At 31.8% G+C, this 53,660-nt stretch overlaps 1 protein-coding gene across 2 annotated transcripts; it reads right to left on the bottom strand.

Moving 5' to 3' along the window:
- Nucleotides 1–607: 607 nt before the first annotated feature.
- On the bottom strand, nucleotides 608–50,862 carry LOC125071317 (alpha-protein kinase 1-like). Of its 2 annotated transcripts, XM_047681513.1 has the most exons (6): nucleotides 50,739–50,862; nucleotides 11,726–11,844; nucleotides 4,923–4,972; nucleotides 2,276–2,465; nucleotides 1,906–2,160; nucleotides 608–1,745 (listed from the first exon to the last, which is right to left on the bottom strand). In XM_047681513.1, exons 1-6 carry the CDS (start codon nucleotides 50,761–50,763, stop codon nucleotides 663–665), a joined length of 1,722 nt encoding a protein of 573 aa, XP_047537469.1. In that variant the 5' UTR covers nucleotides 50,764–50,862; the 3' UTR covers nucleotides 608–662. The 2 variants fall into 2 exon arrangements, with proteins under 2 accessions (XP_047537469.1, XP_047537470.1); XM_047681514.1 differs by lacking the exon at nucleotides 2,276–2,465 and having other exon boundaries at nucleotides 1,906–2,036; nucleotides 4,948–4,972.
- Between the last annotated feature and the right edge of the window lie 2,798 nt (nucleotides 50,863–53,660).

Here is a 53,660-nt window from a genome sequence, read left to right as displayed (position 1 = left end):
TAACGACATTAGGGCTTTTTTTGTGACTTTTGTCATTTGCTGCTTACACGTTGTGCGATGAAGTATAAACAAATGTAATGGTTGATGAAATCTAGTAAGTTCTAAATTTGAAACATAACAAGCAAGTAAATATTGTGGCATCGTTGTTGGTCTAAAAATCAGTATACGATTTTATTCCGAAGTCGCCGCTGTTACAATGTATTCAGAAAAACATCCCAAAGCGAGTCACTAACAATGCCTCGGGGTCGGACATATACATACATGCGAATCAAATAAACTCAGAAAATGTATTGTATTTAATTTGAAATCCGAACATGGATGAGATTGTTGATGTTCTCTTCGTGATGTTCAAATGTTAATATGTATTGAAATCTTTAAGTATATTTATCTATTTTGATGTATTTGATTATTCAAATCATTATTGAATTACAACCTCACCGAATTATTTATGGAGAACAGGGGTATAGTTTAATATATTATAATGTTGCTGACTGTGTGATGTGTAATAATAACAATTTTGTTAATACTCTTTTTTTAACAATTCCTATTACTTCCACCCTTATAACCATTATTTAGGAATTAAAACAACGTGTTTATTTGTATTTGTGAGTTTTATATCATTAAAATTATATCTAATATTATGTACATCATCTTTTAGTTTTTTAAGGTGCGTCGTCTCCTCTCAATGGAAGGTAATGGTGGCGTCTGCTGTACATAGGCCTCCGTTGTTGAACTGTTATTGCTTCAGATGCTGATCTCGATTGAGCCACTTGATGATTTGTTTGACCAACTGGTACGGGCGTTACTGAGTATCCAGCAGCTAGCAAAGCTGCAAATTCTTCTGGAGTATACGCTTTATTATTTCTGGGCGGAGGTAAGTGTGCTCTTTGCTCTTCTAGGCTTTGGGCTTGTTGTTGCTCAACGTTAGCTTGTTCTGTTCCCGAATGTTGTTGTTGCTCTATCCTATAAGCTTGCTCTCTCTGAGGCTGCTCAACTTTCGATGATTGATCTAATCTTATGAGAGGTCTTAAAACTTTCTTTGGAGTTATATTCTTGCTGACATATATCGCGGATAATGGTTTTACTGTTTCAATGCTCCGAGATTGTTCGGTAGGTCTAAGAGCCATACCTTGCAACTCATAGCGTGATCTTTGTTCATTAGATCTGTACACTGGGCGAAGGTAGTATTGTTCAGGAATTTGCGTAGGGCGCTGAACTGATGACAGACCTTCCTGAACATTTTGATCAGCAACGGCTCGCAATTTTTCTGGCTCTGGGAAACGTTTCAAATAAGTAACTGGTCTTTCGTTCGAAGTTAAAAGTCGAGGTTGCTCTTGCCTAATAGGCTGAGGTCGAGGAGTTTCAATAATCCTAAATTGCTTGGGCGATGCTTCTTGTTGATACTGTATTCTGTAATTGTATTGTGGGTTGAGCTGCTGAAGTTTGGGCGCAGGTACAATTTTTAGGCCTTGAGACTCTGGACGTTCATATAAAGTTTGTTGCAGAGCTGATGGAGCTGTTTGAATAGGAACGTAACGAAGAGTCTGCGGAACCCTCTGATTTTGTGTAATAGGTCTAAATTGTTGTTGTTGTTGTTGTTGTTGATGATGTTGCTGCTGTTGGACGTTTGTTGTTTCAATTAGATATTGTTGTGGTGCCGCTGAAGTTGGCGTTGGGGTCATTTGTACTTTGGGCCGAAGTTTAGTTGGTTTCTTACTTGGTTTCGGAACATATGGAATGTCCACCTGTAAAGATCAAAACAATGATATTATATGAAAGCAAATTTTATGTATTTTTTTTAATTTAACTGATTTCTTAAAAAGATTCATAAAAAAATTATCAAGCGGCTTCATGCCTTATACATCTCAACATAAAAACTATAGTAACTAATATTTAAGGTGTTACCTGTTGATATTGAGGGATTGAATTTTGTGTTGTCAAATGAGGTTGCGGTGTCTGTTGTAGCTGAGTGAACGTTTGAGGACGGCCATCATCCTGTCTTAATTGGTGTCCCAATAGAGCTAATAATTCTTGATCCAATGATTCAGCTGAATTAGCACCAGTATCACTAACTGCCAGTGCTGCGCCTACCGAAGCTTCACCTCCATTCGAAGAATAGCTTGGCCGAGCGATTACAGCATGAGATGGCTGAAAAGCTACCTACAATGATAACAATTATGACTTTATATAAAGAACAAAATTTTACATTTCAAAATTTGTTTGCTGGGACTTTGTCTACATATACAAATCATACTAAAAATGTGGCGTGATATACCTGACGGCTTAACTGTGGCTCCAAATAATAGAACTGTTGTATATTCTGTCTCTGTTCCTGTTGGGGGTTGACATATAGCTGTTGCAGCTGTTGGTTATTTGACAGAGGTGCTTTCCTCTCTGGCTGTAATTCCAATAGCTCCTGGGCATTTACAGAGAACACTTGGCCTGGACGGTATTCATGAGGATCCCTAGAAAAAACAAAAGGTGTTTTAATATCGAACGTCGAAATAAGTAAGAATACAAAATATACATATTTATGACCATCAAAATATTGAACCTTGGCTGAATCAGATTCGAACTGGAGTAATATCGCCAAATGGTAATGAAAACGATACTAATACAATTTAAATTCATAAAAAGTTATGTATATCTAGAGGAAATATGTTTTCTCTGCAAAGTAAATTAATCGTCTAGTAAGTGGTGTACAGAACACGCAATTTTGATTCGGTTCGGTTGTTAGAGAAAGGTTCGTTAATTTCATAAGTGAAATTAATTGATGTTTCCCACACAATTTCTTTTTCAATATTATTTAGTCTAAAATCTATTAAATCTTCTCAAATTAATTCGTTTAATTATTGTTCACTTTGTACTCATAAACGCATATATTAATGTATACATTGTATAATTATATTTATTAAAAAATATTTATATTCAGATTGCTATTTCGAAGGTTTCAAGGTTGTTAAAATTTATTAATAGAAACAATGTCGTAATTAATTAAAAACAATCATTCGGGTTATTGTTGATTAAATTATGTTCAATTAAATGTCTGACTAATTATATTGGTAAAAATTAATTAGTTTCCTTATCATATTTTATAACAAGTTCTCGTGCTATTACGACTGACACTTGGTAAGTCAGTAAAAGTTATTTGCATTAACTATATATTATTAGTATGATGACACCATTTTATAAAATACTTACTAATAACTTGACATGCGACGTGTACTGAATTATTTTTTAGATAATTATGCAATATACGCAATCTATTTTCCGTTAACTCACGTAACGTCACTGACTAGTCAACAATAATTGCACGAAGTTCCAATTTAATTGGACGAAAAATTCGATTAAATAAAATTCGAATAAATAGATTTTTTTTTTGTTTAAGACTAGCTAACGCCCGTCATCGATCGTCCGATACGATTTGCACAAAAATAAGTCTTGTTATAGCGAATATTTGTACTCTTTGATGTGTTTTATCAGGCCAGAATTCCAATAAATTGAAAAGTACAAAAATATTTTCCATGAAAAATAAATACTAGTATATTTTTCAATATTCATGGATATTGATAGACTATTAAAATACATTTTTATATGTAAAATCTCTTTAAAACGTAACATTTACGCTTACAATACAATTTGGAATTATAAATTTTCAAAATTCACACATACGAGTGTAAGCTGCTTTTAAAAAAGTTGCAGAAATATTTTTTCTTTTTACCAAACATTCAGATTCATAAATTTTTCTCTTCATTAGTGTAGCGTGCATTCGACGCTCAAGTGATTTGACCTATATTGTTATTTAAAAACGCTATCGATATTTTTTTCTTGTTCACCGTACGTTATTTTAATTTAACGAACTAGTAAGTTCACAAATCCTTATCGATGATGTAGAAGATAAACGTACTAAGTGCAAAATTCACAATATTGTCATGTTAATTTCACACTAAACGGCAACATTTGGTTGCGCTTATCAGTATTTTTAAATTCTTACTTAATTCATTAAACTAAAATAATTATTATACTCAAATTAAATGTATCAAAAATACAATAAAACATAATCCGCAATATACAACTTTAATTATGGTTGTACATAAATTATGAGTCTTTAACAGTATCGGGTAGTACAAGAGTGAGTTTAGTTCAAAAAGCTTAAATGGATATTTATGAAAATTAAGCAATGGCAAAATTTGCATATAGCCAGTTTGGCTCCTTGGTCATCGAAATAAACATTTCGAAAGGGCCATAGAATATAACAGGTACATTTTGACGCATGGTTACGGGTCAAGCACTCAAGAAACATTGGATTTTTCACGCGATAAGACAAAACTTCGCGAGGAACAAACACGTAGGCCACAATCGTACACTAGTGTCCAGCAACTAACGTTAGATGGAGTTGGAATAACTTAAAAACAGGAGAGTTTCTAGCCTAGCAGCAAAATTAACAGGATGTTATTTTACTTTACATATAATTTAAAATCATCTTAAAGTGCTAATGAGTTTTATTAAATAAAACATTAATATATTATGTCTTTGTTATTTCGTGTATTGATTTTACAAATAATGGATATTAAAGAAATACATGCTTAAAGATAAGCAGTAATCCATTAATTCAAATAGGTATCAGGTGATATGAACATGTTAACATACGTGTCGTGTATCGGGCTTGTACATATATCAGATATACATATAGTTTAAGCCCACTATCTAGGCATGAATTAACACACAAATGAACTCAAAGCAGAACCAAATCCATTAGCAAACAGGTGTACGTACGAAACAGTAACATATATAATAATAGTTCTTACAACATGTTTAATTTTAATAGTAATTTAATTTAAAGGATATTCAGTTTAATTTAATATTAAAAAAAAGTTTAAAAACTTGTAGCTATTATTAATATTTATTGTTGCACAACTAACCTGAGTCCTTTGTCATCTTCCTGATTTTCCTCAACCGGTGCAACTTGTTCCTGGAAAAAGAAATATTTTTCTTAGTAAAAGTTCATATTTGATAGTTCTTATCGACTAATATTACGTATGCAAAGATCACGTCCTTTTGCTGATTTTGGACAGGGTGCCCAACTGTACATATGCCCTATATGCACATTTGCGCAAACGTGGGAGTTAACTGTAATTGTTCAGTCATAATCCGATGGCGGCAAATTCGTCGCAATCAGATAAAATCAAGCGCTGGACCAACTGGCTTTACGTGCTATCCGAGGCATGGGATTTTACAAACTCCCAACTTCTAAACTCCGGGCAGCTACTGAGATATTTTTGACGGAAAAACCGAGTACTTTTTATTGGTCTTATTGGCCCAACACAGAGTTTGAGACCAACGAGGCCAAATACAAAACTAAATGATGTAACATATTCTGTCAATATTTTCAGGTGAATAGTCAAACTATGAACGCAAAACTATTTATATAACGAGAAATAAAAATTACAATACATTGTAAATAAACTACAGTTTATACTTAAATGATGTCAACATTGTTAAACTATTTGTTACAAAATGCTATTAATTACATCTACAAAAGTAACAAAAATTACATATTTTGTAATGTAATGTTGTCGCCGTAACATAATATTAACAATAACAACAGTCCATGCAACGAATAATACAGTAATTATGTATTACATTAGATGCGCGTGCGCCGGTGAAAGGCTAGGAAAACGAAACAACGTTGGGACATTTGGAAATAGAAGGCGTTCCTTTGCATTTCCGTTACCATTTGAATTAAGGTACTATTTATGTTGTTATACAACGCATTTGGTTCAAATAAAAAAATCTATTTTTAGATTTCTCAAAACCGCTTACTATGCAATTTTTTTTGACACAAAACCGAGAAGAATCGGTTAGAAATTTAGAAGAACTTTTATACTTGAAAATAAATATAGTATTGAAATAAAAGAATACGAACTCCAGAATTTTAATAATTAATCTATTTAATGTCGTGTTACCTACGATATGTACGTAAGGTTTATATTTTAATGAGTTAAAAATATGTTTATATATATTACATATAAAAAAAAAATGTCCACGACAACATTTCTTACGTCATTTTCGATTTTTAAAAATATATTTTCGAATAATATAAAAAAAGTTTTTAATAAACTTGGCACATACAAAGGTGTAGTCACAGCTTAAAGATTTATATATCTGAGGTTAAAACCTGACAAACGCAAGATGCCGGTCACGTTATATATGCGGTGGTTTATCCACGATATTTTTATGAAAATTATGATAATATTTGCAACAAAATGGCAAGGTCTAGTGTATTCTATATTTATAGGCTGACCACTGCAACCATTAAATTTGAATATGGAATATAATATCGGAACTCGTCGTATCTTGCGGTTAGCTCCGCTTACATACATTGGAATAATTACGATATTAATTATTTATCTGTTCAAAACGACACTGGTAAATAATACTTTGCTAAATAATCTGAGCCCGTTAAAAAAAAATGAATAAATAATTGTGTTTGATATTGCTTTTTATGTCATACACGGTATTTACGCGCTTTGTGCAAACCCATTTGGGTAGTATTAGCACCCGAACACGCTAAATAACCACTACTTAACACTGCTTGGTAATAAGTAAGTAATAACAGACACAAGAGATATAACTTCGTAGTTCCTAAGGTCGATAGTGATGTAAGGAATGGTTAATTTTTGCAGCACTAATATCTCTGGCCGGCGGAGATAACTTAGAATCAAGTGGATCACCAGTTGTCCATTGTAAATAAATATATGTATACATATATAATATATAAAAGAGATAAAATGAACTGGTTCATGTTACGACTCGCTTTGGCGCTTGCAAAAATTCTCTCGACTCATCGTCATCAAAGAGTTGAGATGGAGTACAAGCTATTTGAGTTATTATAACGACAAGTATTTAGATTTAATGGCTCAGTGATGTTGTTAGAAATTTTAATAGAAAGTAATCTCTTTAAATTTGTTTCTTTTTTTTTTTTTAATTATAATTGGTCACTTCTACTTTTCCTCCATTGTTCTTTGATGACAAAATAATGCGTTATATTGTTTCGAGAATTAAGTGGATTAGGTACTGTGACAGTGGTTTTATAGAGAAAGTTGTTGAAATCAAAATCTACAGTACTGACCTCAAACATGTAAACACCTTGTGTAAAAATATTTTAATAATAAGGTTTTATAACAATTTCCATATAAAATATGAAATTTGTAAAAATAGTTATACTTGAAGTTGAGTTTCTTTTAAAGTAAAGTACTGCCCTGTACATGCCCGACAATTAATTAAAGGCGATCGCTCTTTTATTTTTGAGAAGTTTTGGAACTTGTATACTCTACTAAACTGAATGTTAGTTGCCCCAATAAGGGTGTTTATTTATATTGAAGAGTTTTATGTATAAGGGCCAAAATGATAAATCATAAATTTTCAATAGAGCCTCTCAAATTTTCAATCTTATTAATAACATAAATGTAAAAGTTTGGATGTATAGATATTTGTTTCTTAATAATGCCAGACTGGATCTGAATGAAATTTAGCACAGAGATAGATAGTCTGGAAGAGCACATAGGTTTTATCGTCGAAACATGTACCTACTAGTTTGATATAATATTTACATGCTAATGATTGATAATAGTTTACGAATCTTTGTAATCTATGTACACATATGGCAGTCATTGAAAAGCTACTTACATATATATTTGGCTCATACACATAGGATTTGATATTATTCAATCCCGTCATACTCCGTATACGTTATTTCATTGCAGTTAGACCGTTAACTTGAATACAAAATGACATATGTAAAAAATGATAAATTTAAATAATTATTTGTTATAAAGTATCACTCTTCAAAATACGCCTTTAATATTCATAATGACACAAATTACTTTCAAAATTTTCCGATAACTGTTTGAAATCTCGACCAGTACTAAGATATACTACAATTTATAGATGACTTAGCATCACCAGTTAGACATATCTGGCTGGATAGAATTTGTTTTATAATTATATAGATGATAAAAAGTGTGGGACTGATACGGTACTCGTTGACTTTCAAACAAGTGTTCGAAAAGAGTAACTACTGAGTTCCTTGTCGGTTCTTCTTGGTATAAATTATATTCTGAACCGGTAGTAGCTTTACTTTTAGTATAGTTGTGTAAAATGACTATTCAAAAGTGCTTATGAAAGCCGACTCGTTAAATTATATTTTGATTTTCGTTATATTATTTTTTATCTATTTTTTTAAGAAATATAATAGAATAGAATATATAGAATATATAGAATATAATAGAAATAGGTTACCTCAATTTTACTAGCGCACAATCTGGTAGTTTGCAAGTCCCCAGTCATACTCATCCATGAGTGTGTTTTAAACAAGAAGTTAAAAATCAGGAGGCAGTTTACATAAATTTCATGACTCGTGAAGAGAGTTGAAAAAAATCTTCGAATCATTTCGACAACTATTAGTATAATTATAATGTTGTCAGGTGACGGAGTCAAGATGGATAACATACCGTTGTTAAGACAATTTAATAAGGATCATTTCTGTGCTTCTTAATGACTTAGAAACGTATAAATACATCAATATAGTCCAAAAAGTTTTCTCATCCATCAAGTGTAAGACCTAAATCTACATTTTTTACATGAAAATTCAGTTGTGCTTGCCTGGGTTTGAACCCGAAATCATCGGTTGAGATGCACGCATTCTAACCACTGAGCCATCTCGGCTTTAAAAAATCTCTAATTTAATTTAATCTATTTTTTTATAATAATGTCGTTTCAATAATTGTATGCTATTGTGGTTGGCAATCTAACTACATTTAAGTATAAAATTACTAAAAAAAAACAAAAGACTATATCTAGTACCTAGTATACGTACTATGATAATATATATTTTCTTTTATCTTTTACATTTGACTGAATAACTAGGTAGTCGTACTCTTTTGATTTTTACAATTTTTTGTATATTGATCTTGTGACGCGAGTTAATTTCGCATATTTGTTCCACTTACGACCTCCGTGGTCGAGTAGTGTGTACACCGGATTTCATGGGTACACCACTCCGAGGTCCCGGGTTCGATTCCCGGCCGAGTTGGTGTAGAAAAAGTGCATTCGTTTTCTATGTTGTCTTGGGTCTGGGTGTGTATGATACCGTCGCTACTTCTGATTTCCATAACACAAGTGCTTTAGCTACTTACATTGGGATCAGAGTAATGTATGTGATGTTGTCCAATATTTATTATATTTATTTATTTACTTAGTCTCTTATTAAATTACAAATATTTTATCGCATTCGTAAACCAGATCTGTTATCGATGTCAGTAAAATTATTTCGATAGTAGTATCTTGTTCGATGTTTATGTATAGGTAAATATCATAGGGTCGTTAGCTTTGTAGCGACAGTCAAAGGAAGGTGATGAAATCTAGGTCGGAGTGAGAGGCGATAGGACAAAATATTAGCAAAAGGAATATTTGGCTGAAAAACCAGTTAAAGTTAATAAATATCTTAATGTATTTTATTAAGAGATATTTGTAATCCACCTCAAATAAACAACATTAATCGTTTACTTAAAATATATATATTTAATATGAAAGTATTTTATTTTTTATAAATCATGCTAATATAAATCTTTATTAAAATAATAACTAACTTGTATTATTTATACCTTTTTCTTATTAAATGACTTTCGATTGTTAAGTGTAATAATGCTAAAAATTACAAAGGTATTTAATTATTATTTAAATTAATAAAACAAGTAGTCGTATATGCAACATATTCTACTAGTTGTCGCTTTCGACTTAGATCGCGTTAAAGTCGGCCGTCAGCATGCATAAAAAAGTCAGAAAGGACTCCTGTGGTTCAAGTTTGTCAAATTTCATTAAATTCAATTCAGTGGTTTGGCCGTGAAAGTGTAACAAAAAGAGTTCAAACCATCAAAACATCTCATTTATAATTTTAGTGTAGATTAATGTATTTCAAATTATTATTAACAATGAATACGGTTGAGCCGAGATGGCCCAGTGGTTAGAACGCGTGCAGGCACCACTGAATTTTCATGTGCTTAATTTGTGTTTATAATTCATCTCGTGCTCGGCGGTGAAGAAAAACATTGTGAGGAAACCTGCGTGTGTTTAATTTCAACGAAAGTCTGCTACATGTGTATCAACCCGCATTGGAGAAGCGTGGTGGAATATGCTCCAAACCTTCTCCTCAAAAGGAGAGGAGGCCTTAGTCCAGCAGTGGGAAATTTACAGGCTCCTAACGTAAAAAAATGTAAAAATGAATACGGTATCTCAATAGGGTCATTGTATTGTGCAATGCGCGTTCACGCAAAACTAATGGTTACTTACCTTGTTTTTAGCACATTAGCCGATGCTCGCAACCTTGTAGTTGATAAAAAGTTTATCTTATTGATAAAAATTCTGAATGATTCTAGGAAGTTTGTTTTGGGACTGGTCACGTTTTTAACCGACTTAAAATAGGAAAATTCCGTTTGGGATTTATTAATATATGCGCAAATAACTTGGAGATAGGAGCTTGGGACTTCTTTTTCGCCAATTTTCTACCGCAAATTTATATAATCGTATTGCTGTTTTTCTATTTCAAATAAGTAGGCAGACTGGTTAATGGTTCATCTAGTAGTAAGTGGTAACCGTCATATACAGACATCACAACTATACACAATAGCACTATATGAAACCATTTATCACCATCAACCGATCATTTCTACTAAAACACAACAACACTTAATATTGTTGTACGGCAACTACACAGGCAGGCTTGCCACCAAATTAATAATCACTTAATCATAAAGACATTTAAAAAAAAATCTTTAAAACCCTTAAAAATACATTTTGTCTTTACAATTTTAATTGAATAACAATGGTATAACGTCTACGAACATTTGCATATCAAGCTCATTAACAAATGTTTTGTTTAACAAGCAGTTAACTTATCAGTGAAAGCAATCTGTTGATAATCCAACACCATCTCATAAGACATGGTATTTTAGGTGGAAGTATCGTGGACTGGGCTAATTTACTCTCTTTTGAGAAGTTTTGGCGCTTATAACGTCTCGTTGCGCCAATGGGTGATAGATAGATTGATAATTAATTTATATAATACTAGTTGTCACCTGCGGCTCTGTTCGCTTTTTAGGGTTCAGTCGGTAGATGTTAGATATAAAAAAGAACCTATGTTTTTCCTTGGATTTCCTTCATACCCAGTGTCGAATTCGGTTCAGTGGTCTCGACGTGAAAGATAGACAGACAGTTACTTTCGCATTTATAATATTAGTATAGATGTTTGGCGATAATTAGGATATTTATTTACAAAAACAAAATAGAAATGTCATGACAAATTACATCAACATTAAGGAAACCATTTTAGGTTACGCATTGTCGAAGAAAAAGATTGTTATTGGTTAAAATATCTTACAATGCTGACGTCTATTTGATTTGATTTGATAAATTTTTGAAAGATAATATGTTAAGACAACAATATAAGCGTCAAAATAGCAGGATCGATCCTGAGCCTTTGGGCTATTCTCGTCCTCACTCCCAACACAAGTGATAAGCATAGGAGGGGTAAATACGAATATTAGTAATTCCTTAATAAGTAATTTGGGGCATTGCTACAATTATTATTTTTTTCAAAAAAATATATAAACATCCACACAAATATTGTTGTCGGCATATAATAATGGCATCTTTAGTTAAAACTCACCTGTTTCCTAGCTGTTCTGTAAACAAGATGGGGAGCGCCTTCCTCGGTTTGTCTTTTGTCCTTGTTTTGCGTTTCAACTTTTTTGTTTGCGTCTTCAGAGCGAGCGCACAGGACGAGAGCTGTAACAAACCAAGTGAAATGTGGAATACTTATGTCAAGCTAAGTTAAACTTTTGCAGTGGAAATGTGTTAGTTAGAGATCAATGATATTCCAAGCGTGTTCAAACCCGGGTAAGAACCATTTAATTTTGATGTGTTTAATTTGTGTGCTGTCATCTTGTGCTCACCGAAGGACCAATCGTCCTAAGAAAATACATATTATAATTAAAAATCTGCCACTTTTGTTTCCTCCAAACTTACAAGAGAAGAGGGGCCTTATTCCAGCAGTTGAAAATTTTGAGCTGTTACTCAATGAAGCTATTTACCATAAGGATATATATTTCATTGTTTAATTCTTACATTTATATTCACGTATTGATATACACATATTTCCCATATTTTTAAGTTTATTTATATTTTTTTATTTCTTTTATTTCCAGGGATAAAAATAATTTCAATAATATGATTCAAAGTTTTAACTATAAACTATCGAATTTCTTTAAATTCCAATGGGTTCCCAATGAGCACGTAAAGCATTTTCAAATGACCCTTTGTTTCGTCATTCAAGGTATCATAGATAGCTTATATAGCTTTATATTAAGTATATCCTATAACATTACCGTTTAACAGTACTTAAAAGAATAGGTTTTAAATTAAGTCGTTAAGAAGTATGGATAATTCTAAGTCTTTTACTTTTATTTTCTTCGTCATCTTCCTTTTCGTAATATATAAAACTATATTATTATTAAATATCTATAAATAATTTAAACTGCTTATACTCACATAGTATAAGAAACATAAACCAGCATCCTTTAAAATTTTATAAACAATTGTATAAATACGTCAACGTAATAATATTCACTCCGTTCGGTTTCCGTTCCAAATAAAGTTTATGCAAGCTTCGCTGTGTACACTATAATTAATAACAGCGAGCTACAGGAGCTTTTGCAATAAAACTAACTTGATACTTGTATTCATTTATTATTATTAAATACCTTGTATTAAAAAGTAATAGATCTCATTTCGAAATCGGTTGTGGAACATTGTGCTGATTCATCCGAGTGGTCCCACCTACTCAGCGTGTTTTCCTTTCAAACAACAATTGTATAGCTGATGTTCTGGTTTTAAATTACCTAATTCGAAATTCAATTTTATCAAATATCGGCAAATAAATCAATGGTTACTCTCATTAAAACTAAAGTATATTAAAAATTTAATTACACTTAAATATTCTGCACGTAATGCAACGAATGTTAGGTCCGCAAACATTTTATAATATAATAATACGTCTTATTTATATATATTTTTTAACAAAACAATCAATTTATAAATTTGTGAATGAATCTGTGGTACTTGATTATAGAATCTATAATTAAGGTAACCTTGCCACACGAAGGATGTATTAGCTTCGCAGACCTTGTTATAAGAAAACTTGTTATAAGTTTATCTTTAGTTCTTGTGTTTATGCAGTATTTTGTCCTTGTTTTATCAAAATTAATAAACCGTGACTCAATAGTTCTATGAGTATACGTAACAGTAACTCAGGAATGACTCAAAAGTGAGCATTGCTTAACATCTTTCCCTATTCACTTAGTGATAGGGTTTTGTGCAAGCCCGTTGGAGTAGGTACAACCCACTCATCATATATTATCATCATAGTATTATTTATTATTGTTTTGAAGTGTGAGTGTGTCAGAGTGATTTTTAAAGTGATTGTTACGAATAGCCCGAATATGAATATAGTATGAGCTCTTCTTAATATAATATATTTATATATATATAATCTTTATAAGACAACTATTCTTATATTATAAATAGCTTTTTTTGTGTGTAAGGAGTACGGGGGGGAACTATAATTGCATTGATTAAAACATTAAAAAATAATAAATTAAAAAACAAAAATTTTTAGTTTAGTAATATTATAAAAAGGTATGAAGAGTTTGTTTTTTCTTCCGGTTTCACGTAAGAAGTATTAATCCGCTTAATATAAAACTTACATATAATTTTAGTTTATGGTTTCAGTTCGGACATAAGTTGTTATGTTTAACATGTTGTCGTGTTGCATATTTTTTGAGATATAGTTCACTATGAAGACGTGGACGAAGAATATTGTCGATAGTAGATACGCGAAACTGCAAAAGGTATACCGAAAAGGAAGCGAAAGCATCAAAATCATCTTTTACACCTTTTATTCATAGTTTGTTGTAATCAACCTTATCAAAGGTAAATATTTTCTTTTCACTTTGTTATTCGAACCAGTTGTTTACGAAATACTAACAGATAACGAAAAAAAAAGGGTGGAAATAATACACGTCGTACGAGGTATTAGCATAGTTCGGGCGAATACATCAGTTTGCGATTGTTAAATCATTGATATAGAATATCTTGTAATAAAATTTTCAAATTCAAAATTCGAATCTATTTCTGTATTAATTAAACGCGACTCAAAAGAATAACCCACGCAATCATGCAAATAAATACACACACATGTTAAATGATTGGCTTTAAAGTATATTGTAATAAAAACTTTATTTTAAACTTCGAACTTGGAATCTATTTTTTTTTTTTAAATAAATGTTAGACAGAACAATCACGAGTGCACGCAATCATTCAAATATATAATTGTCGTTTCATACAATATTTGAATGTCTACATATATACCTCAGAAGGCGTCTCATCAAAATCTAGAGAAATAATCGAATCTATTTACATCAAAATAGGAAGATAATTATTTTACTTCTATAAAGATGGCGTAATATTACATCATATATACTATAATTTGTGGCTAATTAAGTCTTATGCAAAAGATGTATGCAAAAAACAGTTACCATTAGTGTTATATCACTAATGCGACATCGAGAAGTTACCACAACCCGATATTTTCAAAGCTATAAAGTTCAGGTAAACCTGTTACAGAAGGCTAACCTTAGACCTTTCGAACAACTAGGAAAGCTTACACTACTCGTTAACTTTGTCCCACTAACATTTTACCCAACAAACTTCGATATCATCTTTTTAATTGTAGTACTTTTATATTAATAGCAGGAAGACGTTTATCTTCGATCATTGATTTATCTATTGGCTGAATGAATGCTATTGACATTCGGGCCGTGTTGTGCAAAAATATTCCAACTCTCAAAAAAACACAAATACATAGTGTATTGTATGTAACAAAAAAAATAACCGTACACTAAACACACATACATATTTTCTATTAATGTTTCTGTGGATTCGCCATAACGCTCTTAGACATTTCGTTAGTACAACAAGATCGAACGTGCAATTCGCCGCTGTGCCTTTAAACCTATAGTTTGTATAAACCGCAATTAAAAATATCAAAATTAGTAGTTTCTAAGACATCATAATACTATTAATCTTTTTTACGACGTAGGTGGGCGCGGAAAATGCCATCTGATGTTAACTGGTCATCACAGACCATAGATTTTAGTGCTGGATGAAATTTTAACTATTTCTTATATCATCAGCACTACTAACCTTGGAATCAAATGTTACGTCCCTTGTATATTTACACTGGGTCACTCATCTTTTAAACCGTAACACAACAATCTAAAAGGGATTATAATTTATATTATATAAAAAATGTAGCGTGACGTATACAATAGTATGAACAGTATATAAAGAGTTTAAGTGAGACAATTTAATTTCTCAGAGCTTAATTGACGGAATAATATGGGCACTTTGCCCAAAAGATGCGGTATCGAACTGTGCCATGGCGCATCTTTGCTTTAAAATTTCAAGGTCCAAACAAAAGTTATACTAAAAAATACGTGCACTTAATTCTAAATTCAAATATACAAATAGATTAGACTTCTTAATACAAATACACTTTAATAAACACAATTGAATCATTATTCATATCAATGTCATGTAACGATTATGCAAATAGTTCTTACACTTTTTGTTATAATATGCCTATATTCGGAAGCAAATGGCCACTTGATGGTACCATCGCTCATAGCCATTGACACTTTAAGAAATACATTGCCAATACAACCATGGAAACTAAGATATTATGTCCAGTGGTTAGAACGCTTGCATCTTAACCGATGACTGCGGGTTCAAGCCCAGGCAAGCACCGCTGAATTTCATGTGCTTAATTTGTATTTATAATTCATCTCGTGCTCGGCGATGAATGAAAACATCGTGAGGAAACCTGCATGTGTCTAATTTCAACGAAATTCTGCCACATGAGTATCCACTAACCCGCATTGGAGCAGCGAGGTGGATTATGCTCCAAACCTTATCCTAAAAAGGGAGAGGAAGCCTTATTCCACCAGTAGTAGGTTTACAGGCTGTTAATGTATGTATTATATTCTTTCTTTAAACCAGAATAAAATAGTACAAATCATTGCTATTTGACGATAGAATATGGTGATGAGTGGGTGGTACCTGGTGTTGACTTGGTGGTGGGCCAAGCCCTACCACCAAGTCAACACTAGCGTCTCCTCGCGGTTAAGCCTGAGTTAATTGGTTTGGTATAATGTTTTATTATCCTTCAAAACAACTTTAAAACAATCGTAAAGTCTAATGTTTTTAATCTTGGTTTCCTGCTACTTATGGTTATATCCAGTAAAATATCACATACAATTATTTTACAACAAATGAAGGCACTTAATTTATCTTCAAGTTTTTTACAAAAGCTCGGCGTAAGAAAATTCCTTGTGAAAGGAAATATAAATAAAGTTTCTTTACTACGGAAAAGAAGCATAAATCAACAAGTACGGTTGACAACAAATTGACTATCCGGTTAATTTTGTACATATAATTTTGCTGCAAATTCTGATAAATAATGAGATATTATATGCGTCTCATACTTGTAGTTTCAATGGTTAATATTCCCAAACTGTGTTGAAACACTACAAGACTTAAATATTTCACATGGTGAGTGTGTGATCCTAGCAAAACTATTCAAACCCGAAAAATATGCATTAAGTCATCAACAAATTATAGTTCGCAGATAATTTAAATATTTAACGTGATCTTAATCAAATCATCTTATTTGTGTAATGAATATAGCTGACCTTTAAATTCGAAGAACATTTTACATTTAAAATGGATAGGACAACATTTTAGCCGGAGACCAGCTTAGAATTCTAATAACGCGTTTCCTCACACCAAGGCCAGGAACTGTCGCTTACTTGGAAGACAGAAATGACACCGAAAATATTCAGCGTGGGAACTGATGCAATCACATCCTCAGTGGGAATGTGAAATAAAAGTAGGAGAATAGTTATGTATCTTGAATGATACTCTATCGAAGTAGTTTCAACACTAGCTGTATATATTTCTGTAAAAAAGCGTGTGACAGTTTCTTAAATTCCGTGAATTTCGTTTTTATATAAATCTCGTTTGTTGTTAAAATCGAAGTATAAAATTATTTTTTCCCGACGCAGATTTTTGTCAAAAAATACGTATTATAAAACGGAACATACCTTGTCATATACTAGTTGTCTTGTGGCGTACGGAATACCATTTAGAGAAAACATAACTTGTCGTGTTTGGAAAGCACGTTTTTGTTTTTTAGCTTGTTATGACGTCACTCGTTTTGGCTCGTTACGATTTGTGTCACATAGAATGATGGCCCAGGTAGTAAACGAGGAGCTCGAACTATAGCTACGCTAGCGGAAAATTAAATGTCCCTTTTTTAGCACGACACGTTGTTCAAGTTTCTCAAATTTGTTTATTATCGCATATAACCACGTGTATCATATTTAACATCTACAAAAAAAATATGTTAATGACACTATTTCGAAAACATTTTTGTTAATTAATTTGCAAGTACTTAGACAAGTATTTTAAATTTCAAAATTACATTATGAATTTTATGACCACGATCTTAATGGTAAATCGTCGTGGCCCGTTTCTCACGACTTTGCATAACGACAGACATCACATCGAATGACATATAATAATTTTAAGTTCGCATATATTTTAAAATACTTCTAACATACACTAAACTTACTATCGCACATATTCACTGTTCACAAATGCATTGATACATTCGATTATATGGAGGAAAATACTTCGATTGCTAATATTACTGAGAACATTTCTCATGTCTCTCTAAATAAATAACTCCGAAGCTATTGCTTTGTAATAGACGATAGTACAACGTTCAAATCAGATATTGAGTTCTGTGATGGCACAATAACAAATAGAGTTAGCAATTGCAGGCGAACGGAAGAGTTCAAAACAATCCACGACTTTCTGTAGATTCAATCTTAGTAAATTTCTACATCAATTTCAAGTTGCGATGCAATAATTCCGTAGTCATTGAGGATACTTATACATAACAAATTTCAGATTCGATTTGAAATTAATGACATATTATACTAATTAAATAAAACCTCATTAATATAAACAATTGGAACGGTATTAGAGATTAAAATTTATTTGTTCTTTAATAAGTATAGTTAGTATTTTTTGTCTCTTTCTAATGATGAGTTAGCCTGTAAGAGTAATGTACATGATCATATTTTTAAGACTGGATGTATATGTAGAATTAGACACGTTGGCTTCCCAAACAAATAAATAAATTTACATCAGAAACATAATTCATAAGTATATAAATAAAAATAGAATTTGTTATTAAAATCCAATAGCAACTCGCAAATAAAATTTGAGAGGCCTACTGTGTAAAGAAAAAATAGTACTGAATAATTTTATTTCATCTTTTGAACTAATGGAAATGATGGCAACGAATAGCAATTGAGTTTTATTGCTATCTTACTAGAGTAAATATTTTTAACTTAAATATTAAAGTGTACAGAGCTGATAGAATTCGTCTCAATCACAGAACTCAAGTTTATTTGAATCTAAACGAGATTATGTTGTACTTGAACGATATTTGATATAGAAGCTATAGCATTCGCGTTCCGTGATTGCCCCGAGCACTCAAGGCTGCAAGTTGTAAGTTAAATGTTAAAGTGCAGTAAGCAGATGCGAGAGACGAACACAGTCATGACTTCGTAATTGCATTACTTTCCGCCGCTGCAAGCAATTTGATTGTCTTCCCTTTTGAATATTTAGGTGATTCAGCGGTAGAGTTTTATTTTTACTCGCACTTTTTAAATATTCACGATGAGGTTGTCGCTATAGAATAAAACTTATAGTTTACACATAATGAAGTACAATTTAAAAGATTTAATAAACGCGTGATGTTTAATTGCAATTAAAGTCCCTAACGATAGTCAAACAACTGAATATTATACGGTAAAAACTGTTACCTACTTCTTGACTCTTTAGTGTAACGGCTAGCTTTTAAGGTTGTTGATTCTAGCGTCCTTGGTTCAAATCCTGGGTCAGACTAAAATTAAATGGATTTTCTGTTGTTTTCCTGTAAATGCGTACTCATTGTTCTTTTTGCCTGATCTATCTCTCTCTCTTTCTCTCTCTAGTTACGTCAAATTGCCGTCTTATGTGTTTGCGTACAAACTTGAAACTATGATATATTTTTTAGCTGTTGTGGTAAAAATTTTGGTCAGTTAGTAAAATAACAGCCTGTTAATAAAAGATAGAGGACTCTTCAGCCCAGCTGAGGAGTCCTCTATCTTTTGAGGAGAAGGTTTAGAGCTTACTTCACAACGCTGGTCGAACGATTGTTAGTGGATACACATGTGGCAGAATTTCGTTAAAACAAGACACATTCAGGTTTCACTGCCATAAAAAGATGAATTACAAACACAAAGTAAGCACACGAAAATTCGATGGGGCTAACCTAGGTTTGAACCCACAATCATCGGTTAAGATTAACCCCTGTGCCATGTCGGCTTATATCTCGATCAGTAAGCATTATTTAATAAAATAATATAACCAAAATTTTAAAATAATCTTATTTTCTGCTTAATCAAAATATTGGTAAAGCTCTCAGACAATAAGTTAATAAATAAGCATTGATAAAATAAAAGCTGACAAAAGAAACGACATTTTTTTTTACAGAAACAAAGTTTAATTTTCGATAGTTCAAAGGTAGCGTGGAAAAAATAAAAATGCATTAAACGCTGAGGCCACATAATATAGTTATAGCTGGTTTTATTTGATTACTTCACTTTGCAATCAACAAACTCAATTTGCTACACTTTAATGCTGTGAAACAAACAGAGGCTTTTTTTCATAAGCTCTTTCGTGCAGTCCATTTAGCAAATAGAATTTTGTTTACAAAATGCAGAAGGTTATATATATTATAAATAACAAATATGTTGACGAAGTGGCGTTCCTGCTTTATTTATTAAAAAAATATTATTTACTTTGTGTATTTGTTAAGAGTAAACATCCGAAAATTTCTGGTGGCTTAGTAGTTTGAACACGTGAATCCCAACCGAAGATTGCAGGTGCATGTCTGGGCATGTCTGGGCACTACTGTATTGTGATTATAATTTATATTATCAGCGATGAAGAAAACTTGAGGAAACTGGGTAAAAATCTTACTGACATATCAACGCGTAATGGAACAGCGTAGAATAAACTCTGAGTCCAGCACTGGACGTCATACGTTACATTTGATGAAGCCATTTGTCTGCTGAGACATATATTAAAAAAAAAGATTCACAGCAGTATATATTTACGCGGGTAATGAACAATTCAGGTTACCATTGTGAATATTTCACGGACACGGGAATTGCCAGCACAGAATAGGTCACTTACATGTCTATAGATATTGAGAAATAAGTTATTTATAAGGTATGCCCTTATCGCTGTCTCCGTTCCGTTAAAGAGAAAGGCGAAACCAACTCATTGTTTTACTGCTAGTCAATATATCAATATGTACATATACATATATATAATTCTAATCTTTTTACACGTGTAGATTTTGTCATGATATTTTCATTCACATCTTGGCACGATTACCAGTTGCATGAAAAATGTAGAAAGGCAAGGTTTTAAATTCAAGGATGCCTGAATTTAAAACCCCGACATTAAGCTAAGCTGTATATTTTATTCTCTTAACAATAATATAATTTATAAAACTTTTTTTTTTCTTAGTGTTTACACTTGCTTATTGATAGTCAAAAATCTACCACCAGTTCGGAATTTAACACCTCGGACCTGAGAAGAAACGGCGAAAGAAACTTAGCGGGATATTTTTGTTTTTTTCTATTTTGCATGTACAATAATAATTATATTTTAGTTATTTGAAACAGCCTGGAGGCGATCATTTCATTCCCAAGGTGTGCAGTCAACTATAAAGTGACCCATATACTTATGGCGATAAGAATCAAAATTCAATACAAATGATTAAATGCATTCCACAGTCCGAAGATATTCACAGATAAAAACGTCATGTCGTGTCCACACAAGCGCAGAAAGTCGAAAGTGTTGCGTGCGACGTCGCGTTCCTCGCCAGTAAAAGTAAACTTCCTAAAGGCGTATAATACACAATTATACACTTAGACACGAGTATTTGGTACACTATGTCAGTTTTGAGGGTCAAGGCGTTTTCTAGTGATGCTGTTAGATACTGTCACGCTATTGTTCTTATAGAAATACTGAACTACATAGAGTTTTAAGTTAATTAAAAAATTATTAAATTTACAGTTCGACACTCTGATTTATGTGTATCGATCAGTTTTATTTTTCATTAATTATCACAACATAGTATAAAACAAAGTCGCATTCCGCCGTCTGTCTGTTCATATGTATGCTTAGATCTTTAAAACTACGCAACTGATTTTGATCTTTTAAGTATAACCTACAATAACATTATTTTATCTTTTACTTTATTTTAAAATACATAGACCAATATGGCCCTGAACTGACCAAACCTGTGATATTTGTATATAAAGACATTTTGTAGTATATTTAGTATCAGCATTGCACCCGTGCGAAGCCGGTGCGGGTCGCTAGTATAAATTGAATATGAGTCAACATTTAATGAAATTTAATTTAATGATAATTTCTTATTGCCTCGTCATAGTCGATCCGAGTACAAAAAAACGTATACTATTATATAAAAGTATATCAAGGCAATACTAATGTTTTTATATGTCTTACAAATGTGTCAGGGGTGAGGATGACAATAGCTTGAAATATTAGGACCACGTCTGCGAATTTTACATCGCTTTACAGCGCTGCTAATAGCTGTGGGGTCTATAATTATATACTAACCTAATAAACTTATGTCAACTAAATACAGCTAACTTAATCAAATATACATAGTATAAGATCTGCTTGAATATTAGCGAATACAAATTCCAAACATTAAACATTACCTTTAAATCCAATGAATTACATTAAAAACCAAAATATTAGTATAATTTATAGACGACGATTTGAATATGTCCTCTGACTTACCAAAAACAGCAGAAACGTTCTAGTTTCCCAATTAAGTTTCGTCTGTCCATCTTTTAATTCACTTAACATTATTAGGAACTGTTTTGAGTGAGTCATTGCTTTTCGCATCTGCCTCCTATCAATCAGAGAGGTCATCAGCACCTCTTAAGATCACAATCTAACATCGTATGAGAACTAGGTCAATGACTTGCGAATTGTTAAATCTCCTTTTCTATTTTTTATATTGAAGAAAACGTTAGCGAAAATCGGTTAGATATTTATAACATGTTATGGGCCTTAACTATACATGGTGTTTATTTACGTTTTGGTTTTCAAATAAATAAGATTCAAATGATATTTACTGACGGATTCGATTGAAGTGATTTATTGCTTTAAGACATTTGTTCCAGCTCGGTTATTGGAAAATAATATTGGTTAAAGTAGTATAATATTTAAGCTAGCATAACCCAAGCTAGAAGTCAGTTCTTAAGCGCTTAATTTATAAATCTTTTTGTGCTCGGTTGAAAGAAAACACGAGGGAACTTGCACGTGTAGCATGAAATTCCCTCGAATGTGCTTCCAGCGAACCGCAATGGAATAGCGTGGTATACGTTCAGAAAGATCTCGAGGAGATGTTTCTGAACTTTGTCTTAGTACAGCTAAGAAATATTTAGTAGATATTATTACTGGTACGTTCTAAACTATATTATTATAATAAGCTAAATTTAAATATCACATATAATACTTAATTTCCATGAAATTCGTTTATTATTTACGTAATCATTTCACCAGACCAAAATAATGTTTCTTGGAACTATACAGCAGTAATCATTTTTTAATGTTTAATAATATCCTATAAATTAGAACTATATACTGTTTTGATATATGTTTTTATATATATGGAAAGTATCTCTCAGAAGTTCGTGAAACATAATGTTAACCTAGTTTGCATGTAATTTCAAAATTGCAAGATGATCTGTTTAAGAGACGTGTTCAGGATAAAATTATTAAAAGTAATTTGTGTAATGCTTTGTGTTATTAACTGAACTTTTTTTATTTATCTTTATTAGTAAATGATGATGAATAATTAATGTTATAAATTACAATGATGTTAGTTAAGTTTGACTACCTCGTTTTACTAGTGGCAAAATATGTGACCTCAATTCCCGAGGTTCTGAGTTGAAATCCTATTGATATGTTTTTGGGTTTTTTTTTGTCGGAAAATTCTTAATAGCACTTTCGTTTACTCCCGTTCCTCGACAGCTTGTAAAGCCGTTGGGAGCGCTTGCCACCAGAACTCTTTTCGATCGTTTCAGATTTCCCGTCCCATCGAATTATGAGAGTGTTCCTGTTTTTCTACGCACAATTATGTCAGTACTATAATACGAAAGATGACTCTGGTAACTGCTGCCTTGACTGAAATCGGTTAGGAACTATCAAGGTCGTCGTCATATTTTTATGCTGTTTTACAGAGGGTGCATGAATTAAAAACAAGTGAGAGTGAAGTTTGACGAGATTTTTTTTTTAAATTACCTCATTAACATAGATGTTTATAACTATTTCACCGCACGAAACTGAGATATAATTTGTAAATATGATTTTTGAAGTTCTTAAGGGAGGGTAAACTGCTTCGTTACGTAACGCGTTACGGCGCCAGTCCCTCCGACTTCCGTTTCTCTTACGCATGTTCAACTTAGATTAGTTTAAGTTATCACTTTAGCCGAGCGTCCTGAGACTCACACGTATATTTTTTTTGTATTAGAAGATTGAGGACAAAAGCAATGTTACTTCTTAATTGTATTAAAAATTACATTTAGGATGTGCACATTCTGACTAAAGTGGACCCTACTTCTGGCTTGCATCACATTACGCGCTATCTTTCCCAGTGACGCTGTCAAGACCAATAAGGACAAATACTACCGTGTCTCGAAAAAAAACCTTTAATTTTTTTTTCGTTGTAATTAGCAATAACAGTTCCATATGAAAGTGCTTTTTAATTTCGAAATTAACATTTGAATCTCGTAATTATAATTAGTTTATCATTCTATCTCCTATTCTCCAACTTCGGCGAAAAGATTGGTGTTTGCTATACGTGTTACCTTTTTAACATTATTTAAAAATTCACTCAATGATATAATCCACCACGCTGCTTCAATGCATGTTGGTGGATATATGTGGCAGAATTTCGTTGAAATTAGACACATGCAGGTTTCCTCACATGTTTTCCTTCTCCGCCGAGCACAAGATGAGTTATAAACACACGTAAAGCACTTAAAATTTCAGTGGTGCTTGCCTGGGCTGGAATCCGCCATCATCGATTAAGATGCACGCATTCTAACCACTGTGCTATATCTGTTCTCATTTAATTTAATTCATTAAGCAATAAAAAAATAACAAAGGCATTTCTCTAAAGCATATATATACTTTTTCATATGTACCACTAACCATAGACATTGATTAATTATTTACTCTGTTCGGAAACCGTGAAAGCCTACATCGAATACCGAAACGTAATCTGATAACATTATTCCTTTAACAAAAACAATTCATCAGACTAATTAGAACTAAACCAGTCATCGGTTACCATCCGATATCCAATCAGTTATGTAGGGAATAAGTAACCATTTAAAAACAATGAATTATGGTATTAGAAAATGTCGCGTTCATAACTATCAAATATATTTACTGATATGAATAATAAAATTTGAACGCACACTATGCTGGTCATAAATGCCATAAACCATTAGATATACATTTCATTTTCATTTAGTGTATTACCCACAATCAATTATTTAATTGACATTTTAAAACAAAACACTGATAATTATCAATCAATGTTTATTAAAACGTATTATATCGGTAAATATTATATTATAATATCACGCCAATATATTTTATTTTATAATGAACATAATATAATAAAAAAATTCTAACGCAACATTTTATATAATTATAACATCCAATTTATTGTAACGTTCTATAACAATTGCTAACAATCGATTTTAATTTGTATCATAAATCGGTCGTTATTTATAAACTCTTCCTATATATACTTCCGTGCGAGTTTATATAAACCAAGAACTTGTAAAATTGAAACTCATGTAATGATAATTAATCAACCAATTAAGATAACAATTGATTAAATCATTATAACGGTACAAAGTACGTTTTAAAATTGAGCTTCGATCCTGATGAATATAGGTCATCAGCTTATCTGATATTTTAGTTAGGTGTATATTATTTTGAGCTCATAATATAAAAATATCATCATATTATTAATATCAATTATCATGTCATCATAAAATAATGGCACACGCGTATCCGCTAGCAAAATGCAACGGATCGTGTGCGCGCTCTCTCGCTGTTCGGACAGGTTCAAACTAATCGTGTATTTGTTACGTGCGCGGCACTTCGGACGCAAACTAAATTTCAAACTGTCGACAAATACCTCGACTTCTCTTATCGAGGACTTTTGGAGCTAATTCTACTACGCAGCTGCTATTGCGGATTGTTTCTTTTTTATAAAGTAGGTAGTGGAACGGGGAAATGGACCAATTGATGGTTAGTGGTCACCACCGCCCATAGACATTAACGCTGTAAGAAATTTAAATAATTTCCTTATATCTCAATGTGCCACCAACTTTGGGAAATAAGTAACTATGTCTCTTGAGCCTAAAGCTACACTGGCTCAATCACCCTTTATACCTTTTTTGAGGGGCTTGCAGCAATAAGCCCAATAAATCAAATAAAGCCCTATCACCATTTAAAGTCAATACACGATTATGTTCGAGTAACGGGCCTTTTATACAATGTATTTTTTCGCCTTTAAGTCCGTAAAGAAATACGTAAATTAATCACACAAAAACGAGAACCCACGATCTTTGCTTTAGGTTTGGCGTTCTATGCAATGGACCATCTAGGACGCAGCAGGTACATTACGTTAATTAAATAAGAGCTTTCCAGGTTCCAAGAGGCCATGAATTTAATTTAGACGTGCTTTCAACAGCTTTCTCACAGGTTTGATACTAGTTTTAGAAAGGGTAAATCCGATCTGACCCTACAACCTTTGTCGCTATATTTAAGAATGTTTATCTGATTTACGTGTAATCACCTAGGAACCATCTCTTCGATCCGATGCCCTTCGAAGGGACTGAGAGGGTACCGCTGGTGAGACTCACACACCCACAAGATTTAATGTGTTTTTCCAGTGGCAAAAAGGATCGTCCACTTATGAATGAACCCTATAACTAATATAATCTCGATATTGAGAATCTACTTTGCCAATATTTCTTGAATAACAATACTTTTAGATACGACTTTATATTGGTATTGCCAAAATACTCTGTACCAAAAATGTATATAACAACCTCGAATAAATAAACAGTCCAGAAGTAATATTATACCTTACTCAATGTTCATAATAGGCGCGTTATAAAATTAGTTGACCTGATTAGTAAGAATTCATAGTCTAGAAATTAATTTGCCATAACGAACATAGTTCCTAGGATTAGTGTCACATTGGCAATGTAAGGTATGGTTAATACTTCTCACAGAGCCAATACCTATGGGTGGTGGCGAACACTTACTATCAGATGGTTCATTTGATGGTCCGCCAATCTTTTTTCAAATAGAAAAAAATACGTGTGCGTCTCGGGACGTCCGACAGAACTTAAAAAGAACGTCTGCCCGAAATACGGCTAGCGCTGTGGGTTAGAGTGAGATAACAGGATATTGCTGCTGTATGCATAAGTATAGGGAAGCCAGACAGATTGGCGTCGTAACGCGTTACGTTACGAAGCAGTTTACCCTCTCATTAGAAGTTATCACTTCAAAAACTGTTACAATTGATTGATGAGGATGATGTGCTGCTTCTGACAGATTTAGTCGGAAATCGACAAAACCACCGGTGTACTCTCTGTTCCCCATTTTCCAATGTCCCAGGGTATAACGCCAATCATCAGGCACCAGCGCCGAGAGGATGGTCACCGGACCGAAGGCTTTGCAAGCTTAACATGGAACGGCAGTGTAATTTGAATTCTTGGCACAATAACTATATACATTTTATTGGCCCGAGTCGATTAGTGGAGCCACTAGTGCGAGAAGGCAAACCAAGGCTAACAAAGGTAAATAAATAAAACAATAGAAAGTCCAATTAAATCTTATGACTATAGTTATATCATTCACGTTTTAATGTTATTCTAAGCTGGTTATAATATCATAAATTAATTATCTACTAATATAGTTTGATCATAATCGTTCATTTGTAATCCTGATTTATGTCTAACAAATAATAATTTCATAGAAAATAAATTAAAATATCGATTACACTGGCGTATAGTAATGGTTTATTTTATGAAATAATTTTAGCTATAATCAAAATTGCGAAAATTATTTCATCCGTAAGCTATCATTATACTTACGGTCAAAACGTCAATTTTTCATTTAATATGGCACTAAATTTAACGTCCGTCAATATTGATTAAAATATAATCATGTCAAATTTGAACTATTAATATTGCAGGGAATCTAAATCCAAGCAAATTGAACATACTATGTATATATGTGCTAATCTTGGATACAACTTGAATTAAAAATAATCATAGATATAAAAAAAAAAATCTGTCTCGCTAAAGTAATTTTATTATTTTAGTACTTATTCGTATATTCCGAGCCAACACTATTTTAATTTAATTCAAGTGTCTCAAGGATAATTTTTTGAAGGCTAAATTAAAGTATGGTCCAGACATTTGCCTGAATCACTAAACACGCATGGATTCTGAAAGAATAGCTTCTGTTATAAATAGTGTACGTTTTCGTTTTCACCAACTATAATTACTTGTATGTAAAAAAAAATTTGTTGGTATAACACTTTGAGATTAAAAGCCTTGGAAAACGATTGATAATATACATAAAAATTGGTACATATTTAATTTTTTCCATGGAAAATGCTGATAGACAAACTGGTCATCGACATTAATAACTTTCAACCGGTCGCCATGACAATTGATATATATCGTCGTGGCGTTTGGTTTAAGTACTTTAAGGGTGCAAGTCTGAATGCACTTGCGTTCACGCTGGATAAACTTGATGACGCTTGGGAACTTTTTGACGTTTGAATATAAGACTTAAAAACAGTCCACTTCTCACCTTCAAGCAAAGGTCATGGTTAGCAGAATATTTCAGTAACCATGTTCATTGAGCGTGAGAACTAAACTGAGCTGAAATTGTGCACAATTGATAGTGTAACGATACGTGTTTTTATACTCACGTCGCGGTATAATCGTGGCGTGAATTTACAACCTAATATAAGCAATTGTCTGGAACTCGCTTCATAAGTGTTCACGGCGCGTATGCGGAGCCCACATAAAAAAAGGTCACAGACATATTATTACGACGAGAATAGAAATTTTTGTGTATTTTTTGACTATTGTATTGCGTAAATACGCGTGTCTAATTTTAATTTTATAGGGATTGCAGATATATTTAGATATAGTCTTTGCCCACCCAAACAAAAGTCAAATAAACAACATTTGACATCGAATTGATGATCATTATTATGGACGATAGCTTAAACGATAGATTATACGAAAAAAAGGCGTTTTAACGTCGACGAAACTATTATTAGTACCTCTGAAGTAAAATTAAAGTGTAGTTGGTTATGTTATGAGTAGCTTAGTTAAGTCAAAAAATGTTAGTAGTGCACAATATATCTAAGCTATTAGGTAATCTGTTTGTTTATCTTTATTCCTTACTCGATTGAAATATATTAAAGAAGTTTTTGATCTAGAACTTTTGTACTTCGAATGTTACGAAATCAAAATAAACCTCACAATGCCATAAAATTATCAATTCATCATATCCTTGTATCGTGAATTATATGAGTATATGAAAATGTCAAAACCGTGACTAGTATTTTCTGTGTCAAATTAACTATATATATGACTAACAAACATAGTGAATATATATGTGGAATATGTTAATTTTGACGCCATACAATACTTTATATTCTCACCTAAAACTCATTATATTTCTATGTATTAAAGCACAAAGGTCATAAGTGTACCAGTTTGACAAGAAACACAGGGGATAACAATTAAAAAAATAATCCTATTATAAGGCACTGAATTCTTTGGCTGTAAATAATGTATTTAATAATATTTCTATGCATGAAAGTGTTTTGTAAAAACCTTTTTTATGGATCAAGGGACATTTGCCCTGACGAATAGCGAGTTCCAACTTGAAATGTTAAGCGCACAATTTTCAGGGAAGCTTAAAAACTAAATAGGAGTTACATAAAAGCCGTGGACTTCTCGCCGAGACTTAATTAAACACATTTGAAAGAGAGCCTTTTGAAAAGAAAAACATTTCATAGTGTGGTTTGACGAAAAGGGCGACTTGCATGTGAGCGACCATTAAAACAGGTTTTACTCATTCAAACTTTATGAACTAAACAGCGAATTTGGTTTAATTTAATTTAAAAATAAAAAAGTCTTTTATTTATATATATAATTATATTGTTTATATTCTCCTTCGTAGGTTTTTACTAGTATTTGATATTGAATTATATTATATAATTAGTTCTATAATATCTAATGAGCCAGTTAGAGCAGATATAGTGCAATAAGGATACGCAGATTTATATCGAAGACCGCGTATTCAAATTCGTACTAGCACCAATGAACATTTAATTAGTGTCGTTCATGACATCATTGGAGGTTAAAAATTACTGTTAGCATGTATTTTTGTATAGAAGGGTGCGAGAATATAATTATTATTTAAAATAGATAGGCAGACTGGCAAGTGAAGTACTTGATGGGAATTGGTCACTATCAACATTGACAATGTAAGAAATGATACTCAATGTAAGAAGTTTAGTTTAGATTTATATTTCTTAGTGTCAGTATATCTGGAAGTAAATGTGGTCACATATCAACCAGAAGTGCTTTCAAAAGATTGTATTTCCAAAAAAAATAAACAGAAGTTTAAATGTAACGTTAGCACTGACATAAATGAATGTCTATATTTATTGTTGAACTTTAGTATTTCAGCTTGTTTCCATCATTACGTAATTATTAATTTCTTCATTTATTTTCTGGTCTTATATCCCGTTTTATCATTCTGTTTTGTTTTTATTACCAAAAAATAAGAACGACGGTCATAGGGATGATTATATGTGACCGCCGGGGATACGCAAAGTCTTATTTGTAAAGATAATTTATTTTCCTTTTGACAGTCGACAAAATATTTTTCTTATTTACTATTTGTGTATTTTGCTGGTTAAGTAAAAATATGTTGATAGCAAAAATAATAATACGCTTTAATGTTATTCTATGTCTATATATCGAGTAATCATACTAAGATTTTCAAAGAAAGACGTCAAATAAAATATAATTTACCAAGAGATGTTTTCGAACCTAAATGCTAATAATGTTGATTCTGCATTCGTATTTTAATAAACGTATGTACAACCGTAACAACCTATAACTGTTTCAGTATTCAGGCTTTCCATCTCCTCTTAAGGAACAGTCCAAAAAGTGAATGAAGATGTCATACATGTCGTAGGTGCTTGCTCAGGTTTGAACTCATTATTGTCAGTTAAGATTCACGTGTTGTATACATTGGACCACCTCGGCTCCATTCTTTTAGTATTCAACTTTCATAGTTGCTACATTTCTTGATATTTAATTGACATTTCAGTATGACATTGGTGCTGTGAAATATTAACTAATTTTTACATCGCCGATGCGCCACCAAACTTGGAAAATGTTATGTTATGTCTCCTAATCCTAGAGTTACACTAACTCACCCAGACTTCAAACCGAAACACAACAATAGTAAGAATTACTGTTTGGGGCAGAATATCTGATGAGTGGGGTAGTATCTAAATAGGCGGCCTTGCACAAAGCCCTATCAAAAAGTAACACTACAAATTTTGTTAGAGGTTGAATAGTTAAAAAATGCTCTGTCTTGTATGACAAAATGAGATAAAGTATTTTTTTTATATTTAATTTTTTCAGTACAAAACACTATAGACACAGAGCAGCCGATAGTTTGTTAGCGTGTTAAACATATTCTACTGTGTTAAACATTTTAGTTAATAAAAAATATAAGTGTTCAAAGATTTTTTATTACAGTGGAAAATATAAAAATCTATTTAAAAGTTACCTCTTCCTTAATTGACGAGAAGCGGGCCGCGTGAAGCCCACGTGAAGCTTGTTCGTGCATATAACGAAGTCTGTTATCATATTTTTGTATGAACAGACGTTTTGCTAATGACCCTTTAGAGACGAAAATGAAAAATTTTTATTTGACTCATTCATTTAGCTTCTATTAATTTTGCATGTAGTATTTTATCTTACATTAAATAATAATGAATATACGAATGCCGCATTTAAAAGACAATTTTCACAACAACTTCGCCAAGCAGCAATACGCAGTATTGTTGTGTTTCGGTTTGTAGGGTAAGTGAGCCAGTGTAACTACAGGCACAAGGGACATAACATCTTAGTTCCCAAGGTTAGCGACGCAAATAAATATACTTTATCTTTTTCGATCATTTCAAAAACAAACTGCAGCTGAAAAATAGTTTACTAAAAAAATTCCTGATAACGATACTAAGATTCAGTTGATGACCGAAAAGAAATATATGATATGAATCTCAATCTTGTTAGACATAAATATCACTTATTTAACTATATAAAGCCTATTTGGTGAAAAAAAAATAATCATAATAATGATTATTAAAAAGTTATTTTTTAAATTCAGAATAAAAATATAATACGACAAAAGAGATATCAAACCGTTCTAGGATTTGAACATCACTTTATATAATAACAGTGACAATCAAATGTAACCAGCATTACACTTTAAGTATAGAATTACGCAAGTCATTTTACCTAATAGAAAAACTTTCTTCGTGGTAAAGATGATATTTTTCCGTAAAACTAGCTACCACAAATAAACGTGTTTGAAATAAAAACACAATAATTGCGTGCTGACGTTCAAGATATACAACGTATTATAACTCTAATTGCTTTTATATTAAAAGCTAAAATAGTGTAAAAAGATTAAGACTACAACGAACAGGATTATCATTCGTATATCGTTGATCTAATGTCGAACTTGTTAGGTGGTAGATCCCGAGGACTTGGAGTTACTTTTATTTACAACTGCGATCCGCCCGGCTCCACACGGGTGCTATGCTAATACTAAATATTCTACAGAATGTCTTTATATACAACGTTCATAGTTTTTTTGGCATTAAACAATGCAAACCGCTATGCCGCTGCATTTTAATCCGTAATATCTTCAAAAATATTTACTAAATTACATGCTGTAAAGGGTCACATTAATCTATATTAAATACACAATGTATTAAAAATGTAAATAATTTGATAAGGATTAATGCTGTATTACTTAAAATCGCTTCGTAAATAAGCCATTATTTCTCGTAAATTATGTTTGTTTTTAATATTACTTACAATTAATCATTATATTACTCCCTATTATGTAATATAACTTGTTGTATATTTAATATAAACGATTACACGAGTAAATAAATAAACAGCAGTCGGAAAGGCAGTTGGTCCTGCGCCTGATCTCTCTTTTTGTGTCGTATTGTTATCCAAACTGTCATCGGATTATAAAATTGATAGAATAGGAAATGCACATGTGCACAAACTTGTGCAATAAATTATCTTTAGGGAAATTCAGAAGATGATAATAATAATTATTAATGTTTATTGTTCATCCATATTATAATATGCAACATAAAATACCTCGAAAGTGGAAAACATTGTTTATATTTTTGACCTGTGTTGATTATTATGAGATATTACAGAGAAAGTGTCACTGCGGCTCTGTGAAATTTAATAGTATTTACATAACATGTTGTTTATATGAATGAGTATTACACGTACAATTTGTGTGAATTATTAAACGTATACGTTAACAAAGAATTAAGTTATGTTTATTTTTACTTTTTTATTTTGAATTTAACAGGATAACACTCTTTTTTACCTGACGATCGTGGAAGGACTGTTGAAAAGGTTTTTCTCGCATATGTTTGTGTATTTGTATCTTGATTTATCGAAGATAATTCAATCATTTATAAAAGAAGATAATAATAACTTCAGTCCTCCCCACTTAAATCCAATCAGGTAATAATAATAACGTCTTTATGCTTAATTAATAAAAAAACATTCCTAAACGTTTAATAGCATAATTAATACAGCACTATTTTAATCTCAATTATTTATCTAATAATTTTTAAGGTTACTGGGTTTTAATTAATTTTATATACAAAATTCGTAACACGTATTGTAACGTCATATTTTAATGACAAAAAATATTATTGCTTTATAAATAAATCATAATATCGTACCCACTCGGATTGGAGTAGTGCGGTCTAGTCTAGGTCTAGTGCGGAAAAGCAGTAGCGCCAAAACCTTCTGCTCAATGGAAGACGAAGTTCTTTGGCAAGCAATGGAATAAAACATAAATACATAGTATTTTATTTAACCCGACTACGACGATACTAAAAGAAGAATAATGATTACTAACATGTAACACTAGTTTAAAGAAATATAACACATTTACTATGACGTCCATTAAAAGAATGTCTCCAGAAAAAGCAATCTATCGAACAAAGATTCTCACATCCGACAAATAATTATTTCTGTCAACAAGATGTCACTAGCAGAAATTTAATATGGCAATACAATGACATCAAATTAAATTCAAAGAATTCCATGCAGTTAAAACTTTGTATGCCGTAATTATGTTCAAACAAGCATGTGAAATATGTAGTTTGTCGTTAGCAAGCCGCTGCCATTATAAATGCGGTGAACAGGGAAAGCATTATTATATTGTAGGTACGAATTTATTAGCGGAAATTATGGGCTCCGAGAGTAGTAATAATAATGAGATAGACAGATAGAGTGTTCACGGATACTTTACGTATCTTACTTTGTTCCTTACAATTTGCTCATCGCATGTGCCTAGTTTATAAGGTATAGGTCAGGTAGGTAACTCAATAAAAATTACTTAGATTTTTTGTACTTGAGAAGCAGTCCAGTGTTAGGAAGTTGGCAACGGGGAGACGCTATTTACACGGAAACTAAGTCTTACCGGTTTGTCCTGCGTTTTATCTGACTTCTATCTTATCAGCGAATCTTTCTATTTGGCTTTCATTTTGAACAGTGAGAGCATCTGTATTGTGAATACAAGAACAAAACTGTTTCCCTTTATTGCTTTTTATTATTAATCATAAATCGAATCAAAATAATATAATCAATACACGATTGTAAGCTCTTGATTTTATACTCAGTAAAGCTATGTACTTAGTGCATATAATAACATCAACTTTAAAATTAAAAAAAAAATAGACCGAGAAAAAGTTAGAAATAATGGTCTCACATGAATAGGAGTTTACATGTTTTCCTTTCAAAGCAGGACGAAATGCCCAAAAATAGAACGTAAAAAAAAAACATAAATCCATTTTAATTCGTAAATTTTAAATTAAGAACACAAAACTAATTTAAACGCATCACTACACTAGTGTGTGCAATAAATGAGCTCAAACATTCACAATCGTATCCCATTAGTGAATTCTATACATTCATTTGTTCCACGTTCAAACAACAAATAGTCAGAATCTATTGAATTTCTAGAATGAATATGACCTAAATATACAAGTTTAAATCAAAGGATTCCATTCCATTTAGGAGCGGTATTGGCTTTCCAACGTAAGCAAATGGATAATGGACATAGAATATTTGCATTTAATTGAATTTTCACCTTTCATTTGTTCATGGGAGTAATATTCTATTTAGCTTAGATTTATAGGTAATTGCTATTCGATCGTCTTCGCTAATATATTAAATATGTGGTTTGGTATTCGTTTATGTGAGCGCTACTAGTTTACACTGTGTTTGTATTTAAATATTTTATGCATATAAAAAATAAAATCCGGACAAGTGCGAGTCGAACTCGCGCACGAAAGGTTCCGTACTGTTGGTTGTATTTACAAAAACGGCAAAAAATCACGTTTGTTATTTAAGAGCTCCCTTAAATATTTATTTTATATTACAGAAATTAATCTATGAACATTTCAACTGTCTATAGTTAGATGTATTTCATGGACCGAGAAATACATCTAACTATAGCGTAGTTCACGGTAGCCGGAATGCCTGAGTGGTTAGATTTTACACCTTTACTGATGATTGCGTAAGAGTTAGAGAGAGTTTTTCACCGTGTTAAAGTTAATGTCCCTTTTTTCTTGATATATTATCTTCATAAACTACGAGACTCATAAATGTAATTTTATTATTCGAGTAAATTTTATTACATCCGTCAATAAATACAGCAATTATCATTTTATTTGAATAAGAATATTTAATAATAACAGGCAGGCACCGCTGAATTTCATGTGCTTAATTTGTGTTTATAATTCATCTCGTGCTCGGCGGTGAAAGAAAACATCGTGAGGAAACCTGCATGTGTCTAATTTCAATAAAATTTTGCCACATTTGTATTCCACCAACCCGCGTTGGAGCAGCGTGGTGGAATATGCTCCAAACCTTCTCCTCAAGGGAGAGGAGGCCTAGCCCAGCTGTGGGAAATTTACAGGCTGCTAGTGCTAATGTTTTACGGTTCAAATATAATGGATTTATTTGTATCACTGTCGATACAATATCTAAAATATTGTAATCCATTAGCCCACAATAACATGATCGAAAACAGAAATATAAGTCTCATTGATCCCGATTCAATCCTAAATATCAAAGAATGAGGAATCATTAAATAGGGTAAATAAAAAACTGACCTGTTTTTTCACTTAGATTTAGTAAGCAAAGTGGGTGCGTCTAAGTGATTAACCGCTATCGGCTACTAACAAATGGTTTCGTTTTACTCTTAATAAATTAGACCAGTTTGCCAAGGCACTGTAAATATAGTTCAGTCGTTCCAATTTTATTTCAACTCAGTCTCTAGAGATTTATTCAAGATAGGTATGAAGGACTGTTCTGAAACAATATCCACGATTTATTATTAATGAGATATTTGCAGCTAGTTAATAGTTCCAAATTCAAATTATACAGTTTACATCGAAAGAAAACCTACAAGTGTGAGATGAAAATGTGCCACAGGTGTAGCTTATAACTTATAGTTTTGGGAATAGTATTGGAATTATGTAGTTCCAAAATTTTCTTAAGACGAGAAAAGTCCTTAAGCCAGCAGTAGAACATTTACAACTTTACTATGTATATTATAAATCATAAAAATTACCTAATGTTTAAAATAAATACACGAAAGTAATAAATTATTGAATTAATATGATTATTAAAATATCTGTAACAAGACAATGAACTGGGTCGTACTCGTACCGCAAAACCGCAAATTAATTCCCACAAATTTAATATTATACAATATTAAGAAACGCGAACGAGAGAATATAAAAACAATAGCGAGGTCACGGAACACTACCATCAGATCACATTGTTGGAACATTCTCACACCAGTTAACAGAATTTTGAAGGTCACACGAACAATTGGTTCATGTTGAGGTGTTTCTGTGCTAATTATGTTTCCTACAAACCTTATTATACATCACGTATGATAGTTACGATTAAATCTCAAATGGTTTTTAAAACTGTTATCGAAGTGTCAATGAATTCCATCGTACTATTTTATGTTGTGTTCGATTTTAATTAGCACTTTCTTTTGTTTTTAATTCCATATTTAAAGAATATACTTTTTTATTGATTGTTAAAAGTCAACTAACTCCATGAAAGAAAATCATCGACATATTTCAGCCGGATATATATTTTTTTCTTTCAGAGATTATTTTAAAAAGGCGAATTATTTAAAGATTATTTCGGGGCGATCGATTCATTCCTAATGTCGTTTATGAATTTTATTTTATTTCTATTGAAAATCGTAAAACATTTACCGGAATCCTGTTAAAAAATCGTATGCACACACGTAATTGCGTAATTGTATGGTCGGTTAACGGGATCAATAAGTTTGTGTTCATAGTACTAGCAGTACGGACGTTTTAAATTGTATCTGTATTTTATTAAATATTCTACAATTAAGAGTAAAATCTTTTTCAGCCTATCAATTTAAAGGGTCATTGAACTAGTACTATTAATAGATACGAGAAATGCCACCTTTGACGTTATACCCGTAATTTTGATTGGTGTCTGGACGAAGTTGACTTAATATCAGACGCCTATTTGCAAAGCTTATTTCAAAGTCCTCCTGTGAATAACAAACGCGGTTTATCCTTACAATTCCACTAATGAAAATATCATATATATTAACATGAATTTACACTATACAGTTCTTACTATACCATACAGTCATCATACAGATACAAGCAGAGCGAATAATTAAAAAAAAAAAATTAACATGCATAATAAAAAGAGTGTTATTTTTTTGAACTGTTGACTATTCTTTAATAGTTTAATCGCACTGTTTACGTGAGATATTACATGTTATGTATCAAATTTATTTGAAAAACGTTCAATGATTTAACAACTTTAATCGAATCAGCTGTATCTTTGTTTTGGCTCCATTTAACTTTATATAACGAAGCATTAATTATATTACGCGTAATTATTTTTTAATGATTCAATTGAAGCGTGAAATTAGCGTAATTGAATTACCAAATTACGGAAGTGGAGATTGATAAAGGGAAATAGAGGATTATAATTATGAATACATATAATATGATACCCTTCAATTATTTCACAATAAATTTACGTGTATTCTTACTGTATCAAAAAATAAGTACTTAAAAAACTTCAAGCTGTAAATACAAGATAAATCTTAGAGATAAACCTTTCGACCTTTAAAAAATAAGGCTGGGCTACACAAGTGGCACAATTTTATACATGCTAGCTAGATCAAAGTATTATTCACTAGGCTTTACTGTATACTAAATGTCTTGTTAGAAGTTTATTTGCTCGAGAGAATAACTAACAAACAAGTTACTCCTAGTAGAGACAAGTTATCCTACTTGTCACTTGTTTAACACATTTGTGACGATGATGAAGTCCTCTTGATTTACATCGGTCTCGGAGGTCAATTTAAATGTTGGATATATTATAGTACAGGGCTGTGCTGCAGCAGATATACTATATGTTACAAAAATTCGCTGGGATTGTTATGTGACTTGGCATAAAACAGATTAGGCACAGGAACAACGGCTTACAGTCCTTTCCAGAAAAGAGATTTCTACATACATTCGAAATTCAAACTGTTTCCATAAATTTAATTAACCCAACCCAGAATATTTTTTATAACAAGATGTAATTATATTTTTTTTTTTTAAATATAAATGCATTATAAACTCTATCCAATACAAACGACACTACAACAAAAACTGTAATAAATAAGATTTAATAATTTCTTGAATGACACATTCCAAAATTTTATCTTTAAATAATATATATAATATTAATGAAGTATATAAATGTTATACTCATTTAATTAAATGTATACATACAATATGTATTATAAAATGTAGACGTAACTGTTAAATCTTGTAATACCAAAGCCACAATATTACTGTAGAGCTTTGGGAACTATACGTCATTCCAAAACAAGCAAAATTAATCAAATCAAGAAGGATAGTCACCCGTGAACGCCCGTCTGCTACCCAAGTGGTTTATCCATAGACTATTCAAATAGCAGAAGTAGGATAAACAAACCTTTGATTAACGCATTAGTGCAAACAATTATTAATTAGTTCATATTTATTTATAAATTTACACTATTCGACTTAATAATTATTAATATCCACTAAAGTTTACTTCCATAGTTCCGTAATCTATAATGATAACCATAGATTACTGAGATCTCGACCAATGAAATAATAAGACCTAGTTTCCGAATTAGCAATTTAATATATCCTTCCTGGGGCGCGGTATTCGTTTCTATAATAAGAATCCAAAGCTATTTCTAACTTGGAATATTAAAAAATTTAAAGCCAATTAACATTTATTGCTTTACTCTGACCATGACCCACAAAGCGAAGTGTTTCAGGTTAATAGTCTGGTCAACTAATTGAAAAACGTCAAAAATAGATATGGGGCTCTAAAAATACAAGCGATAGCTCATTGGATTAGAAGTGGAACTATATTTTAAGGGCTTCAGAGTACGGAAAAATTTGGAATTCTAATTTAAAAAAAAAACTTTGATCTTCGATACAAGATTATATTAAATGTGCTTTTATATGCATACTTGAATAAAGAAGATTAAATTTGATTTGATTAAAGGCATGCCGAGATGGCCCAGTGGTTGGAACACGTGCATCTTAACCGATGATTTCGGATTCAAACCCAGGCAGGCACCACTGAATTTTCATGTGCTTAATTTGTGTTTATAATTCATCTCGTGCTCGGTGGTGAAGGAAAACATCGTGAGGAAACCTACATGTGTCTAATTTCAACGAAATTCTGCCACATGTGTATTCCGCCAACCCGCATTGGAGCAGCGTGGTGGAATATACTCCAAACCTTCGCCTCAAAGGGAGAGGAGGCCTTTAGCCCAGCAGTGGGAAAAATTACAGGCTGCTAATGCTAATGCTATGCTAAAAGGCATGCATATTCAAAGTCTTAGTTGTTTATTTGTACGCCTCTTGTCATTTTAATAGGGTTATATACCCTCTTGAGTTAGACATGTATATTGAACAGGAAGCATATTATTGATATCTAAATTGCATCCACATTAACCCGCAAACCACTAATAAATGAGAATTTTACCGGTTTTTATGCGTGAAGGCATGGGGGATTATTATGTAAGCATTGGATAACATTGCGTAATAACAAAGTACAGACGGAAGACGATAATTCCCGAACCCCGGTGTACGAAAGCTGTTTCTCCACCTGACATATAGCGTCATATAGCGTAGTACTTATTGCTCAGAATCGTATCGTGCATTACTCTGTTACTGTGTATTAGTGAATAGTAGAATTTAATAAAATACGTACCTATATTGTTTACATTACATTATTTTTATTTATTATTCTGTTTCAAGGAATAATTGCAATATCCTTGTAATACAATCAACTTCTATTAATTAGTGCATTAGCAGCCCGTAAATGAAACATCTTGTATTAATTAGTAAACTAGGTATAATATAGATACGACACCATCTTTTTGATATTTTTGTTAAATATAAACTAAATAAAATCCTTTTAAAATATTTCGAGATGTTTTATAATTATAAAAGGGGTAATAAGATAAAAGTCAAAACAAATAATAGGTTTGCGTTCTATGTATTAATTTCATTTATTATTAATAAGTAATTGTCATAATTCATTTATATTGAACTGTTTTTCTTAAAAATGAAAAATATTACACCATCACTTGGTGAATGTCGGCTACTAAAACAGGAAGCCTACTTTATATACCTATATTTACTTTTTTTGTATTATATCTTCGCGTCATATCTGCGGTAGAGAATTATCCTAAACGCAGAAGATCCCAATCGTTACTAGTTGCACAGGATATTACTTTACTAACCTGTTTTGATATGTCTTATTCACTTACTTACTTAACAAGGAAGCTAGTTAGATATAGTTTATTATTTTTTAATATTTTTACTTTAACGTTCCAGTATGAGGTTATGATATTTAACATAAATAGCACCTAGTTAAGTAATTTATTCTGATATAATATACCTCGTTACTCGTTACTAAAATGTATGCATAGAAAATAAGGAACAGAAAAAGTTTGTTTGAGACACGAACATTTTACAATTGAAATAAATTATTTATAATACCTGATAAAAAAATTGACAATGTATACATTACCTAATCCAAACAAAAACCAACAATAAAGAGAAAAGAAAATTGATATAAGAAGTAATGATTTTTTCATTAATTATTTTTTTATTTTAATTATTTATTACATAAAATCCATTTTTATATATTTTTTTATTTAATCTCTCATTTTGAATATAAGCCAATTTACATTTCTCCTAAAAGTGTACAAAATATTAAAAATTGAATTAAATAATAATTATCTAGATTTTGAGCTCTCTTTGAGTCAAAATGAAATGAAATGAAATAAAATTCTGTAATACTAATTCCGTTAATGCAACGGATATGTGCAACAGAACGTATACAGAAACATAGCTCTTTGCACGAAAATATATTTTTTATTTGTTTGTAAAAACTCTTCTGAACGTATTTCGGTACCGGTGGTACATCTCAAGAACCATCCATTTGTGGTGAAAATATTATAGAACCCAATTTAGTGTACATACATATACAGAACCTTTATACCTTCGTTCTCACAATCCAACGGCATGGCAAAATCGACACGACAGGAAAGTGTTGAGTTATAGCACCAACGGATGTACGTGCTTTTCAAGGCACGGGTATTCTTAGCATCGGACTATTATAACTTCGGTTATTTTGATATGAACATGCAATATTTTAATAAAAGCCAAAATAAATTTGAACTGCGACCATATAAGTACACCATCAACGAAAAAAATTTGGAAATCAAAATGTGTTTACATTACATTACATTACATTAAGAGCCTGTAAATTTCCCACTGCTGGGCTAAGGCCTCCTCTCCCTTTGAGGAAAAGGTTTGGAGCAAATTACATCACGCTGCTCCAATGCGGGTTGGTGGAATACACATGTGGCAGAATATCGTTGAAATTAGACACATGCAGGTTTCCTCGCGATGTTTTCTTTCACCGCCGAGCACGAGATGAATTATAAACTCAAATTAACTTAATGAATATTCAGTGGTGCATGCCGGGGTTTGAACCCGAAACCAAACATTAAGATGGACGCGTTCTAACCACTGGGCCATCTCGGTTCTTCAATATGTATTAAAAACAAACAAACTTTACCTTACCTTGTTATAATATTATGACTATTGAGAATATGTAGCTGTACGTATGAGTTACATTTAAATAAGCTAAGCATATTTTCATACACTATGTGTTAATACGGAACATGATAGGCGTGTCTATGAATATATTTTGACATCCTCTGGGAACTCATGTGAGACTAAGGATAAGATTTTTTATAAAATTTTGCTTAAAAATGTGTGCTTTATTTTATTTTTTACAAGTATTTAATGTATATAAATTAATAAATAAATATATCAAAACTGAGTTCTGTTACATGTTTTATTTAATATTATTAAAAAAATGTTTCGGGTAAGTGCATTGTAATTTTCTTTTTCATTCATCACTCTTAGTATTCACATTTGCTTAATAAATTTTGTTTATTTTATAGGAAAAGGGAAATCGGGTTACTTATCTAAACACTGCATAATCAACCTTTTGACCTTTTTTTCTATGCATCAGCTTTACCACCACCCTGTAAGAGTAGCCAGTACCAAAAGTCTGACGTAGGACTAACAGAGTACCATCAAGTACTGTCAGAGAAAACATGACAAAATATACCATTTTTTTATATATAAAATTTATCCCCAACGAAATATGATTCAATTTGAATTCCGTCTTATCGAATAGACGAAATTCCTCATGAAATATTTCACATCTTTGCAGCGTCTTGCAAAAATGTACGTCACGTCGTATCCCACGTAACGCATTCCTTGATATTACTCGTAATTTTCTTACATTTTTTCATAAATGACGGGATATAAGCGTTTAAGATTAACTATTTCACACTAATATTGTATAATGTATATATTGGTGTTCGACAAAAAAAAAAAACCCTACGAAAATTAAAAACAAATGGTGACGAAATCTAATTCGGAAGATTATTGCGATCATGCTAATTTTATTCGGGATAGAGACACTGAATATAATGTCACAGTAACTATTGGTACTAATAAGTAACCATATTTACTTAATTCAATGGATGTTATAAATTTTATATTAATAAATCTCCATACCACGGAGAGTTCTGAATTTCATCAACCACAATACATACGTGGAAATACTGGGTAAACACGCTTTTGAATTTCCAACGACAAATGCAGGAAATCCTCACGATATATTCCTTCACCGCAAACCTGAGATAATAAAGATAATTAAACATGTATGCTAAGACAAATATACAGGATTACGTGATATATATGGGAATGTTACCAGAATATATGGCATATTAAAAGGCATCTTAAATATTATATGTCTATGATAATTATGGTTCTTCTCTTAGGATCTTGCAATATAACGATTCAAAATCCTTTTATAAATAATATTTTGATTCTATTTGACATTATTGTCTAGTGGCTAGTTTATAAGGGCGTACGTCTAAAGGTCATGTCCTTATTAGCAATACTGTGAACAGAAATATTGGATAAGGAATTGCTTGTACTTACACAAGTACGTGCATCGAAGAGCACACGGCAAGCAAAGCCGTTTTTCCGGTGGCGTCAAGTTTTACCGTCTCATTATTCTGAGAGCGAGGAAACAGAGTATACACTTGGGCGGGCGTAGAAAGTTATACACTATGGTATGTCCAGGTAATTTAAATAGTCTATCTTAAAAATGACCGCACAAAATTTATTAGGTCAACACCATCATAAGTATCAAGATTATTTCAGCAAAAAATAACTATCGTGTATTTCGTATAGAACCATCAAAATGTAACGATGAACTTTTTTATTAAATTAGTTTATAAAATTATTACAGCTTTAATAAATAAACCCTCGATATAAATATACTAGCTACACTAGTCAGACCCGTGCCCTAAAGCTATTTGTATGTATAATGTTTATCTAGAATTTCAAGTTCGAATATGCTCAAGGGAAATACTTGCACCTGCGAGGGAATCACCTGTAAAGCTATAACCACATCTTTGTGATCACGTGTAGGCGATGCCTAGTCGATTGCGATATCTTTTTTGACTCGATGTTTTTGACAATCCTATTTATTTCATTCCCACATACCTGCTGTAGGTTTCTGGCATATTTTTATCACAGTCAAGCACGAAATGCATTATAAAAACAAACTAAATAAATACATGCAAAATCAGTGTTTGCCCGGATTTGAATCTTGGGTAAAAGTTAATGTACCACTGTGCCATCAAAGTTCTTAAGCTCTAACAATATCTACTAGAAATAAAAATATAAATCAGCATTTCTATTTTCAAACCTCTTCTTTCAAAAATATAATAGCTCCAAGCTCTCGCCTCAAATAAGTCGATTAATCTCTTAACCAAAAGTACTTAAGTATTATATAGAACGAGTGAATGAACTTGTACGAAACCTACATTCATTAGTTTATACTTATAAATCGTTTGGCATTATATCGTTCATTGTGAAATATAGTTACAAAAAACATTACAATTAATTTTATAATTTTTATAACGGTTTTTACCGGCTTAGTATCTCTTCTTTTTTAAATTTGTATGAACTAAGGCTTTAATTTTTCATTTTCAATGAAAGTAAAATAAATATTTTATTATTAAAAAAGAAAACGTACATATTTATTGGTTCACTTGGAGCACTGAAATACAAACAATAGTAAAAATAAAAAATAAAATAACCGTTAACAATAATTGAAGATTATATTTTATGGATATTACATACATTAAAAATTATACATGCATACATTATCCGTCCAAGGATCACAAGATATCAGACATTGAAAGACCTAATAAAAAGCCCATTGGTATAAACCATGAAATTTGTTTGTATTAGAATTTAATCGATACAGCGTCATGGGCAATTAAGTTATGTACGGTTGAAATTCTTGATATGATGATTCTTTTAACAACTTCCCTGTCCAAATACCAAACACGATAGTTAAACAACCACAATGAGTCATGTTCCTCACGAGACAGGAAAATATTAGGTATTTTTTTACTTCAATTATAATACATAAAATTCTGCCCTGCTCACCGATTTCGGTTCAATTATACATTCATAAAGTTGAATAGTGAACTGTGTAAAAGATATTACCGTATAAATCACTTTCAGTACTTACACTTTCTTCAGAATATCTTCGAGTTTAAATCGACTAAAAATCGATTAATTTTTTTTTTTATGAAAGTGGGTTTCATTTTCTTAACAAACGAAACAGTTTCAGATTTATTCCTGTCTTTGTAAGACTGTGTTGCATTAATAAAACGTGTTTTATTTATGTCTGTATTGCAAATGAAACGAAAAATCTATTATTTTAATTTGCCAAAAGACGTAGTAAGTATAACTATCAATAATTTTTAGCCTACAAATAAAACACACAAAATCCCTTTGAAAGTACAGTAAGACCTTCAATCCGAAGGCATTTGGATTTCGTAATACGTCGATGTTCTGTAGAATTGACAGCTGATTCGTATCGGATTAGGATACCCGCACAAGGTTACTTGACTTTGTATATTTTAGGAATTGTTATTTCGCTATTTGTTTCTATATTTTCGTTTATTCGCAATAGCTTTTATATGATGTACGCGACATCTTTTTCTGGACAAGTGCCTCCTCTTCTCTGGAGAAGAAGATGGATGGTGGATAGACATGTGGCAGAATTTTACCCCTCGTACGCGCATACCTCAACATATTTTCCTTCACTGCCGATCACGAGATGAATTATAAGACAAATTAAGCACATTCAGTGATTCTTGGCCTACTTTAAATCCGTAATCTCCAGTTAAAATCATAGTATCTAACGACTGAGCCATCTCATCTTTTATGTTTATTGTATAGATATATAGTATGTATAAAAAACCTACGGATTATTGACATAACCTATTGAAACTGGTTGATGATTTCGTCCATGAGGTAACTTTAAATTGTTGATTCTCTTACTGAATTTATGACGTATCACATATACACATCCATAAACGTTCGAAAATAAAACGTTCGTCAGACAAACTGTTCCTTGCCGTTTTACTATACTTTACCTAGACACTTACATTTATGTTTCCTTGAAGTATCAACAAGTATCACTTTTATCACAATTTCGATATTTGTTAGAATCCTTCAGTATTTCCTTCACCGGCCAATAGGAAACAAATATATCTAATACTTGTTTTGGCTGATTGATTGACTCAATGGTTATCCACGTGATCTATAAGTAAGTATTGGGTTAATTACTTCATTACCGTTAAACTAACTTGCACCATACTAAATTCTCAGCGTCAGACAATTCTTTAGCGGAATTATAAACATAGATCTCAATTATAAAGATCATTAGTTTAACCTAAAATATTTATAGAAAGAACATACACTTAAGAATTTTCTTAACCCTAGTCATTAGATAATACGTTCGATAATTATTGCACAAACAAAAAGCAGGAATCTTGTACACGCGTAGCACAATACAAGGCCTGACATGAGAACGTGATCAGTATCTTTTAATTGTTACAATATTACTGACACATGTGTATTGTTCTTTAAATCGTTAAGGAAATATAATTATTAGCGATTGATAATCTCGCCAATTTATCCGGCTTCCGTGCTACTTGTAACGTAATTTTGAAAATTCTTGATAGATATTCTCGGTACAATTAATATTCCAGTACTTGAAATTTAATTGATATTACAGTCTTGTCAAATTATTATTCCAATGTACTTATCGAAACCTATTGAGGATATAATGTATATATTCAATTTAGTGATGCCAAGATCCGTGACGGCCTGTAGAAGACGTCAGTCTTAACCGATGATTCTGAGTTCAAACCTGGGCAAGCAACATAAAATTCCATGTGCTTAATTTCTGTTTATAATTCACCTCGTGCTCGGTTGTTAAGAAACACGTTGTAATGAAACCTGAATGTGTCGGGTGAGAATCTGCCCCGTGTATTCACCAACCTGCATTAGAGCAGCGTGTGGATTCAGCTCCAACTCTTCTCCCCAGAGAAGAGAGGAGGTTTTAGCCCAGCAGCGTTGATTTTACTTCTTTAATTTAGGATATGAAGAACCCTAAAATTTCACGTCTTCTATTTGTCGTATTGTGCCATCTTGTCTAAAATTATGATATATACATTGTGTCCATCATCATATCTTTTGTGTCAATCCAATTTAGACGGTGAGGAAATAAACAGTTCACATATGTTTGCGTACTTACTTGTGCTGAGTAATATATACTAAACGGCTTCTTAATCTACATTGAGAATAGTTCATGTGGCCGAAATCTTTCAGGAGGACATCAACATCACCAGTAATGAATATAGATTTTATCATACATATGTTGCATAAACAAAAACGAGGGCAAACCAAACAATTACCCGAATTTTTTGTCGTATTTTAATATTGCGCTTTTAAATATATTGATTTTGGTTTTCTTAAAACGCGACCTGTTTTGCTCATTTTTTAGCACTTTGCTTACCAACTACGATTTACCGAAATATCTTTGATATATACGACATATGTATATAAGGAAGTATGGATATATCGTTTGAAAGCAAAATAGAATTTCGTAGTAAATTGCATATTTGTTCAAAGGAAATTGAAGGCGAAATGTTTTGGGGACGATTAATGAAAGGAATCCGATTCGGATTATTATACTTGTATTTCGAATACGACTGTACCTCGAATATTCGTCTTGTATTTACACACCGTAAATAGTCTTAGTATCAGATTGAACTAGACCTGCATTGGTTTCGATATAAACCAGGCCTGTAATTATTTCAATTTAGATTTGTTACGTCTAGTAAAGTAACAGGTTGGACGCCTTTTTATTAAGGATTAGTAGGATTTCGAACTTATTCCATAACACTAAATTGGGGCATGGTGGGTATCTTACAGCACATATTACAATGCTTCTTTTCAGAACACTACGAGTGAAATTATTAACACTAAAGGATATGAAAAATACAAGGAGGATTACGTATGATACTTTAATTAAAATTTTCGTCATTTATCAATTTATTGTATTGTGCTAGCTTTGATGGTTTTTTTATTATGATATAAGATCTTCTTCAATACATTTATTTTCTAAATATCATTTTAATACTATGTACGTAGAAATACCATTCTTAAAAAAAGTTACGCGGGCTATTTCATTACTATCCCACTTACTGTTATTTGCTTCAAATGAACTATTAAAACAATCATTTTCTCATCAATTTCGAGTTTCCGTTATATGCAGTTTAGCATTTTCTTTAAAACGATTCATAATTGCTCTTCATGGGCACTCACTAAATAAATCGCGCTTTACATAAAATTACCTTTATTATTATTATTTAAATTATTATTTTCATAAATTTAGAAGTTACCACAAAATATATTAAGGGTTAAATACACATATATTAAGAGTTCAATATTAAAATTGAGATGGCGTTCAGTGTTGATTTCGTCAAAATCTATATAGGCTATTTATTTCAAAGTTACAAAAAAATAAAAATAAAGCGTAGTTTTGTATGCATTCATTTTCATTTTTAAGTTCATATGATTTATTATTTTTTTTATAAGAAAAATTTTACGCGGCTTATAGAGGGGCACTGCTACTGAAATAATGAATACATATATAACGTTAGTATTCCTTGAGAAAGGATTTGACAATTCACCATAACGCGGTCCATTAACATAGGCGTTTTAAGAAGTATCAGACCGTCATCAGTTTGAACAGAAATACTGTTATTAACTAATATTAAAAGTTCCTCCTGGCTAGACCTTATTTCTATTTATAAATAAAAATATATCATATCGTTGAAACTTTACGTATCAATTTATAAATATTTGTGAAAAAAACTTTGTATGTCCATAAAATATTTGATTTGATGTTCGTTAAGAGTTTTGCAGCCAGAGTTTTCCGCCTGGAAATTATAATAAATCGTATTTATAATAAAATTAGTTTACTTTTATCAGCCATTGCTGTTTATGTGTAAAAATATACATATATTATTTAAGAAAGATTCTTAGAAAAATTATATGATATTTTTTATATTAATTGATAGTTTAAATGGAAGCGTCATAGTCAATCATTTTATCATATATTTAATTTAACTAAATACAATATTTAAAAAATAAAAAAAAAAATTATATATATTACAAAATAAAATTATTTTTATGATTAAAAAACAAAAATAAGCCTTCGCTAATAAGGTATTATTCTATATTTATTTAATCAATTACCAATAAAACCTTATTATTTACATTACATTTTTAAAGAAAAAAAAAACAGTTTAAAATAAGCGTTATTTGACTAAAGTTTTCTTTCAAAATAACATGACAATACTTCTACAGCATGCGTTTAAACTCAGTCATAGTGATGTCGAATAAGAAATCACTCGGTCAGCTATTGTTCGTGCGTAGTCGATAAAAAGCATGCGTTGTATTGTTCCAATGTTTCCTACTTATAGTGTTTCTATTTTCATATTGCTAATGAAACCTACTGTTTTCCTAGCTACTAACTTTGTACTTACAACCTTTGTATGTCTGAGGTTGGCTAATTACTATTAATTAAATCTCATTGTTTACCTGTTGGAAGAATTAATTATGTTTAAAATAAAAAATATCCTACGTATAGAGATTGAAATTACACACTTGGTATATCTGTGTTACACGAACTATCTGACAAAATTCGAACTTACAATCATTGAAGTCGAGATCAGCATTTGCGAAAAGATAAAAGATAGATTAGTAAGATCATTATTTTACAGGTGTTCACTTTTAGCTTCTGACATTCGTAACAGTAATATAAAGTTATATAATATAATCATATATTTATTCACTATTTCGGTGTCATTATGGATAACGTAAAATTAAAAAAACGATTTTTAAAGTTGACTAACACACAATTATTTAGTAAAAACGTAACGTTTAAGCCTCAATAACATATAAAAAAATAATAAGATTTATGTGCACCGAAACAAAATACTTGTGAAGATCTTTTTACGAGAGACGCCTTCCAATTGTCGTAAAACGTACGATAAAACTCGTACTAGTTAATGTGTTAAAGGAAAAAAGAACATAACGTTATACCTAAATTGCCCATTAAGTAGCTAATAAACATACGAGAATCAAATTACTTTTGCCTAAAATGCAATAAAAAAAATATCTACAACAATTGAAGACAACGAATTAAAAAGTAATCCGGCAACGCGCGGGTCTAAAGAAAACGATATAATATAATTTATTTACAAGGTGTAAAATAGTACTCGAAAATTTTATCAGTGAAAAATTTGAATTAGATAATTAATTCGGGATTACCCCATACAGACAAATAATCGACTTTTACCTCTTTATAATATTTATATAAATAATATCGTTTATATTATCTATACAAATATTACTAAAATACGCTTAATTTTTTTGGACCTCCAGAAATTTCACGTATTCAAGTATAAATTAGCAAAATCATTCAAATTTGTGTCAAAATGAAATGTAGCTACTTTTTCAAATTGATTGACAGATAACAAGACTTCTAATTTTTATACATAGATAATTAATAAAAAGTTAAGAATTCCTTCAGTGGATCATAACACTTTCCCGCGCATTTTCCATTGACTGACTACGCATTCAAGTGTACTGAGTCAAGTTCTTCTTAACTAATTGAATAACAAATATGACTTTTATTGATGTTGTTGTGCAATGTATTTTTTTTATAATATAATATTTATAAGATCCAATTTGTAAAAGTATACGAGTATTTTTTTAAACTTCAACTGCAAAGACGGTGGTTGCTCACAGTAGAGCCAAAAAATAAAAAATTGGAAAAAAGTAATTATAATAAACTTACCCAGGAGCAAGAAAACAGTCTTCATTTTTCTTCTTTGAAATGGAAACACTAGCACAAAATACTATGAAGATTTGAAATTAGGAGTTCGTTACTAGCGGCGGCGTACGTCGCGCGTGACCGCCAATCCGCGTATGTGTTGCAGCCTCGCGTTTGGCTGCGCGGGCGCATTCACTTTCTACGTGGTGGGGTTGTCCTAGGAGATGACCGGGAAGCTAAGGGTTTGTTGACACTGTATGTGTGACCATACATAATCGGTTGATTTAATAATAACCAAGAGACACGTTTGTATTATCATGATCAAGTACAATCTAAATGCTAACTGGGTGGGATATTATCTCGGAAGTTATTTTTATAAATATTTTTTTTATTAGATGGTTTAACATAATATAAAAGCCATTATGAGCTTACCCTTATTTTACACGAGGCGTTCTGTTCCTTGCGGTTATGACACGTTTATAAAATAAACCATTCAAGTAAATGATATTTTATACCAAGATATATAAATTAATCTTCGTCTGAATCGTTTGCTGATATATTATGTATGTCTCAACTGATTCTCATGGATAAATATAAAACTTGAGAATGGTATTGACACAAGGGTTTTCAATTATTACGCCTCGACCTTATAATATCATCAATTCCCTTTTTGAAGTCCGCAAACATAAATATTTCTCATTTAAATCAAACAAGTTTCTTCGGTTTGCCCAAATATATTTGGGGGCGGTCAGTCCGTAGAGTGTTAGTAAGTAAGAACTCAGTGTTAGTAAGTAAGCATTAGCATTAGCAGCCTGTAAATTTTCCCACTGCTGGGCTAAAGGCCTCCTCTCCCTTTGAGGAGAAGATTTGGAGCATATTCCACCACGCTGCTCCAATGCGGGTTGGCGGAATACACATGTGGCAGAATTTTGTTGAAATTAGACACATGCAGATTTCCTCACGATGTTTTCCTTCACCGCCGAGCACGAGATGAATTATACACAAATTAAGCACATGAAAATTCAGTGGTGCCTGCCTGGGTTTGAACCCGAAATCATCGGTTAAGATGCACGCGTTCTAACCACTGGGCCTAGTAAGTAAGAGATTAGTGTAAGTAGTTAGATGCGGCATTTATTTTTTAAGCGATTTTAAATTCGAAATATGTTTACAGACTACGAAGATACCATAGACACAGATTGATATGACAAAATAAAAAAGAAACCTGAACTACAGAAACCAATTGAAGAATAACTTTTATACGGATTCAACCGCACTCCAATTTGTTTCTGACAGGTATGTAACTGTCGTAAGTCTATACCAGCTATTGGCTTGGCTTATATTTTCATCTTTCAGATATAAATAGTTTTATCCTATCAACTGTTTATTACGTATAAACCTTATGATTTTATTTACATCATCAGTTTGTATTAAACATAGATTTGTTATGTTTTGTAGTAATATTATGTCGCACCAACGAGCCCAGTTTTTATCAATGTTCAGTCATAACAGTCCAACGACTAACTACATTTAATAATCAATACATTTTTTAATTTCACATGACCCCTCTCTTAAAATGCCATAAGTTTATATAGATCTTTAACATATATAGTAAGATCTAACAATGAATCAATTGCAATAAGAAATTAAGGACTCAAGACAAAGGTAATAACCCAACGTATATTTCAAAATGTTTGCAACCTTCAAGCTGTATACTGTATAGAGTATCACACGCATACAAACACATCATTACACACACACACACACACACACATATCAAAATTTTCGTCACAAACAAATGTGACGGTATTTTTATGACATAAATGAATTGTACTATCCTTCCGCGTTACATCGTATCGCGTGTACATACTCGTACTAGTAAAGAACATTACACTGTTGCTGAAACCTTAGATATGAATAACAATGCCACGTGATATACACTGTCTTCCGGATATTCGTGTTTCATTAAAAATTAAGCCGTATATTGTAATTATATATCATTTAAAATACGGGTAATTTATACCGACGAGGCATATTAGGGCAGCTGCCAGCCGTTGCTCTAGTGTGTACTAAAAGGCAGTGCCTTAACAAGAGAAGATCCTACAGTTTTCCAAAATTTTTATTATATACCTGAATATAATCACGGAAAATGCCAATTCACTTGTTAAAAATAAGGGGATCCTTTTTTTATAATTTAAGATGACATACTGATGGTCATCACCCTATAGCTAATGGATCATTATCCCTTAAGAAATATTAATCATTCCTTACATCGCCAATCGCCACCAATCATGGGAACTAAGATGTCCCTTGTACCTGTAGTTCATCTGACTTACTCCCCTTCAAGCCGGAACACGATCTTACTAAGTTTGGCGACTTATTACTGTTTGGCGAAAGAATATCTGATGAGATGGTACCTACCCGGACGAGCTTGCACAAAGCCTTCTTCAGTATTTTATTTAGCCTTATATTATTAATATAATATCAATGTAACAAAATGATCGTGATAGCGCCTGTCATTGCAGTTTAATCGTTAACGATTAATACAATTTGTCAATTAAAATGCTCTCCCAATTTCATACTTAAAGATTATTGTATTTTCCGATAGTCAATAAAAATAAAATCTGCACTGCCGTAATGCCATACCAAGTGGGACTTATAGACCGACATACTAATTAGCGGACGTTATATTTTGTGTTGCGACAGCCTACGTTTTTTAATTAATAATTTTCGAAGAGTCATTCACCAAAATAATTATACCAGAGAGTACTTAAATTATATTTATATATAGATAGAGTGTCGCACTACAAAATAACTTAAACAAGTAAGACAGTATCATTAGCTTGGTGACGCTTGACAGCGACGCTTGACACTCGCCAAACGTCATTATGTACGTGTGAGTGAACATAGTACCTTTTTTTTATATTTTTTTACCTTCGCATTATATCT

The sequence above is a fragment of the Vanessa atalanta genome, chromosome 19 (assembly GCF_905147765.1).
Source record: "Vanessa atalanta chromosome 19, ilVanAtal1.2, whole genome shotgun sequence".
NCBI classification, from domain to species: domain Eukaryota; kingdom Metazoa; phylum Arthropoda; class Insecta; order Lepidoptera; family Nymphalidae; genus Vanessa; species Vanessa atalanta.
This window is presented reverse-complemented; position numbering and strand designations above follow the sequence as displayed.

What these genes read in the sequence shown, in the direction of transcription:
- LOC125071317 (XM_047681513.1), bottom strand. Translation starts at nt 50,763, where the DNA reads ATGAAGACTGTTTTCTTGCTCCTGG. An exon ending in ACAGAACAGCTAGGAAACAG is followed by an intron (nt 4,973 to 11,725) that starts GTGAGTTTTAAC and finishes TTCTTTTTCCAG; the next exon opens with GAACAAGTTGCACCGGTTGA. An exon ending in CAATCCCTCAATATCAACAG is followed by an intron (nt 1,746 to 1,905) that starts GTAACACCTTAA and finishes TGATCTTTACAG; the next exon opens with GTGGACATTCCATATGTTCC.